The 72089-nt window shown below is 41.3% G+C and overlaps 3 protein-coding genes across 4 annotated transcripts in view; 1 reads left to right on the plus strand and 2 right to left on the minus strand.

Annotated features, from left to right (window-relative positions):
- Window positions 1-13273: 13273 nt before the first annotated feature.
- On the minus strand, window positions 13274-36485 carry crfb16 (cytokine receptor family member B16). The gene is made up of 7 exons (XM_067363917.1): window positions 36220-36485; window positions 34764-34887; window positions 32794-32981; window positions 32573-32697; window positions 30555-30702; window positions 30230-30378; window positions 13274-13378 (listed from the first exon to the last, which is right to left on the minus strand). Exons 1-7 carry the CDS (start codon window positions 36275-36277, stop codon window positions 13274-13276), a joined length of 897 nt encoding a protein of 298 aa, XP_067220018.1. The 5' UTR covers window positions 36278-36485.
- Window positions 36486-46996: 10511 nt separating this feature from the next.
- On the minus strand, window positions 46997-50387 carry LOC137003352 (uncharacterized). Its single transcript, XM_067363475.1, has 3 exons — window positions 49750-50387; window positions 49076-49695; window positions 46997-47610 (listed from the first exon to the last, which is right to left on the minus strand). The coding sequence occupies exons 1-3, from the start codon at window positions 50385-50387 to the stop codon at window positions 46997-46999; spliced, it is 1872 nt and encodes a 623-aa protein (XP_067219576.1).
- Window positions 50388-66883: 16496 nt separating this feature from the next.
- The window catches only part of cldn15la (claudin 15-like a), a 14325-nt gene continuing 9119 nt past the window's right edge, over window positions 66884-72089 (plus strand). Inside the window, exons 1-3 of one of the 2 annotated variants that reach the window (XM_067362998.1) lie at window positions 66884-67269; window positions 68203-68367; window positions 68514-68595. In XM_067362998.1, coding sequence (XP_067219099.1) covers window positions 67053-67269; window positions 68203-68367; window positions 68514-68595 — 464 coding nt within the window. In that variant the 5' untranslated portion in view covers window positions 66884-67052. The remainder of the gene's footprint in view (window positions 67270-68202; window positions 68368-68513; window positions 68596-72089) is intronic. The other variant, XM_067362997.1, reaches the window with a different exon arrangement.

The following is a 72089-nucleotide window of genomic DNA, read 5'->3' on the forward strand; positions in this document are numbered from 1 at the left end:
GGGTGTTCTGTGTGGTTAGTAGGCGGTTGCTAAGGTACTTGGGTAGTTGCTAAGGTGTTGCTAGGGTGTTCTGGGTGGTTGCTAGGCGGTTGCTATGGTAACCCGGGTGGTTGCTAGGGTTTTGCTAGGCAGTTGCTAAGGTACCCTGGGTGGTCACTATGGTGTTGCTAGGCAGTTGCTAAGGTACCCTGGGTGGTCACTATGGTGTTGCTAGGCGGTTGCTAGGGTGTTCTGGGTGGTTGCTAAGGTACCTGGGGTTGTCACTATGGTGTTGCTAGGCGGTTGCTAGGGTGTTCTGGGTGGTTGCTAGGCAGTTGCTATGGTAACACAGGTGGTTGCTAGGGTGTTTTGCTAGGCAGTTGCTAAGGTACCTGGGGTGGTCACTATGGTGTTGCTAGGCGGTTGCTAGGGTGTTCTGGGGGGTTGCTAGGTGGTTGCTATGGTAACCTGGGTGGTTGCTAGGGTGTTACTATGTGGTTGGTAGTTGTCACAGATAGTTACTATGAAGTTTCTATAGAGTTATTAGCATGTTCTTAACCCACTTTAGCACTTAGCTAATCACTATTAGCATGTAGCTATTCACCGCTAGCATGTGTAGCATGTTGGAAGTCCAGTTGGCTAGCATGAGTCAAAAGAGCCAACCGCCATGTCTCTATGATGCTCTGATGCAGAGATATAGATCTTGCTAAGCGGTTGCTAGGGTACTCTGTTTGGTTGCTAGGGAGTGGCTTGGCAGCTACCAATGATGATACTCCAAAGGCTGCTTGACAATATAAACCAACCCCCATGTCTTTATGATGTTCTGATGCAGAGATATAGATCTTGCAAAACGGTTGCTAGGGTACTCTGTTTGGTTGCTAGGGAGTGGCTTGGCAGCTGCCAGTAATGATAAACCAAAGGCTGCTTGCCAGTATGAATGATATAAACCAAGCCCCATGCCTCTATGATATTTAGATTTGAAGATATCTGCCTATGCTTTGGGTTGCTAGGGTGCTCTAAATGGTTGCTAAGGCGTGGCTATGATGTCTTTAAGGTGATTTGTGATTGGCGGTTTGCTGCCTCGAGTCAAATGAGCCCAACCTCTTGTTTGTACGACACTTCTATCCAAAGGTATTCATTTGATCTTTTTCAATGGAAGTCTATGAAGCTTGTTACTAAGGTGCTCTATATGGTTGCTAGGGCGTGGCTTGATATCTTCAAAGTTTTCCTGAGAGACTGATTGGTTGCCTGAGTAAAATGAGACCACCCCCTTCTCTCCATGACATTGTGATCCAGAGTTATGACTTATCAAAGTTCGTTCCAATGTTAAGTCTATGGGATTTTTTTCGCTACTTTTTCGCCCGCCGGACGAACATCGTACACCCGAGCGCTTATAAAAGTCATAGCACACCTCTCCTCAATGAGCCGGTCGATTTGACACCTCATTCATGGGTCTAGGACAAAAACTGCGGGAGGAGTAGCGCGCAGAAAAAAAGTGGAAGAAGAAGAATAATAAGTATGCAGGAGAATAAGAATGGAGCTTTGCCTTTGGCAAGCACCATTAACTAGAATGTACATTTCCTGAAGAAAATGTGAATGGTGCTTGCAGTGGCAAAACTCGGCACTCTTGATTAGCATGATGCTAACATAATTACCGTTGTGCTAAGATGTTTTTAACAAGATGCTAACATGATTAGCATGTTGTTAACATGATGCTAACACCCTTAGCATGCTGCTACCATGTTTTCAGTAAGATGCTAACATGATTAGCATAATGGTAGCATGATGCTAGCATGATTACCATGTTGCTAGCATGTTTTTAACAAGATGTTAACATGATTAGCATGTTTGCTAGCATGATGCTAACATGATTAGCATGCTACTAACATTATGCTAACACAATTAGCATGCTACCAGCATGATGCTAACACATTTTTAATAGTTTGTGTCATGTTTAAACCCTAAGCTAATCACTATTAGCATGTAGCTATTCACTGCTAGCATGTGTAGCATGTTGGAAGTCCAATTTGCTAGCATGAGTCAAAAAAGCCAACCACCATGTCTGTACGATGTTCTGATGCAGAGATATAGGTCCTGCAAAACTGTTGCTAGGGTACTCTGTTTGGTTGCTAGGGAGTGGCTTGGCAGCTACCAATGATGATACTCCAAAGGCTGCTTGACAATATAAACCAACACCCATGTCTTTACGATGTTCTGATGCAGAGATATAGATCTTGCAAAACGGTTGCTAGGGTACTCTGTTTGGTTGCTAGGGAGTGGCTTGGAAGCTACCAATGATGATACTCCAAAGGCTGCTTGCCAGTAAGAATGATATAAACCAACCCCCATGCCTCTATGATATTCAGATTTGAAGATATCTGCCTATGCTTTGGGTTGCTAGGGTGCTCTAAATGGTTGCTAAGGCGTGGCTATGATGTCTTTAAGGTGATTTGTGATTGGCGGTTTGCTGCCTCGAGTCAAATGAGCCCAACCTCTTGTTTGTACGACACTTCTATCCAAAGGTATTCATTTGATCTTTTTCAATGGAAGTCTATGAAGCTTGTTACTAAGGTGCTCTATATGGTTGCTAGGGCGTGGCTTGATATCTTCAAAGTTTTCCTGAGAGACTGATTGGTTGCCTGAGTAAAATGAGACCACCCCCTTCTCTCCATGACATTGTGATCCAGAGTTATGACTTATCAAAGTTCGTTCCAATGTTAAGTCTATGGGATTTTTTTCGCTACTTTTTCGCCCGCCGGACGAACATCGTACACCCGAGCGCTTATAAAAGTCATAGCACACCTCTCCTCAATGAGCCGGTCGATTTGACACCTCATTCATGGGTCTAGGACAAAAACTGCGGGAGGAGTAGCGCGCAGAAAAAAAGTGGAAGAAGAAGAATAATAAGTATGCAGGAGAATAAGAATGGAGCTTTGCCTTTGGCAAGCACCATTAATAAGTATGCAGAAGATTAAGAATGGAGCTTTGCCTTTGGCAAGCACCATTAATAATAATAAGTATGCAGGAGAATAAGAATGGAGCTTTGCCTTTGGCAAGCACCATTAATAATAATAAGTATGCGGGAGAATAAGAATGGAGCTTTGCCTTTGGCAAGCACCATTAATAATAATAATAATAATAAGTATGCAGAAGAATAAGAATGGAGCTTTGCCTTTGGCAAGCACCATTAATAATAATAAGTATGCAGAAGATTAAGAATGGAGCTTTGCCTTTGGCAAGCACCATTAATAAGCTTAAGACGTAGATCAATAAGTTGGCTTTTTCAAGCCAACTTAATAAGTTTAAATAGGATTACAGTAAGTTGGCTTTTTCAAGCCAACTTAATAAGCTTAAATAGTAGATCAGTAAGTTGGCTTTTTCAAGCCAACTTAATAATAATAATAATAATAAGTATGCAGAAGATTAAGAATGGAGCTTTGCCTTTGGCAAGCACCATTAATAATAATAATAATAAGCTTAAATAGAAGATCAGTAAGTTGGCTCTTTCAAGCCAACTTAAAAAGTTTAAATAGGATTACAGTAAGTTGGCTTTTTCAAGCCAACTTAATAATAAGCTTAAATAGTAGATCAGTAAGTTGGCTCTTTCAAGCCAACTTAATAATACATCTTAATCAATAATCAATCTTAATACTGAAGAAGGTCAAGCAGTTAGTAACTGCAGTCCATCTACACATGACATCAGTGCTTCAGTTACTTTGTGTAATTCATTTTGATTTTCAGCTCATGTTCTGCGCAAAGGCGGCCTTTGCCACTTGGAGGCCTCTTTCAGTGAAACAGTAGGAGAGCCCCCCTTTGAGTAAAACATTGTATGCAATGCGACTGCAATTACTTTATTATCTCTGTTATAATGTTATCTCATATTTCACACTTAATAGTCTATTTAGAAACACATTCTATCTCTTTAACCAGAATTGTGACCAAAAACAAAAACAGCATTCAATCTTTGTCACTCTCTTAACCCCACAGCAACCTTGGACACCAAAATGACCAAGCATTGAGATCAATAAAAATTAGAGAACAGAGATAAGATAATGAATGTAATAGGAATTAGTACTAATACAATATGAATACAAAAAGAATTTGGCTTTATGAAAACGGAGTGCTCCACAAACTCCACAAGTTTATCCTTGTCCTTTACCCTTATCCAGCAATCTCATAACATTGTGTTCGAATGACAGCAAGTGCATACAGTCTTTCTTGCAGGATGCTGGACTGCAGGTATGATTTTATCAGCCGCAGATGTTAAATAGGCCTAGAGCTTAAATAACCTACAGTCTGCATTACCAAGAATAATATTGGCCAAACAGTTAATCCTACCTCCAAAACTCACTCAAACCAACAAATTCAACATCACAACAACAATTCTCAATCAGAAAACATACATGCTATTCATAACACACAGTAAAAAAAAAAAAAAAATGTCTAAAATGTAATGTAGCTAATATTAACTTCTTGTTTATTGAACTGTTGAATCATTATTAGGGGCCAAGCCCCGAAGGGGCTGTAGCCCCTATTGTAATTGTACGTTTTCCCTTTTATTATTATTATTCTTCCTCCCGAATGGGAGTCTATGGCAGCCCTATCAACGGAACATGAGAAAATGATGAAATTTGGCACAGTTGTAGAGATGCTCATGAATAGTGATTGGACCAAATTTGGAGTCTCTAGAACCAACTCTATAGCGCCACCACCAGTTCAAAATTTCAACATTCTAACGGTTTTAACATTTGAACTGTTTGTCATAGAAAAATTAAATTTAGTTCATCTGATTCGTCTCTTCATGCTGATGCTATTCAACTTCTTACATTAAGTCTCCACCCATTACAGTAGCGGCCATTTTGAAAAGTACAGTATTTGTTTTTTTCGCTTCTCCTCCTTCAAAATTTGTCCAATTTTGTCCAATCTTTGATCAGATTATCTTTGGACTGAGCCGCACAGAAATGACTGAACAGATTTTTTTTATTCATCTTTGTTCAAAGGTTATGATGTCACGAAGTTAACGAGGTCGACCCAAAATTAGTATAGAGGCTGTATCTCGGCCAAACTTTGAGCAATCGAAACAAAAATTGGTACCCTTCATCAGAACCATGGTCTGAGGGTCTATGCCAAACTTGGGAACAGCGCCACCTACAGGTCATGAGATATGAAAAATGGCTATTTTGGCCAATAACTTTTGAACAGTTTGTCAGAAAATCAAGATCTTGGTGTCTATGGATTCCTTGGATCATGCCGATATAATATCTGTCAATATTGGATGAATCACGTGTCCGCCATTTTGAATTTTGTCATAAATTGCGATATCTTTTAAACAATTTGACATATCTTCACAAAAATTGGTATGTATGACCTTTAGAAGGTCGTGAAGGTACCTGAGAAGTTTCAGCACAGCGCCACCTACTGTTCCACAGATGTAATGATTATTTCAAAAACGCTTATAACTTTTGAAAACACTTTCCAAAATGTGTATGCTTCATGTCATTTTATTCCCTGGCTTATGCCGATTCCGACAATGTATCATTTGTCATTTTCCTTAAATGTACCTGTCTGCCATATTGAAGTAAATGAAAAACAGTTTTTTCGCTACTCCTCCTACAAATTTTGGTCAATTTTGTCCAAAATCAGCTCAGATGATCTTTGGACCGAGCCGCACAGAAATGACTGAACAGATTTTTGATATTCACTACCATTTCCGAGATATTCATCTCTGAATGTGACCTTGCTTGTGTTTGTTGTCTTATGCTAGTTAGCTTAGCACAGTAATTGCTTAGCATGCTAAACTATTGCTATTCTTTCTAATGTGGTCTTCAGTCAACAGGTTAACCAAAACTTAGTTGGCATTAAATAACTTTGCATACTAATATGGTTAACATGCTATGAAGCTTTTTTTTTTTTGTGAACTCTTTCTCACACTGAAACCTCTGCTTAGCATACTGATGAACTTGCATGGCTGATTAGCTCAATGTGTTACGCCACGGATCCCGAATGCTCTGCATCGTGGGTTCGAAACTCAGTGTGACACATGCCCAGACCGCATGAGGTACTGTGGCAGGAAAAGATGCAGAACTTGTGTCTGTTCTAGGCATTCTGCCTAAAACTGGTCTAATCTGAAGCTATCACATGCAATTCCTTTATGTCCAAATTCGTAGTTATTCTTCTTCCCCCTGTATGGTAATCAATGAACCATAAGAAGGAAAATTATCAAATTTGGCATGCTTGTAGTGATAGTAATTAAAAGTAATTTGACCAACTTTGGAGTATCTAGGACTAAGTCTATAGCGCCACCACCAGTTCAAATATTCACTTTTGTAAAGGTTATAACTTTTGAACCCTTTGTTCCAGAAAAATGAATGTCAATACAACTGATTCCTCTCTTCATACTGATCACATTCAATATCTTACATTAAGTCTCCACCCAGTACAGTAGTGGCCATTTTGAAAAGTACAGTATTCCGTTTTTTCGCTACTCCTCCTTCAAAATTTGTCCAATTTTGTCCAAACTTTGATCAGGTGATCTTTGGTCTGAGCCGCACAGAAATGACTGAACAGATTTTTTTATTCATCTTTGTTCAAAAGTTATGATGTCACGAAGTTAACGAGGTTGACCCAAAATTGCTATAGAGGCTGTATCTCGGCCAAACTTTGAGCAATCAAAACTAAAATTGGTACACTTGATCAAGACCATGATCTGAGGTTCCATGCCAAATTTGGGAACAGCGCCACCTACAGGTCATGAGATCTGAAAAATGGCTATTTTGGCCAATAACTTTTGAACACTTTATTAGAAAATCAAGATCTTGGTGTCTATGGATTCCCTGTGCCATGCCGAATCCGAGGATATCAAATTCGTCAACATCGGATGAACCACGTGTCCGCCATTTTGAATTTTGTCATAAATTGCAATAACTTTTAAACAATTTGACATATCATCACAAAATTTGGTACATATGACCATCAGAGTGTCCTGAAGGTACATGAGAAGTTTCAGCACAGCGCCACCTAGTGTTCCACAGATATAATGATTTTTGCAAAATTGCTTATAACTTTTGAAAACATTATCCAAAATTTGTCTGCTTTATGTCATTTTATTCCCTGGTTTATGCCGATTCCGACAATGTATCATTTGTCATTTTCCTTAAATTTACCTGTCTGCCATATTGAAGTAAATGAAAAACAGTTTTTTCGCTACTCCTCCTACAAATTTTGTCCAAAATCAGCTCTGATGATCTTTGGACCGAGCCGCACAGAAATGACTGAACGGATTTTTGATATTCGCTACCATTCCCGAGATATTCATCTCTGAATGTGACCTTGCTTGTGTTTTTTGTCTTATACTAGTTAGCTTAGCACAGTAATTGCTTAGCATGCTAAACTATTGCTATTCTTTCTAATGTGGTCTTCAGTCAACAGGTTAACCAAAACTTAGTTGGCATTAAATAACTTTGCATACTAATATGGTTAACATGCTATGAAGCTTTTTTTTTTGTGAACTCTTTCTCACACTGAAAGCTCTGCTTAGCATACTGATGAACTTGCATGGCTGATTAGCTCAATGTGTTACGCCACGGATCCCGAATGCTCTGCATCGTGGGTTCGAAACTCAGTGTGACACATGCCCAGACCGCATGAGGTACTGTGGCAGGAAAAGATGCAGAACTTGTGTCTGTTCTAGGTATTCTGCCTAAAACTGGTCTAATCTGAAGCTATCACATGCAATTCCTTTATGTCCAAATTCGTAGTTATTCTTCTTCCCCCTGTATGGTAATCAATGAACCATAAGAAGGAAAATTATCAAATTTGGCATGCTTGTAGTGATAGTAATTAAAAGTAATTTGACCAACTTTGGAGTATCTAGGACTAAGTCTATAGCGCCACCACCAGTTCAAATATTCACTTTTGTAAAGGTCCCAGGTGAAAAAGAATTATATTAAAAATATACTTTAATAAAGTGTACTAAGTATATTTTCTACATTTTGTACTATTTTCGTCAAATCCAAGTATATTTAAGTGTATTCAATTATGTATTAACTTCAACTTAACATCTATTTAACTACACTTCTAGTGTAAATTGTATACTAAAATGGAACAACTTTTTTTAAACTTCAAGTGCACTAAAATACACTAATGAAAATCAAGATTCATGAGCAATTAAGCACACTTACAGTACAATTGCATTGTATTGCTATTCTAATGTAAATACACTTAAAAAGGCATTGCAGTGCAAATTATAGTTGTGTTTAAGTACATTTTGTGCATACTGCTATCATACTTATAATTACTATAAACAGTTAATTTAGTATGCCTCTGTAACATTTCAAGTGATCTACAAATGCACTTCCTAACTATATTTAGTGCTTTTAAAGTGTCCCACTATGACAATAATAATGTTTTTGAAGTGAAGTTCAATTACAACCTAAACATCATAGACACGTACTTTCAGTGCAATGTTATTATAGTGTAAGGTAGAAACAAATTGAAAGTACATTTCATTTGTAATTTTATCCCCATTTTGTTATACTTAAGCATGAATGTTGGTATTACACTACAAGTGTATTACATTACAATTCAGTTCAAATACATTAAATCAACGGATTACAAATTGCATTTCAGAAAAGGATCTTTATTATTAACACTAAAGTAACACACAAAAGCAGATATTGGCAAAAGGAGGAACCTTGAACAGTCGACTTTCTCTGAAATGCCGGGAACAGAACAATGGCAAACAACTTACTACACATGCATATCTACAGGTGCTGGTCATATAATTAGAATATCGTGAAAAAGTTCATTTTTTCATTGTAAATTATTTAAAAAAATGAAACTTTCATTTATACTAGATTCCCTACATGTAAAGTAAAACATTTCAAAAGTTTTTTTTTTTTTTAATTTGTTGATTAGAGCATACAGCTCATGAAAGTCCAAAATCCAGTATCTCAAAATATTAGAATATTTACATTTGAGTTTCATTAAATGACCATCCCTACAGTATAAATTCCGGGTATCTCTTGTTCTTTGAAACCACACTAATGGGGAAGACTGCTGACTTGGCAATGGTCCAGGAGACAATCATTGACACCCTCCACAAAGAGAGTAAGTCACAGATGGTCATTACTGAATGGGGTGGCTGTTTACAGAGTGATGTATCAAAGCATATTAAATGCAAAGTTGACTAGAAGGAAGAAATTGGGTAGGCAAAGGAGCACAAGCAACAGGGATGACCACAAGCTTGAGAATACGGTCAAGTAAAGCCGATTCAAACACTTGGGAGAGCTTCAAAATGAGTCAAATGAAGCCGGAGTCAGAGCATCAAGAGTCACCACACTTAGACATCTTCAGGAAAAGGACTACCAAGCCACTTCTGAAACAGAAACAACGTCAGAAGCATCTTACCTGGGCTAAGGAGAAAAAGAACTGGACAGTGAACAGTGGTCGAAAGTCCTCTTTTCAGATAAAAGTAAATTTTGCATTTCATGTTGACATCATGGTCCCAGAGTCTGAAGGAAGACTGGAGAGGCACAGAATCCAAGCTGCTTGAAGTCTAGAGGGAAGTTTCTGAAGTCAGTAATGATTTGGGGGGCCGTGACATCTGCTGGTGTTGGTCCATTGTGTTTTATCAAGTGCAACGTCAATGCAGCCATCTTCCAGGAGATTTTGGAGCACTTTATGCCTCCATCTGCTGACAAGCTTTATGGAGATGCTGATTTCCTTTTCCAGCAGGACTTTAGCACCTGCCCACAGTGCAAAAAACACTTCCAAGTGGTTTGCTGACCATGATATTACTGTGTTTTATTGGCCAGCCAACATGCCTGACCTGAATCTATGGGATATTTTCAAGAGAAAGATGAGAAACAGTCGATCCAACAATATACAGATGATCTGAAGGCCCAATAGTGCCAGGCTGATCACTTCCATGCCACACTTCACTGATGCTGTAATTTGTGCTAGGAGCAAGTCATTTGCTGTAATATGTGCTGCCGACCAAGTATTGAGTGCACAAATGAACATGCTAAAACAAGAACTTGAACTTTTCTGTTTTGAAAATCAAAAATGGCAGAGTTAAGTGGATTTTCAAATTTGTAATCTGGGAAGTCAGGTCTGTATTCCAAGACATAACGTGAACATGCATGTTCTTCAAATTAAAGGGTTAGTTCACCCAAATAGCAAAATTATGTCATTAATAACTTACCCTCATGTTGTTCCAAACCCGTAAGACCTCCGTTTATCTTTGGAACAAAGTTTAAGATATTTTAGATTTAGTCCGAGAGCTCTAAAGGTAAGAAAAACATCATCAAAGTAGTCCATGTGACATCAGAGGGTCAGTTAGAATTTTTTGAAGCATCGAAAATACATTTTGGTCCAAAAATAGCAAAAACTACGACTTTATTCAGCATTGTCTTCTTTTCCGTATCTGTTGTGAGAGAGAGTTCAAAACAAAGCAGTTTGTGATGATATCCGGTTCGCGAACGAATCATTCGATGTAACCGGATCTTTTTGAACCAGTTCACCAAATCGAACTGAATCGTTTTAAACGGTTCGCGTCTCCAATACACATTAATCCACAAATGACTTAAGCTGTTAACTTTTTTAATGTGGCTGACACTCCCTCTGAGTTCAAACAAACCAATATCCCCGAGTAATTCATGTACTCAAACAGTACACTGACTGAACTGCTGTGAAGAGAGAACTGAAGATGAACACCGAGTCCGGCCAGATAACGAACAACAGACTGACTCTAAGATTACACTACAGATGAAGTGAAATCAGTGTACACTTTAATAAATTATACTTTGTATTACAAATAAGCGTACTTACTAAAAGTACACTAAATTACCACTATACATTTTTGTATTTTAACATATTTTATGAGAGTACTCTGATATGCCAATAAAAATACACTTATTTTAGAGTGTACTGTATAAAGTGTACAGAAGTCACACTTCTAATGAAGTGAGAACATAGTACACTTTAAAAAAAGTATACTAACAATTAATTTCCAAAAAATATATACTTCCCATAAGTACACTGAATTGCCACTCTAAGTATGTCAAATTTAATACACTTAAAAAAAATAAACTTCAATACTATTTAAAATACATTAACAACAAAGTACACTTTCAAAAAGTACATTTCAAAAATAATTTGATTACTGATAAATTAGTATACTTACTGTTTGGACTATTAAGTTGAACTTAATTACATCTTTTTTGAAGTATACTTTTAAAAAGTACAAATCAAATACTCTTTAAATAAAGTAGAAGTATACTTGTTTTATAATTCATGTACTTCATTCATATTTCAAATACACTAAAGTATACTACTTTTTTACCTGGGGTTATAACTTTTGAACCCTTTGTTCCAGAAAAATGAATGTCAATACAACTGATTCCTCTCTTCATACTGATCACATTCAATATCTTACATTAAGACTCCACCCAGTACAGTAGTGGCCATTTTGAAAAGTACAGTATTCCATTTTTTCACTACTCCTCCTACAATTTTTGTCCAATTTTGTCCAAAATCAGCTCAGGTGATCTTTGGACCGAGCCGCACAGAAATGACTGAACAGATTTTTGATATTCGCTACCATTCCCAAGATATTCATCTCTGAATGTGACCTTGCTTGTGTTTGTTGTCTTATGCTAGTTAGCTTAGCATGCTAATTGCTTAGCATGCTAACCAGTTGTCATTCTCTTTAATGTGGCTCTTCAGCTATCAAGTTAACCATGAGCTTCATTAGCATTAAGTTAGCTTAGCATGCTAATATGGTTAGCATGCTAAGTAATGCTTTTTTGTAAATTCTTTCTTACACTAAAAGTTCTCTTCCACAGATTGTTGAATGTGCATCTTCAAGTAGCTCAATGTGTAAAGCCAGTTACCTGATGAGCTCTGCACCCCAAGATAGTGGGTTCAAATCCCAGGTGGAGCGGTTTTATGAAATAGTGTGTTTTGATTCCTTTACTGCCTCTTGGATTAGAAATAAATGCTTTTTGTTTCATGCTGTGTTCATTTTCATCTAAGCTTATGTACATTCTGAGTTCATTTTCGCCCGTAATTCTGAACCAGCTGTTTCATGTTTGTTCATTTTCTGCTGTTTTTCCTCTTCCTGCTCTGTATTGCGCTTCAGCATGATGAGCTGCAGAATGATCTAAAGTAGTTATTAAATATAACATTCAGTTCAGTTTTATAAAAATTCTTCATTTTGAGTTCATTTTCACATTTTCACACAACTAATGAACTTCGGCAGGTGTGCCAACTTTCACCTGCACAGTGGTGCAATGAGATGAGAAATGGACACTGGACTCGGAGGTCGTGGGTTCGAATCCCGTGTGGGGTTCCTTTATACAATTGTGTGTAATGAGTCATTTTGATACCTTTTTTATCCAAATAAGCATTGTACTAATCTTTATTCCTCTTGAATGAGATACAAGTGTTTTTAGTTCATTCCCTGTTCATTCTCTGAACTTCTATTGATTTTCATTTCATTTCCACCTGTCCTTCTGAACCAGCTGTTTTGCATGTACATTCAATTTCTGCTGTTTTTGCTCTTCCTGCTCCGTATTGCGCTACTGCCCCTTCTGGGGCTTGGCCCCGAATTGCTGCTTGCAGCTATATTCACATTTGAAATTGTCCTGATATTTGGGAAAACAGCACTCTCATGTGGTATTGCTTATGCTTTGGCAAAAAAATCACCACACTCTTACTGCATAAGAGATAAACATGTCCAATTGTCTTTCGAAAGTTTTATTTCTTGTAAGAAAGGTCGAACAGTCAACAGAAAAACAAGTAGCTGCAGAGTGTAAGACAAAGAATGAAAGCTTCCCCTCACTTTTCTATTTCTAACCTCCAAGGCTCCTCCAAGGCTGAAGCCTCTGTCCTTTTACCATATTACGAACATCTCTTAGCAGCTGTAACTTTCCACACATTGTCAGCACAAACATGTTTTTAACATACATCTTGCATGTTCCCATACCATATCTTGCTCTTTCTATTTCTAACATCTACATTAAACACTATGTTAAACATTACCACTTAAGCAAACATCATACCATGTTCCATAAGCATTATATAAAAATCATGTGAAAAATAAAAATTTCCACTACACTTAACTATATTCATTAAAGGTCTATTTAAAGAAATAAAATACAATAAAAATGTGTCATTTTTGCCAAAAGCCCAATAATTTCCATGGCCCCTTTCAAGCACAAGCAGAGGCCCATTTTAAGTTAAACGGGTGAAACATAGCAAAGGCCTCTACTGGTTCTGCACTGCACCTGACTCAAACTGTTCCCTCCACCTGCATTGCTGGCAGCAAAAGTGGGTCTGTGGGCTCCAGTGAAACATCACTACAAAGGATGGGTGTGCTGGTGGGCCAGTCATCAAGCTGAAAAAACAAACAAACAAACAAAAAAAACAAGATCAAGTGGTATTTTTTTCTAATACTGTAGTGCAAGTCATTACTTCTAGAAATAGTTAAGGTTTAGTGTGTTTTCTATGTTCTACTTTAACACTCTGGAGTCTGAGGTATCGCCGGCGATACCACCTCGGTTTTTTTCTTACCAGTGTGAAAGAGACTCAAAATACTCTGTCAGTGTTGCACATACAATTAAGAGCTATACACCATTTTAATCTCTGGAATATTTTATTTTATTTGTGTACACTCAGAGTAAAAACAAAATGTTGTGCTTTTTGTAAAATAAAGAAAACTAACATGATGCGTGATCCGTCATCTCCCTCTGAACGAAGTCCAATCTGATAGTTCTCAGAAAATGAACTGTAACTTTGTGAATACTAATGACACAAAAATGAGACTTGTCTAAAAAAAACGTTGAAATGTCAGGTTTCAAATCGAAAACAAATATTTATATATAATCTGTATGAAAAGAGAGCCATGTCAGAAGTCCGTGATTCAGCTCATTAGCTGCTAATGCGGCCACGCCCACGGAGCCAGTGCTATTCAGACGCGAATTCAGTCAATGCATGCATATATCGTCTCAATCGTGTATTTATTGTCTTAAAAAGTTTTATGAATAGCCATAGTTAGCGATCTCTGGCCTCTGTTAGTTCAGTTCCTGGAGAGAGTCACATGACCTGTTCTTCTTTAGATAAATTTGTAGACAAAATGTGCACCGAGCGCCCTCCGGCTAAAACACAGTAGGCCTATCCAGCGTTCATAGTGATGACAATAAATACTGAATAAATATTACTCCTCTGTATAGAACATTGACAAACATATGAGAATCCATCAATATTTCTCCAAATGTGCATGCTTTTAAGCTAAAAGCCTATATGAAATGCCACAGAAGTAACATAATTGTTCAGACACTTTGCAACACAGAAATACATTATATTTTAAAGAATAAAATAGAATACCATTATTTTAAATTGTAATATTATTTCACAGTATTGCTGTTTTTTCTGTATGTTTGATTTACACCATGATGAGCTTGAGACATGATCACAAAGGGTTTTTTCACAGCCTACCTGTCTGAAAGAGCTCATTATTTATGCAGGTCATTGCAGGTGTAAATGACCCATTATTCATGATGATTCACGCCTCCACGCATACTGTGTTTCTTGACAAAAAGTGTCTTACAAAATTTAAATCTCTCTAATGTTTTATATGAACAAGCATGCAGCATAATTTTTACATCATTCTGAAGCAAAAACTCCAGTCTACAACCTCCAATACCCAGAAGTCTTGTGAACACATATATAATATTCCTTATTTCAGTGACTTAAGTTTTTTGTTTTTTTCAATAACCATGCATAAACATTATTCCTTCAAAAACACAAACATGTACATATATGTTTCTCACATATTATTGTAGCCTAGTTTGTGCTGAATACAGTGTAATGACACTTTTTCCATGAATATGTTTATGAACAACTGAAAAAAGCACAAATGTCAGGGCATGTCAAAATTTCTCCAGGGCCCAGAAAATCCTCAGACCCCAGAGGGTTAACTCCCCTTGTTCAGGGTCCACTAAGAGTGCTTTGCACCCCTTGTGTTCAACATCAATGATGCTCAGGTCAAGCCGACTAAGTACTCCCTCCTATTCAGCATGGTGTTTAGTAAGCTCCCTTAGAGCTCAAGCATTAGCACCGAGCCCATGCCCATGGTATTCTGGAGTAGTAGGCCCTATATGGAGGCCTCCTTGTCAGTCTGGTTGCATGAGTTCTTTAGTCCCCTTGTTTTAAAGGTGCCATAGAACATCTTTTTAAAAGATGTAATATAAGTCTAAGGTGTCCCCTGAATGTGTCTGTGAAGTTTCAGCTCAAAATACCCCATAGATTTTTTTTTTAATTATTATTTTTAACTGCCTATTTTGGGGCATCATTAAATATGAGCCGATTTAGGCTGTGGCCCCTTTAAATGCTCACGCTCCCCGCCCACGGAGCTTACGCTTGCCTTTAACAGCATAAACAAAGTTCACACAGCCAATATAACCCTCAAAATTGTTCTTTACAAAGTGTTCGTCATGCAGCATGTCTAATCGCGTAAGTATGGTATTTATTTGTATGTTTACATTTGATTACATTTGATTACACACTGTTGGAGAGATTAATAAAGAATGAAGTTGTGTTTATGAATTATACAGACTGCAAGTGTTTAAAAAATGAAAATAATGACAGTCTTGTCTCTGTGAATACAGTAAGAAACGATGGTAACTTTAACCACATTTAACAGTACAGTACAGTACAGTAACTTTAACAGAAATTAACAGTACAGTACAGTAACTTTAACAGAAATACCCCTGGTGGGTATTTCTGTTAGACATGTTTCTAAGTAATTCGCCCTCCTCGGGCCGCCTTGATGGCTCGAGCTACATTCCTAGCACTTCTAGCTATTTTGAGTGTCCTGGCTCCCCAGAGTACACAGATTGAGTTCACGTTACAGGCTCTACAGGGAGCATGGGGTACTCCTCTCATTAGGACCCTATGTATTGTACCCAGCCTCCATAGTGCTTTGAAAAGAAGCACTCTGTAGGTCCAGGGTTGAGCAGAATAACTCCCCTTGTTTTTAAGGGGTTGGAAAGCGCTTTGCTGAGTCCTGCTCCCCTGTATCCCCAACTCTTTGTCCGGTTTGAGCTGGTTACTGCCTCTTCTACAGTCCCTCTCATCTGGTTGCCTCTCATGAGGCAAGTATGGTAAGAGACTCTGTTTAAAAAACAGACAGGTTGTTGGCTAGACTAGGTCACAAGTCAGACCAGGTTAGCCTCGCTGGTGGCTCTGGGGGTTGACACAATATCCCCCTAAAATGTCCGGATTCCCTCTCGAGGAAAATTTCAGCATGCACTCCCCTCAGCATGGCAGCGTGCGTATTTCATTCCCCAAATTGTCTCAGGATGCATTGCAAGTTCCCTTTCGAAAGGGAACGTCTTGGGTTACACTGCATTTCGTAGCCATGCCTCCAGGCTGCCTAGTCAGTCCCTTCAGACTTCTAGGCACCCCTTATATATTTTCTGCTCACACTGGTATGACATCATAGGCTGTCGCCAGCCAATAGGATTGCCATGGTTTTACAGTTTCTTCAGATACCAGTCACGCAAAGGTGGTCCCCCCAAGGTGTCTCAGGACACAGTGTCTCAGGGAACATCTCGGGTTACGGGTTGTAACCCTTGTTCCCTGAGAAGGGAACGAGACACTGCGTCGGTAACGACACTTTGGGGAACGCCGTTAGCATAGCACTATTCTAATCTGCCGACGCAGTGTCTCGTTTCCTTCTCATGGAACAAGGGTTACAGTCGTAACCCGAGACGTTCCCTTTCGAGGGAATTTGCACCGTGTTTGCAATGACACTTTGGGGAATGAATACCCACTATGCCACACCAAAACACATCTGTCCCAGCGTGAAACTGAGACCGAACACAATTTAGGACGAGAGCACCCGTGTGCCTGACGTTGAAGGGAGGTGCAGACTAGGGTTGCACAGTGTACCGGTACTACAGTAGTATCGCGATACTAATATATATACTGGCGATGCCATTGTATTTTTTAAACAGTAGTATCGTCAGTACCGTAAGGAATGTTGTATGTGCGGTAGGTACACTTCAATTGAACATGCGTGCCTGCAAAAATTCATCAAAAGATGAATTTTGTTTACTATGATTCATTTGATTGGTAATAAAAGCCTGTTATTCAATCTCATTAATGAAGTATTCAGAGAAAAATCTGGTCTGTTTTCATGTTTTTATGAAAGTTTGGTTCATTTTGTATACTGCACTGTAAATTCTAACAAGTTCAGTTTACTTAAAAAAAGTTTGGAAACCGATTGCCTTATTTTTGCAACGCAAACTTAAAGGGAAAACTGAAATTAATCTATTAACCCTTTGATGCACAAGCTATGAAAACCCCTTCTAATGCGCAACATGTAGTTAACAAGTAGTAAGAAAGAAAAAATGAACATAATGATTTTTGACAATCAACAACAAGATATTTAGGGAATACCTGGAATAAATGAATGATAAAATACATTTCTTTTAAAGATTCAGCAAAGAAACACTCAACCATGATTGAAATTACATAGGAAATGAATACGGGTCATTTTTGACCCATGTTGCGCATTAGAAGGGTAGTGATACAAAAATTATTTTTATTAAAAAAGTAAGAAAGAAAAAATTAAAATGAGGATTTGTGATGATCAAAAACAAGTTAATTGAGGAATACCTGGAATACTGAATGATTAAAATAATTTCTTGCAAAGATATAGAAAATAAAAACTCAGCCGGGTCATTTTTGACCCATGTTGTGCATCAAAGGGTTAATCTATTAAAAGTAAAGAAATCTAACTCTTCCCAAGTAAATTAAGTAATAAATATCAAGTTAGTTTAATGTCAATTCTAGTTAACATACTCTAGAATATTTACTAATCTTACTTAAGGTTTAATAGTAAGATTACACGAGAAAATTTAAGTTTTATATTGTGTTCTGCAAACTTCTTAAATACTATTATTCTCAACATGGCTTTAATCTGCCATTTTATGCTACGTAGACTTAAAAAAATATGTGCAATCGGTTTCCACATTTTCTTCAAGTAAAGTGAAAGAAGAATAGTATGTTGTACTGACAAAAGCTTTGTTAGTATAGTTCACTTACACGAGAGTACTACTTAACTAAAAGAAGAACTGTAGAGAGTACTTAATTTACTTTAAATAAAATTTTATTGTCACCATTGTTGTGGTTTGCATGCCGAATGTTGAGATCTGTGTGTGGCTCAAGTGGTCAGCTGTAAGCTACTGTTACTCAATTAAAAGTTTAACAAGATGTTGATAACATAGTGTTAGCACAAACATTTTAAAACATTACTACTGAATACGAAAATTAAACATCTAACTAAACAACATTCAGTTAGAAATCAGATCATCTCTTAAAAAAAATCTTTTTATTACTTCTCTTCCTTTGAAACCATAAACAATGATTTCTTGATGCATGGCTGCACCAAAATGGAGAGAATTATAAAATCTTTAACAAAGTTCCAAGTGCCCAACCAAAGGGAACATGAATCACCATCATGGTAAGTAAAAAAAAAAAAGTAACCGAGTAAACAAGCCATTAATAGACAGCAAGAATAGCTTTTACTTTTATTTCACCGAAGTAGATCCACTCTGTAAACATAACGTTGAATCCTTGTGAAGTCCGTGTGATTGTGCACTGTGTGGAGGGATGTCTTGGCATGTCTTGAATTTTTTTTGTAATTTTACTCAAATTACATTAGTTATGGGAACTATCTGTTCTAAAATTTCAGCAACAATTACAAATGTGTAGTAAAGTCAACATTTTGGTTAAAATCAAGTAAACATACTAGTGTTTTTATAGTAAGGAATACTATTTGAATTTACAGTGTGCATGGTATCGCGATACTACTTGGTATCGTGATACTTCAGCTGGTATAGTATCGTAAGACATTTTTATGGTATCGTGACAACCCTAGTGCAGACTATAAAATCTAATAAAGGTGTGCGGAGTGGCCCAGCCAGCCGCATCACAGATCTCATGAAGGGGGACCCCTGAGAGGAGGGCCCTAGAGAATGCCATGCCCATTGTAGAATGAGGGGTTCAACGTTGCTCAACGCTGCTGCCTGTCTGCTGTCTGACCTACGCTCGGAGCTTCGTGGAGTTTATCCTAAATCCTTCTCTTTATTCCTATTCACATAATATAACTTTCTTATTTTCACTAGATTACTTAACCTATTGCATAGTATTACTAAACGGAACGATTTATTACTAGCAATCCACCAGCGTAGTCACCTAGTGTTAGCCATAGCCCGCTAGCCTGCTAGCTACCGTCTACTTTCTTTTTTCCTTTAAACCAACCTTCCTTGTCGATTGAATGGCGGATTTATCCGATGTATGTTATTCTGATCTGTCCTCGCCAGATCGGGAAGCTGTGGAGACGTTGCTGCCCGGCATTCATCGATCCACCGCGAGGTACAGCGTCCCGCACATCACCCTCGCCCCAGGCACCGGCAAGCGACCGAGACATCCAGCCAGCGAGTCCCGTGTGCGTTGCAATTTTTCGGACGGCGTTCATCAAACACACGGTCAGTCATGTCCGACGATTATCATGTGTAGTAAATGAAACATGTACAGCTTAGCTCTTTCTGTCAGCAGTGAGACTTACACATGTGATAAATGCAGGGATATTGTCAGGCTGACAGAGAGAATCTCAGAATTAGAGACACGCATCCAAACTTTAATTGAGGATAGTGAGAATGAAAGGGCCTTAGATACTGCTTTGGATGCGACTAGCCTAGTAAACACTGCACATTCGGTTCCGGTTGTTGAAGCCACGCAGCAGGCTAACTGGGTGACTGTGAGGCGGCATAATGGCAAGAACAAACACCACTCTTCTGTTCCGATTAGAACATCAAACAGGTTCTCCCCACTCAGTGACGCACCCACTGAGAATCCTGTTGAAAGTGCCCTAGTAATTGGCGATTCTATTACACGGAACGTGAAAATAGAGACACCAGCCACCATAGTCACGTTTGCCGGGGGCCAGAGCACCTGACATCAAAGCAAATTTAAAAGTGCTGGCTAATGCTAAACGTAAATATTCTAAAATCATTATCCACGTCGGCACAAATGATGTTCGACTTCGCCAGTCGGAGATCACTAAAATTAACATTAAAGAGGTGTGTGAACTCGCAAATTCAATGTCAGCAAAAGTAATTTGTTCTGGCCCTCTTCCTGTTCGTCGGAGTGATGAGATCGTTAGCAGGTTATCATCACTCAATGGCTGGCTGTCTAAGTGGTGTGTGCAGAATAATATAGGTTTCATAGACAATTGGAAAAGCTTTTGGGGCAGACCTGATCTGTTGAAAAGAGATGGTATTCATCCCTCCCGGGATGGTGCTGCTCTTCTATCTAGAAATTTGGCAAATAGTCTTAGAGCTGAAACAGGACAAACCAGGGCCCAGATCAGGACGCAGACAAACTGGCTAAACCGACCGTCTGCTAGCCGCCTCACGTCACAGAACTCAAATAATTCACAGCACATAGAAACTCTTTCACCTAGATATTATCACATAGAGACTGTGTCTGTACCTCGAACTAGTAAATACAAAAAACTTCCGAAACCTTTTAAGGGTAAAAATTTAATTGATGTTCAAAAAATGAAAATGACAGATAAATCAGATAAACAAATGATAAAGCTTGGGTTACTGAATATTAGATCTATTTCTTCAAAAGCACTTATTGTAAATGAAATTATCACAGACAATAAACTAGACTTGCTGTGTTTGACAGAAACCTGGCTAAAACCAGACGATTACATTACTTTAAATGAATCTAGTCCTCAAGGTTATGATTATCGACACAATCCTCGACAGAAAGGCAAAGGGGGAGGTGTTGCTGTAATTTATAGTAATAAATTCAGAATCACTCAAAAGAATTTCAAATATAATTCCTTTGAAGTGATGGTGCTTTATGTAACATTATGTAAGTTGACATTTGTGCTGGCTACTGTATACAGGCCACCAGGGCACCATACTGACTTTATCAAAGAATTTGCTGATTTCCTATCAGAGTTAGTACTGGCTGCAGATAAAGTCCTTGTTGTTGGTGATTTTAATATCCATGTAGATAATAATAAAGACGCATTTGGATTGGCATTTGCAGACATTTTAAACTCTATTGGAGTTAGACAACACGTGTCAGGACCCACTCATTGTCGTAATCATACCCTAGATCTAATACTGTCGCATGGAATTGATATTGATGCTGTTGAAATTCTACAGCAGAGCGATGATATATCAGATCATTATCTAGTCTCGTGTATAATACAATTAGCCAAGGCTACAAAACCACCACCCAGCCATAAATATTGTAGAACCATCACGTCTACCACTAAAGATTGCTTTATAAATAATCTCCCCGAGCAGTTTCATCGCCTTAGTATACCTGACAACTTAGAAGAACTCGATGCTACAACAGAAACTATTGGCTCTCTCTTCTCCAGCACATTAGATGCAGTCGCTCCTTTACGTCTAAAGAAGATTAAGGAAACTAATCCAACGCCGTGGTATGATGAGCACACTCGGGCTCTAAAACAAGCTGTTAGAAAAGCTGAACGTAGTTGGAAGAAAACAAAACTAGAAGTTTTTCGCCTTTCATGGAAAGAAAAAATGATTGAGTACAGAACGGCTATAAGAAATGCTAGATCTACTTATTTTTCAAATCTCTAAATAGAAAACAAACATAATCCTAGGTATTTATTTGACACAGTGGCTAAATTAACTAGAAACAGAGATTCAACTGCTGATGTTTCCATAGAGCACAGCAGTAATGACTTTATGAACTTCTTTACTTGCAAGATTGATAATATTAGAGAGAAAATTAAAAACATGCAACCGTCTACAGTTTCGCTTCAGACAGTGCACTGTAGTGTCCCTGAGGTAAAACTAGAATCATTCGCCGCTATAGGAGAGGAAGAATTATCTAAACTTATCAAATCATCAAAATCAACAACATGTATGTTAGACCCAATGCCGACTAAACTACTGAAAGAAATGCTTCCAGAGGTCGTAGGTCCACTTCTTGATATAATTAATTCATCCTTAAAACTAGGATACGTGCCAAAAACCTTTAAGCAGGCTATTATTAAACCTCTTATTAAAAAACCTCAACTAGATCCGAGAGATTTAGTAAATTACAGGCAAATCTCGAATCTACCTTTTCTGTCAAAGATACTAGAAAAGGCAGTTTCAACACAACTGTGTTCCTTTTTAGAAAGAAATGGAATCTGTGAGGATTTCCAGTCAGGATTTAGACCAAACCATAGTACTGAGACTGCTCTCGATAGAGTTACAAACGATCTACTCTTATCATCCAATCGTGGCTGTATTTCTCTATTAGTGTTATTAGATCTCAGTGCTGCTTTTGACACTATCGATCACAACATTCTTCTAAAAAGACTTGAAAACTATATTGGCATTAGTGGAATTGCTTTGGCATGGTTCAAATCGTACTTATCTGACCGTTATCAGTCTGTAGTAGTTAATGAAGAGATGTCGTGTCGATCACAGGTTCAATATGGAGTACCACAAGGCTCAGTACTAGGACCGTTGCTTTTCACTCTGTACATGCTGCCCTTAGGAGAGATAATTAGGAAGCATGGTGTTAGTTTTCACTGCTACGCTGACGATACTCAGCTCTATATTTCCTCGCGCCCTGACGAAACCTACAAATTCACAAAACTAACAGAATGCATAGCTGACATTAAAAACTGGATGACTGTTACGGTATGCCGGTGTAGAGATGAGGCAGATCACGGATTTCCACAAATAGACGATACTTTAATGAACATAGGCAAGGAGACATCAAACATACGCTTAACACAACAGAGAACGGAAAAGGAGTGAAGGGAGTGAGTGCAATATATAGGAGTGCTAACAATAGAGTCCAGGTGCAGGTGATCCGTGATGAGGAACTGACGAGGGAAGTGTGTGCAGGTGTGGAGAACAGGAGGATACTGGGAAATGGAGTCCAGGGAAACAAGGGATCTGTAACAGTACCTCCCCCTCCCGGTAGGCGCGTCCTCGCGCCGTAGATGTAACAACCGGGAGGGGGGCCGGCGCCCTGGAGACCTCATGCCGGTGCAGGGGGAGGAGTAGACTGGAGTGGAGGTCTCCAGGGCAGGTCCAAAACCCATGGTGGGTCAGGAGCCGTGGGCAGCCATGGCGGGTCAGGAGCCGTGGGCAGCCATGGCGGGTCAGGGGCTGAAGGCAGCCATGGCGGGTCAGGGGCTGAAGGCAGCCATGGCGGGTCAGGTGCAGCGGGCAGACATGCAGCGGGCAGACATGGCGGGTCAGGTGCAGCGGGCAGACATGGCGGGTCAGGTGCAGCGGGCCGCCATGGCGGGTCAGGGACCGAAGGCTTCATGCCGTAGTGCCCAGGCGGCGCTGAAGGACCGGCGGGAGATGGCGGAACCAGCGGCTCCGCCGACCGAAGCGCAGCCGGTGCTCCAGAAGGCCACAGTGTAAGACAGACGACATACAACAAAGTGAACACTGGGGAGAGTGAGGAGGCCAACTGGAGCTGAGGGACGGAGTGACGGAGCGAAGACGGAGGAGTGCAGTCCAGAAGTGAGGGCAGGCCGACGAAGGAACAAGGTGTGAACGGGGGCAGGATGGAGACTGGTGACACTGGTGGACTGCTGGACAACGGTGGAGCAGAGGGAGGTTGGAGCCGGGGTGTAGGTAATCACCCAGAGGTCCGAGGTGGAGATCTGGGCGAAGGGGCTTGAGGTGGAGGTTCAGTGTAAAGACAAATGGACGGAGGCGGGAGAGGGAGGCAGGGAAGGGAAACAGTCTTTGGGCTGGAGGGTTCAAGAACACAGTTCACCGGAGTAGTTGGCTCGGCGGCGGCTGGAGCTGAGGGCTCGGCGGCGGCTGAGACTGGAGCTGAGGGCTCGGCGGCGGCTGAGACTGGAGCTGAGGGCTCGGCGGCGGCTGAGACTGGCGCTGCTTGCTCGGCGGAGACTGGCGAACTTGGCTCGGCGGAGACTGGCGAACTTGGCTCGGCGGAGACTGGCGAACTTGGCTCGGCGGAGACTGGCGAACTTGGCTCGGCGGAGACTGGCGAACTTGGCTCGGCGGAGACTGGAGAACTTGGCTCGGCGGAGACTGGAGAACTTGGCTCGGCGGAGACTGGAGAACTTGGCTCGGCGGAGACTGGAGAACTTGGCTCGGCGGAGACTGGAGAACTTGGCTCGGCGGAGACTGGAGAACTTGGCTCGGCGGAGACTGGAGAACTTGGCTCGGCGGAGACTGGAGAACTTGGCTCGGCGGAGACTGGAGAACTTGGCTCGGCGGAGACTGGAGAACTTGGCTCGGCGGAGACTGGAGAACTTGGCTCGGCGGAGACTGGAGAACTTGGCTCGGCGGAGACTGGGGTTGAGGGCCATTTCATTCCCTCAAATACAATTAAAATCCCCACAGGCACTGGAGCTGGCTCTGTGGGGACTGGAGCTGGCTCTGGAGATACTGGAGCGGGCTCTGGAGATACTGGAGCGGGCTCTGGAGATACTGGAGCCGGCTCTGGAGATACTGGAGCCGGCTCTGGAGATACTGGAGCCGGCTCTGGAGATACTGGAGCCGGCTCTGGAGATACTGGAGCCGGCTCTGGAGATACTGGAGCCGGCTCTGGAGATACTGGAGCCGGCTCTGGAGATATTGGGGCCGCTTTCTTCCTCCTCCTCCGCTTACTGGGCCCAGTAGAGGAATATGGGTCCAGCCTGGGGCAGGCAGGGAGTTCGCTGGAAAGGTGTGCGGAGGAAGCCGGAGGTTGACTGACTGGCGCGGCCAACCGTGTTTCTGGATGGACCGGACGACAACACTGATCCTGAACCTCTTCCACTAAGAATTTGGAGCCATTCAACCACAAAATTAAATTGATAGTATCGCTTAAGGAGAAACAAAAAACAGGTTCATCAAAACGGATAGTGTCGTCATCCAATCCATCCAAAAACAGGGAGATCAACTGAGCGTCGGGCCAGTTAGTCAAGTAAGCAAGCTCAACGAACTCCTCCACATACCTCTCCAGCGAACGTCCTACCTGCAGGAGCCCGATAAGGCGTTCGCTGGCTGTTAGGGTGAGAGGCGATGGAGGAGCTGGATCCAGGGAGCTGGGGAAAGTCTCCATTTTTTTTTTCCTGTGGAAATCCAGTTGGTATTGGTCCGTTCTTCTGTTACGGTATGCCAGTGTAGAGATGAGGCAGATCACGGATTTCCACAAATAGAAGATACTTTAATGAACATAGGCAAGGAGACATCAAACATACGCTTAACACAACAGAGAACGGACAAGGAGTGAAGGGAGTGAGTGCAATATATAGGAGTGCTAACAATAGAGTCCAGGTGCAGGTGATCCGTGATGATGAGGAACTGACGAGGGAAGTGTGTGCAGGTGTGGAGAACAGGAGGATACTGGGAAATGGAGTCCAGGGAAACAAGGGATCTGTAACAATGACAAGAAATTTCTTATTATTAAATTGAGAAAAAACTGATATCCTAATCTTTGGACCAAAAACTTCCTCACGAAAAAACCTTGAATACTCTCTAACACTTGACGGGTGCTCCATTAAATCTTCGTCCTCAGTTAGGAACCTGGGTGTGCTCTTTGATACCAATCTTTCATTTGAAAGTCATGTTTCTAGTATCTGTAAAACCGCCTTCTTCCATCTAAAAAATATATCTAAATTACGGCATATGCTCTCAATGACAAATGCGGAACAGTTGGTTCATGCATTCATGACCTCAAGACTAGATTATTGTAACGCTCTACTGGGTGGTTGTTCTGCTCGGCTTTTAAACAAGCTACAGTTGGTCCAAAATGCGGCAGCTAGAGTTCTTACTAGAACCAGAAAGTATGACCATATTAGCCCAGTTCTGTCAACATTACATTGGCTCCCTATTAAACATCGTATAGATTTTAAAATCTTGCTACTTACTTATAAAGCTCTAAATGGTTTAGCTCCCCAGTACCTAAGTGAGCTCTTAATGCATTATAGTCCTTCATGTTTATTGCGATCTCAGAATTCAGGCCAGTTGATAATACCCAGAATATCAAATTCAACTGAAGGCGGCAGATCCTTTTCCTATTTAGCACCTAAACTCTGGAACAATCTTCCTAGCATTGTTCGGGAAGCAGACACACTCTGTCAGTTTAAATCTAGACTAAAAACACATCTCTTTGCTCTTGCATACACATAACACATTATCAATACATGAACATTTTTCAAATCCGTTAAAGGATTGTTACGCTGCAATATTTAGGTCGGCCGGAACCGAGAACATTTCCTATAACACTAGATATACCTGTACATCAGAATAAGAATGGCATCTCTGCTAATATCTGTCTCTCTGCTTATCCTGAGGTTTGCCGGGTGCTGGATTCAGGCCGTATACAGATCAGATGGAGAACCTGTGTCTGGACCTGACTACAACGTAGCCCAGGAGACAATGGGCCTACAGACCCAGCTCTGGCTGCATCTATAATTCAGATTTTTAATCCCCATATCCGATTAAATATATTTATATATAATCTATTTTTAATCTCTACAATAAAAATGTATAATTCAGATTTTGATCTCCATATCCATTTACATATATTATATATATCTTCCAAGGGTTTTTTTTTCCCTCCTAGGACTTTTTTCCCAGTGCTAGCACGCTGGGTGTTTCTCCTAGGGGTTTTTTTCCACCCCTGGGAGTCAGCCGACATTGGCTTAATGTAGCACCATCTTGTATATGTTACATATTACCACGCTTGGTTGTACAGCTTATTTTTAACCACTTCCCTTTTTCTGTGCTTCTAATATGTAAAGCTGCTTTGAACAATTACCAATTGTAAAAGCGCTATATAAATAAATTTGACTTGACTTGACTCTAGGCCAAAGGTGAAGGCAGGTTGCGCTCCTGATAGGCCGAGGCAGTAGCCTGAATGATCCAACTGCTAATCGTTTGCATAGAGACAGGGAGCCCCTTCTTAGGAGACCTGAAGCACACCATCAACTGATCTGATTTCTTCCATTGAGAAGACCTCTGTAAATACACCTTCAAAGCTCTGACAGGGCAGAGCAGATGAAGTCTCTCTGCTTCTGCCGACACATGAGGTGGAGGAAGGAAGGCCTGCAAAACCGTAGGCCTTGCTAAACTGGACAGTACCTTAGGCACATAGGTAGGATGCAGGATGGCTCTAACTCCCCCAGGGGCAAACTCCAGGCATGAAGGAGATATAGACAGGGCCTGGAGATCTCCCACTCTCTTCAGAGACATAATAGTGAGGAGAAAAGCCATCTTAAGTGTCAGGTTCTTCGCTGATGCTGACTCAAGAGGATCGAAGGGGGGCAGAGAAAACCCTTTGAGCACTACTGCCAGATCCCAGGTTGGGACTCTGGTTCGAGTCACAGGTCTCATCCTCCATGCACCTCCAAGGAAACATACGATCAGCTGGTGCCTCCCCAGAGGCCCATCACTCATAGGAGCATGGAAAGCTGCAATGGCAGCCACATACACCTTAAGTGATCTTAGAGCGATCTTAGAGGAACTCCAGCGCTGAAGCCACCAGACAGTTAACTAGGTCCAAACCACGCTCTCTACGCCAAGTGAAAAACACATTCCACTTTAGGCTGTACAATCTCCTCGTGGAAGGAGCCCTGGAGCTGATTATGGTCTCAACCACTCCAACCGACAGGCCAGCCTCTAGGGGCCAAACCCACAGTTTCCACAGCTCTGGCTGGGGTGAAATATCCTGCCCCCTGCCTGAGATAGCAGTTCCCTCCTCTGAGGGATCTTCCACGGCTGGTCTGCCAGGAGTGGCATGATGTCTGAGAACCATACTCGGGCCGGCCAGAACAGGGCTACCAGCAATATACTGACACTCTCTTTTTGCGCCTGTCTATAGGCGGAGAAGCTTGTTGATGGCTGCAGCTGTCCACTAGGGACAGTCTTCTTTGATCTCGGGCGATGGGGCAGATACTGCTTGAAGGCTGCAGACAGTTTTTTCACCTCATGAAACCTGTCGACAATGGCGAAATCGGGGCATCAAAGAGAAAAGCCCTGTCTTTTTCCCTGATGCCCAACAGATTTAACCATAATTGTCTCTCCGTGGTTACCATTGTTACCATGGAGTGGCTGATGGCACGAGCTGTCTCCTTAGTAACATGGAGAGACAAGTCTGCTCAGCTCTACGCAGCTCAGCGATATCATCTGGCGTTGGCCCATCGCCTTCATCGAGATCTTTAAGAAGATCGGCCTGGTATGCTTGCAAAATAGACAGTATTCAAGCAAGCACCAGCCTGACCCACAGCCATATGAGCTCTGCCCACCAATTCAGATGTAATTCTACAGGGTTTGGTGGGCAGCGCCGGGGCTTTAAGAGATGACGCAGCGTAGGGTAATTCTACAATCTACAAATTGGTAAAAAACAGATTATCAAAAGTGCATGTTTTCAAAAATTTCAGCATACTTTCATTTGTTTTAGTTGTTATAGTTTCCTTTTACTGCAGTAAAAGTAGAATGCTTACATTTAAGCCATTCTACATTTTTGGTTGAGTTTTGAATGTGTGCATCCTTGGCAATATAGCAACATATGAGTCATTACTTTATAGAATGTACAGTGGGAAAAAAAAGAAGAAAGTAACAATTGTTCAGGGCAGCCACTGGTCAAATGAGTCCCTTATGCAGAACTTCAGTTGCCCCCTTAGTTGAAATTGCTTTCTGAGGGTGGATGGGGTGTTGATGGTGCTCCCATAGAGGGTGGGATGGTGTCCCCTTAGTTATTGCCCCACACAGACCACATATTCTGCGTATTTGGAACAGTGGTAGTGGAATCGTTGTAGTAAAAGCTTTATATGAAGCTTTTACTGAAATGAAAATATGAAATTGCTGCCATTTATCAACAAAAAATCCAACATACATAGTCTTTGGTTAGAATGGAATTTTTTTTTTTTTTTTTTTTTTGCAATTTTTTTTGCAATTTTTTCTTAACCCCATGTCCCCATTTTTCTAAAGGTGTTATAAATCAAACAGAATTAGTTTTTTTGAGAATGTAAAAATGTGCAGTTTTCTGTGATGGGTAGGTTTAGGGGTAGGGGTAGGGGTAGGGATAGGGGTAGTGTAGGGCGATAGAAAATACAGTTTGTACAGTATAAACACTATAAAGCCTATGGAATGTCCCCACAATTCACAAAAACAAACGTGTGTGTGTGTGTGTGTGTGTGTGTGTGTGTGTGTGTGTGTGTGTGTGTGTGACAGAGAGATTTGCAATTTATGAACATAGAGTAGGGTAGAGTACAAGGGAAAACAGGGAAACAGTCAATAACTGTATAACATCAGATTGATCGGTGATGCATCAGAAGAAGACAGACAGATGGCAACAAATACAGCATTTTACATTACAGTATGTATGCCATGTGTAAAAAGATTACCATAGTAGAGACTGCCACATTACTACTCACCCTTATAAAGGTCAATTACAGTATAGATTCAGTCATATGGTACAGTGAGAACATTTAAAAATTATAAATTAAAAATTAAAAATTATTTTCATGATTTGTTATTACAACATTTTTTCTTTTGTCAAATCAATTTAGATAATTAATGTGGTTAAGATAACATAATATTTTGAGTTTCTGTTGATTAAATCAATTGCCTTCATTGTATTAACTGAAATTTTTTATTTCAATGACCTCAAAATTTTAAGGCAACCAGGTAACTTTTTTTTTTTTTTAAGTTAAACCAGCAATTCTTTTTTACAGTGTATATTGGCAGGAAACTGAAAATGAGATACCATTACAAACATTATGGATTGTATGCCAATTGTGTAATTAAGGTAATGTAAGTCTATTTTCATCTGTAGCCTGTGTAACTGTAATTATTTTAGCAACACGGGTGATTTGAAACATGTATTTTGCATTGTTTGCTTTTGAATCAACTGAATGTTAGAAATACTAAACTGAAAGAAGAACATACTGTTGTGTTTTAAAGCAAATGTTCTCATTACATATTACAACAATCTTGTGTTTTGAAACAGTGAGTATGTAGAATGAAAATATGTACAACTGTAATGAAAGCAAGAGATCAGGTTTTGAAAGAATGACTAGCCGTGTTACAAGTGTGATCAGTTTGGATTTTTGTACCAAGAGTTTTGAAAATATACACCTTACATGTGAAAATAGTACCAAAGCAAATAATAATAATAAAAAAAAAAACAGTAAATGCACACTTACCAGTACTCTGGGAATAGGCTCCATGTGGCAAATTTGTTTGATCTGTGGACCAAAATATGTTGCCGACCATCCCAGAATAAAGACCACGGCAACCGCTACTACTACAGCAATGCTCACTATCATCGGCTTCACAAAGTCAGATGTCTGCTCTAGAAAACAAATCAATGGTTAAAGTTAACTGGCATAGAATGACATAGTATTATATTTATCACCTTGTCAATTCTATTAGTTTCTTCCTTATGTATTAATCTGCAGACATGGAATAACATCAATCTACTAAATCTGCACATTTCCGTTATCAAAGCTTTGCACCCTGATCACTCACCAGGAATGATTACGCACTGCGTGTCAATGCTGCAGATCTTGTTAATGGCTTCTACTATTGCTTCTGCTCTGAAGCACATCTTCTCTTCCCCTCGATGGGCAGCAATAGAAAAATTATAGGGATACGCTCTTATCACATGAATTAAGGCCTGCAATAACATCCATCATGGTCACAATAGACCTTAGTCAGGACAGATATCTTTGATATTCACTTCGAATATCATCGACAGATGTCGATGATATTTACTTTATACTTTCATTTTATTTTACACAAATGAACACAAGGCTGTGAGTGATAGATGTGCAGTCTGTTCAGTAGGTTCTACTTTACACAGGCCATATTCTTCAGCTTTTTTGACTACTGGAAAGATGGATCAATGCCGGCAGCACATTATACTTAAGAAATGTCACAGTCACAATCATGCTGTTGTTAAGAAAATCGGCACGGCTGTCATTCCACAGGCAATTGCAACTGTGGCAATATTTAAGCTGACATCATGATTGTGACTGTGGAATTGCTTTTATACAACAATTCATTGCAACCAGAAGTGAATATTGAGTAACCTTACATTTTATACACAATATTGCTAGTTATTTTGTCTATTTTTGCTTAAAAAAAAAAAAAAAAAAAAAGTTCAAACGAAGCCAAAGCAGAAACTGTTGCATCTCTTAGCAACATATACAGGTGCTGGTCATATAATTAGAATATCGTGAAAAAGTTCTTTTTTTTTTAAGTATTTTTAAAAATTAAACTTTCATATATATTCTTTATAAATATAAAATAAAACTTATAAAATTAAACTTTCATATGTAGATTCCCTACATGTAAAGTAAAACATTTCAAAAGTTTTTTTTTTTTTTTTTTTTTTTTTTGATGATTAGAGCGTACAGCTAATGAAAGTCCGAAATCCAGTATCTCATAATATTAGAATATTTCCTAAGATCAATCAAAAAATGGATTTTCAAAACAGAAAAGTTCAAGTTGACTGCTAAAGTATGTTCAAATACTTGGTCGGCAGCACATTTTACAGCAAATGACTTGCTACTAGCACAAATTACAGCATCAGTGAAGTATGGCATGGAAGTGATCAGTCTGTGGCACTGCTGAGGCAATATTGAGCCTTCAGGTCATCTGTATATTGTTGGATCGACTGTTTCTCGTCTTTCTCTTGAAAATATACATGAAATGAAAATTTACTTTTATCTGCTTAAATGAAAATTTACTTTTAAGTGGCTTGGTAGTCCTCTTCCTGAAGATGTCTGAGTGTGGTGACTCTTGATGCGCTGACTCCGGCTTCATTTGACTCATTGTGAAGCTCTCCTAAGTGTTTGAATCGGCTTTACTTGACAGTATTCTCAAGCTTGTGGTCATCCCTGTTGCTTGTGCACCTTTACCTACCCAATTTCTTCCTTCTAGTCAACTTTGCATTTAATATGCTTTGATACATCACTCTGTAAACAGCCACCACATTCAGTAATGACCATCTGTAACTTACTCTCTTTGTGGAGGCTGTCAATGATTCTCTCCTGGACCATTGCCAAGTCAGCAGTCTTCCCCATTAGTGTGGTTTCAAAGAACAAGAGATACCCAGAATTTATACTGTAGGGATGGTCATTTAATGAAACTCAGATGTAAATATTGTAATATTTTGAGATACTGGATTTTGGACTTTCATTAGCTGTACGCTCTAATCAACAAATTTTAAAAAAATAAACTTTTTAAATGTTTTACTTTACATGTAGGGAACCTAGTATAAATGAAAGTTTCATTTTTTTAAAATAATTTACAATAAAAAAATGAACTTTTTCACGATATTCTAATTATATGACCAGCACCTGTAGTAGTGACACTCACTGCCTCATTTTCAATTGTGTAAAATAGAAATATGCTGTCTACCCTTAGTAAGGTCCACATCCATTCATTAGCAAAGCCAGACATCTACAGTATACAGATAGCCAATAGCCAGGTATCTTGTTACATATAGTTGATACAAAATGAAATTATTAAAATATTCTCACATTCTGTTCGTCCCCCTCATTCCAGACTTTAAGGTTTATGATCATATCAGAAAGTGTTGTACTGAAGCCCACCTGGATGGGATCCCCCTCCACATTTACAGTCATTTTCGGAGCCAGCAACACTGCTATAAAAGACCAAAAAATGACATGACCCAACTGAGCAATTTCAGACATGTATCTCTATTTTGGTTTTAGCAAAAATAATGCCAATAATGCTCAACTGTCTCTCCTGTTGAAGGTTGCTGGTAGTTGTGTCCATGATTTTTTGCCATCACAGTTTGTCTTTATGCGGATGCTGTAGTCAGAGTTGGAGGCCAGGTCATGAGTGAGATCACACCTGTTTTCACTGATCTCTTGGCAGTCATATGCATTCACCCAAGTTCCATTAAGTTTGTATAACTCATATTCTCTACATTAAGAATCAGAGATGAGTAATTATTCATTTTAGAATGATTATTCAAGACAATTGTCATGATTAACACATTATTAAATAAAGATTATGTTTGATTACATTCCTGGGCAAAAAAGGTGGGAGGGGAGGGGGGCAAGCCCAAAATGGCTAAACACTAGGCTTTTAATTGTCTTAGCCACAAATTATTAGCAAAATGTAAGCAAATGCACTAATTAAAAAGCCATTGCTGTCTCAGAAAACATCAAACCGAATGAAGTTTTTTGTCAGAATATGGGAAGTTTTGTGTGGAGTGATGAATCACAATAAAATATGAATTGCATGGTAATGCTCTAGAGTGGTGTCTTCGAAAATCTGGTCAGAATTATAATAATAAATGTATCTGCATCACAGTGAAGCATGGAGAAAGAGGTGTCATTGTGGGGAGCCTTTTTAGCTGCTGGTATTGGTGAGCTACTTCACTGTGAAAAGTCATTTAATGCTTTGGGGTACAGGAAGATATTGCAGAATGGCTTGCTTCCCACAAATGAAAAGTTGTTATTTAAAGAGGAATGATCATATGTTGTTTTTCAACAAGACAATGCTTCTGCCAAAATTGCAAAGGCAGTCAAGAATGGGCTTGAGAACAAGTCCATCAGGCTCATGTTTTGGCCTGGTCAGAGTCCAGAATTGAACCCTATAGTCGATATTTAGTAACACTTTATTTCGATGGTCCACTTTAGACATTCTACTAACTATAAGTTTGCGACTACATGTCAACTATCAGTCATTAGAGTATTAGTAGACTATTAGTAGACTATATAGTAGAATATTAGTAGATTAGTAGTCTAATATCTGCTGACACTTTATTTTGATGCTCCCCCAACAGGCATTCTACTGACTAACACCTAACCCTAACCTACTCTCTAATAAGAGTTAGTAGACATGAAGTTACTTATAGTAAGTAGAATGTCTAAAGTGGACCATCAAAATAAAGCGTAACTGAATATTTGGTCTCGTATTAAACTCAAAAGAACTGTGGGACATTTTTCAACAATTCATGTTTGAAGCCATTAATATTAAGTGGAATAACACTCTTCTTCCTGTAAAAAGCTGTCTGCATGTTGGGGAAGGCTATTCCATGCTGGGTTACTTTATCTACAGTGATTTATGGTTAAGACCATTAAAAAACCACTGAATATTTTGCCATTTTTGGCTTAGCTTGGTCCCACCGCCCTCCCCCAGGAGTCTGCCCAGGAGTGTGTATTATATATTTTAATTAAATATATCAGTATTTAATGTATAAGAGTCATTGCAGCTTTTATAAAAAAAACATGTACTTTATTTTATTTTTACTCTTTTTTTTTTTTTTTTTTTTTTGGCAGACAAAATAAAGTGTTTTTGTAATGACTATTTGATGCCTAACATGTTTTTGCTTGAAGTGTTTGATGGAATCTAAACACTTTTAAGAATACTTGTTCTGCCAGACTGCCAAACATCAACAAACGTCATCTTGTTCAAAATCATGCAGTCTAGAATGTAAATTGACAGAACTTTGCAATATTGACAGTGTTATCAAACTGAAAGGAATTAACATTGAACTGACTTGAGATTAATAATGACAATTGCCTTCTGTAGAGATTTCATTGTTTCCGTCTGATAATTATTGTCTGTTATAACATAACATGCTGACACACTGTACACAATGCATTTTTAAAAGGCTGGATTGGAACATCAGCCTTATTCCTAAAATAAATAAATAAACAACAACAACAAAAAAAAAACATTCAGAAATATGCGTACCCTTGAAATTGCACAGAGTAGTTGACAGTGGAACATGACACCTGCAAGGGGCTCCATTTCAGGATGTGCTTCATGTTTACAGAATACATTGAGGTGTTAAGAGGTGTGGGTGGTGTACTTGAATCTGAAATGCATGACCAATATTACCATTTGACTTTTTAAATACTGTATTAACGAATTACATAACATAATCCCTTCTTATACAGTAAATGTAATATCTATATATGACTGTTTAATGATTATGTGAAATGATTTCCTAAATAAGCATCATAAATGTATGATATGGTACTACACACATTTTATGTTTTAGGCAGAGGTGTAAAGAGTACCTGAAAACCACACTTGACTAAAAGTACAGATACCCTACAGTGAAAATTATTACTATTACAAGTTCCAAGTCACCAATTCCAATGTGAATATAGAGTAAAAGTCTTAAAGTATCTGATTTTTACTGATTTTTACTCATACTGAATGTAGGCTCAAAGATGCACTAGTCCTCATCACCTAAGAGACATGCCAGTGAAAAACAAGAAACAGTTGATTTGTAAGGAGAGCAATCTCATTTATTTTCTAAAATCAAAATGAAACTGAACACCTCAAAATTGCAATAAATCAAGGTCAACACAATAGCCTCTTAAAAGTCTACAAACACTCAAATCTCAGTTAAATTCAAGTGCTCAAAAAGGCATAAGTAAACCAATATTCTTCAAAAAGATCTTTTCAATATAATAGATAAATAAAATAATGTTAAGTAAAAGCCTACTTGCACTAGACATGCTGGTTTCGACCTTAGCACTGGTTGCAGCCATGTCCTCATCTCATATATAAAAATTGCCTGCAATTTGCAACCACCTGCTAATGCACTCACATTCGCGTAAAATATAGCCTTGTTGACAAGTTTGGGTGAGTAAGGCAAAACGCACAAGATAATGTACCTTCAATGCCCTGTAGATGACAATATCACTTCTTTTGTATCAGAAATAAAGTGCTGAAGAAATAGTAAGGTATGTAACAAGTATCACAAATGAATTGGAGTACATATAGTTATTCAAAAATGTAGTCGAGTATAGAATAAAAGTTGCTAATATCTGTGATAATAAAACTTAGTAGCCAAAAAGATACTTACAGTACCTAATTACACTTACTCCATTACTTTACACCACTACTATTAGGCCAGGTTTAAAATGCCAAACTCAATTTTATACAATATGGAACAGCAGGTTTCTGTTCCATTAAAAAAACTACAAGACCCCTGACCAATAAATACAACTGGTTTCTTGATGGAAGAATCTCTTTAAAACTTTTTGTCCAGGCCTATGCCACAGATTTCTTTTTACATATCTTGTGTACTGTATATAATTGACTGAAATTCTGTGATAACATAATTATGCAGTCAATAATCAATTATCACATTTCCCACTATCATGATGCACAGTTGCTGAGAGGTTATACATACAGTTAATGGTAAAGTGCAGAAGCAGAGGAAACAGGCTTTTAATCAAACTGCCGTTCATAACCTCCTGTTCTCCCGTCTCTGTGAATGCCAGCCCTGGATCCCTCTTCTTTTGCAACAACTGGAAAGAGTCCAGGATTTTCCCACTGTCCCTTTTCAAGTAAAACTATCCCTGAGAGTAATGGTGTTAGAGTTGTCTTCATGTTATCTGCACCTGTGAACATGCCTTAATGAGACATGGGAAACGAAAGGTGCAACAAGAACAGCATGACCCGTTGGACAAGATACCTCATGCACTGGAATAAACCTGTAGGACCTGTTTGAAAATTACGGTTGCATGAGATTTATGAAACTATGTAAAAAGAGAAGGAGGTGAGTCCCTTTGTAAGAGGAGGTGTGTTAAATTAGCCCTATATGTGTAAATTACGATTGAGAAAGTTAAATTGTTTGAAATTGTATTTTGCACTGCCCTCAAGTCTGCCCTCATTTAGGAATGTGACATCTGAGATTAAATATATTTTAAACAGTTTGTCAAACTATCATTTAACATATATTCTTGATAAAATATCAGTGGCATCACTGGTTGTCAAGATAATGATCACAAGTCATCAAATACTAGTGAAGAACTTTGATTTTTTTTTTTTTTTAGTTGTATATATTATTTCTGATGTGTGTTAAAAACTGGCTAAATTTTGTTAAAGAATGTATAAATGTATAAATGCATCATTAATATCAAATATGAAATCAACTATTAATTTTTGTTTGTTTGTTTGTTTGTTTTTTCACTTTGGTGCTATTTTCACTAGGTGTACATTTTCAAAACTCTTAGTACAAAACTCCTGATCACACTTCTAACACAGTTAGTCATTCTTTCAAAACATGATCTCATGCTTATATTCTAGTTGTACATATTTTCCTTTTTGCATACAGGTAATCATTGTTTCAAAACTCAAGATCATTGTGATATGTAATGAACCTTAATTTTAGTACTTTTAACAATCAGTTCATTCAATAGCAAACAATGCAAGATACATGTTTCAAATCACACTTGTTGTTGAATTAATTACAGTAATACAGGCTACAGATTCCACATTAAAAAATACACTCATTACCTAACTTATGTAATTGAATGCATATTGTTTGTAATATATTCATACAGAGTGTTGTCAAAGGGTGTTAAGTTACAGTATGAAATGGCCATGAGGCTTTGTGCTAGAACAAAGTTCGCTGCCAATAGTAAATGTTCTCACTGTGCCATATGATTGAATCTATTGTAGTTGACCTTAACGTGGCAGTCTCTACCATGGTAATCTGTTTACAGTATCAGATGGCATATACTGTAATTTATAATGCTGTATTTGATGCCATCTGTCTTCTTCTCATGCATCTCTGAACAATCGGATGTTATACAGTCATTGACTGTTGACTCTTCCTTGTATAGTCTGCTCTAGCTCTACAAGTTTTATAGAAACTGTCTATAGAATCAATATACTGTATATAGAAATCTATAGGTGTACTAAATCATTCATTGATTAACTATTAAGTTTAGTTGGATTATTATTTGCTTTGGTACTATTTTCACATGTAAGGTGTACATTTTCAAAACTCTTAGAAGTGTGATCAGTTTGGAGTTTTGTACTAACACAGCTAGTCATTCTTCAAAACCTGAAATAATGACTAGCTGTGCCGCGCACACACTTAACGATTGTAAGGCAGATTATGAATGTAAATTGATACTTATGACTGATCGCGCTCAAAAGCGTCCAGTCAAAGCCAGTTGTGTTCCGTCGCGATTACAGTCAGTGTTCAAATGCCATGAGTAAGTATTTAAAGCTGCTTCAGTCGCAGAAAACAATCGCTGTATGTTGAGTACAGTCTTAGAATGTTTTAGCTTGTCGTTAAATGTGTGCCCGGCTTAACACAGCTAGTCATTCTTTCAAAACTTGATCACATGTTTTCGTTCTAGTTGTACATATTTTCATTCTACTTACTCACGGTTTCAAAACACAAGATCATTGTGATATGTAATGAGAACATTTGGTTTAATCACTGAAACACAACAGTACTGTTACGGTACACAGGAGTCAGACACAGATGTAAACAGGTAATGGAGGTTTATTGACACCAGTAGAGCAATATGCAGAAAGCAGGTAAGCAGTGATGGATAGTAGATGGGGATGTGAATTGAATGGAGATAGTTACTGTCCTTTTCCTTTACAGATATGGAAGTCCGCTGGAGACAGGTTGAGCACTCACACACAGGAGACGAGGAACACAGAGGGAAGGAGACATGCTGGAGACTGGTAATGAAGCAGGGAGTCCTTGAGGTAAGCATTTACGTGAGTATTTGCAAACGAGACCGGACATGGAGTGCTGTGTGTGTGTGCTCTTTGTAGTGATGTTGATTGGTGCAATGATGAGGTGCAGGTGGCGGTGATCAGTACTCTGGGGATGGAGTGCGCTGTGATTGGTGGATGTTGGAATCTGACATGTCTGTGACAGTACCCCCCCCTCCACGGCCCGCTCCTGAGGGCCAAGGACCCCGACGCCGTGGTGGTCGCCCTCTTCCCAGCGGTGCCGGTCTATCAGGAAAGTTTGAAGTATGTTGGGATCAAGGATGTCGTTTCCTGGAACCCAGGAGTGTTCCTCAGGGCCGTTACCTTCCCAATCGACCAAGTACTCCAGCTGACCACCACACACCAGGAGTCCAAGTTCTCGCAGACCTCGTATGCTGCACCGTCTTCCAGGATGAGTGGAAGGGGTGGTTCGGCGGGAGTCACGTCAGGCCCCGTGTAGAGACCAGGTTTATCTGCTTGATGATTGAAAATGGGCCAATGAACCTGGGACTCAGCTTCTTGCAGGGCAGACGCAGTCTGATGTCCCGTGTCGACAGCCATACCTTCTGTCTGGGCTGGAAGACAGGGGTGTTGGAGCACCGCAGGTCCGCTGTCATTCTGTGTCTGCGCAGGGCTTGTTGCAACTGGTGGTGTGCTGAGTCCCAGACACTCTCGCTCTCTCGGAACCAGTAATCCACCGCCGGAACATTAGATGGTTCCCCGGTCCAGGGGAACAGTGGGGGTTGGTAGCCAAGTACACACTGGAATGGAGTGAGTCCTGTAGTCGACTGCCGGAGAGAGTTCTGGGCGTACTCGGCCCAACCCAAAAACTGGTTCCAAGAGTCCTGGTGGTCATGACAGAAGGTACGGAGGAAGCAGCCGATCTCCTGGACCTTCCTCTCCGTCTGCCCGTTCAACTGCGGATGGTACCCCGATGTTAGACTGACGGCCACACCTAGGAGTGAGTGGAAGGCTTTCCATACTCTAGAGATGAGTTGGGGTGCTCTGTCTGATACAATGTCCTCTGGTGTTCCGAAATACCTGAATACGTGGTTGAAGAGCATCTCTGCCGTTTCCATGGCAGTGGGTAATCCTCTTAGTGGAATGAGACGACAAGATTTGGAGAAACGATCTATGATGACTAGGATGCAGGAAGCAGGAAGATCCGTTATGAAATCCACCCCTAGGTGTGACCATGGTCGGTTGGGAACGGGCAGAGGAAGGAGTTTCCCAGCTGGCAGATGACGTGGACTTTTGGAGATGGCGCACTCCCGACAGCCCTGCACGTACCTTCTGACATCGGCTGCCATCCCTGGCCACCAGAAGTGTTCTTTCGCAAACGAGAGGGATTCATTGACCCCCGGGTGACCAGTGCCTAGTGACGTGTGAGCTGAGTGGATGGTTGGAGTGCGTCGTGTCCGGGTGATGTAAAGCAAGCCAGGTGGACAGCCTGGCGGAGGGTTTGTGGAGGCATTGGAGGAGGGAATGGTCTCTTCTGACCAAGTAATTGGGCTTACAATGAGTGAGCTCGGGATGATTGGCTCAGAGAAGAACATGGCCCAACAAGCTTGTCTTGGATTCAACCTTTTGGCAGCACGGCCTTCTCCTCCGGGATGGATAGTGGGTAGATCTTACCCTTTGGCACTGGTTCACCCGGAAGCAGATCAATGGCACAGTCCCATGGCCGGTGTGGAGGCAGCTTGGAAGCCCTTTGAGGGCAAAAATATCGCTTAAGGAGGCGTAATATTTGGGAATGTCAATGGAACGTTTCTCTACTGGGCTCTCGATGGATGTTGCACAGTGGGGGAGAACAGGGGGAGTTCGTGGTACAGGAAGTTCAGCCAGACATTGAGAGAAACAAGTTTCACCCCACTTCAGGATTTCGCCCGTTTTCCAGGAGATGGTGGGATTATGCTGCTCCAACCAGGGGCACCCTAGAACCACGTCAGCGGTGGAATCCTCCAGAACCAGCAGATGTAATTCCTCTTGATGTAGAAGTCCGACTTGCAGCTTGAGAGGTCCTGCCACTGTATGGACGTGCTTACGGCTGAGAGGCTTGCCAGTTATGGAGTTGATCTGGTAGATCATCGGAGACGGACAAACAATATTTTATTATGGTTATTGTTATTATAATTATTATATTATTATAAGCAAGAGGTAACTTGATCTTTAAGTTTAAGGCAGTAATTTGACACACAACACAAGAAACTCGTATATGTGAAAATCAAAACAAGATTTATTGACTACTTCTAATGATTACAGGAAACTAAGGCTAAACACACACACACACTTGCACACACATTCGCGGAGTTGATGAGTTATGAAAAGTCCCAAGTTCAGTGCTAACTTAACTTATAACCTGAGGAAAATCACAAAAGCAGAGCTTTGGCTTGATTCTTTAGGTTTAAAGGAGTTTCACCAGTTTCCAGCAAGAGAGAGAGAAGTTTGCTTGTACCTGCGTTTGCTCTGACAGCTGAGGTAGTCGGGTTGTTCCGTGACTCGTGTACAGCGGAATCCCTTTCTGGATTGGCTGTCTTTCAGGTGACGTCTACCCGGGAAAGCCCTGTGGGTTGCGCGGAAGCTTTGAAGGATGTTGCTGTTCTGATCTGAGCGTCTGGCTTGAGCGGCTCTCTTCTTGGGAGACTTTGGTCAGATATTTTACAGAGGGTTTTGGAGTCTGGATGTGACGGCTGTTGAATGATCAGCGGCGTGGCTCGTAGTTGAAATCGGCGGCTGTTTAGATGGAAAATCAGCCCCGATAAAGGATCTTCTCAACCTCTTCTTTTCAGCATGACCCAAGCAACTTTTGAGCCGTGGTCAAAGTATTTCTGACCGACTTCTGACTTCCAGCTTCTGACTCTGAGCTTATTTCATATTTTTTTGACTTTAGCTTGTTCGGACAGCATAGTTTTAAAGGAGCAATTCTGGCTCCATCCTTCAGATGCGATCCTCCAATGAGACGTTGCTATGGAGATTAGACACGCCTCGTCTATTGTCTATTGATCACATCGCGTGATATCTGCAGAACATTCTCCTGTTTTATTAACAACAATATAAAGTTTCTTAATATTTTCCTGATACTGAATTTCAATGTTTCATTCACACAGAATTACAGAGAATTATAAACTCTGTATTTAGAGCTCAAACACGACACACTTCTTACACACATATTACTAGACTGACCTAATTAAAACAATGATTATAAGAGAAAGAAGATGCATACAGGAATGCAAACATATAATGCATTGAATCCAACATGTTAGTAATCACATCATATCAAGTGTTATTCTGGATAGAGTTAATACTTTAAGTAATCGACAATTGTCCCTTTTGAGATTCAAGATTGAGTCCTTAAGCATAGTTTAAACTTTGACCGAGTCACGAGTGACCGGGTCAGGATGGATTGCTCACACAAGGGAGGTATTGATAGGACAGATTCGTCTTTAAATCCGTTGATGGGTGTTTTCCTGTTCCGTCCGATAATACAAGAGGGTTTTGTGAGAGAATCAATAGATTTAATGTGATCAGATCCACGTGATGGGTTCTGATTAGTTTATTGCTGATGAGCTAAGAAGTCCTTTAGACAGAGTCCTTTGTTAAAAGAAGTTACATCATCACTTCTGTTAAGGCTAGGTGTTTCCTGTCAGGAAATGGATCTTTTGGACCAAATGAAGCTTTGTTCAATCATGCCTCTGGCTGATAAAGCCATTTGGTAACGTCTGTCGAACGGGTCCCTACAGAGTCCCCCTTTTGCTTGGCGAGGTTCCTGGTGCGAATGTCGGCAGGCACTGGAACAAGAGGCAGAGAGAGAACAGACACATACAAGACACAAACAACATCTCCATCACTGACTGAATTCTGGTGAAGGACTTGGGTATCTTGGAATAAACGGGTTAGGAACACTTTAACTAACATAGGGGCGTACTGTTTAAGATCAGTTGTAATTGGGTGGTTTCGACTAATCTAATTGTCAGTGGTTCGACGAGGAGGTAGAGGCGTAATTTCAATCAGGTTGGTTGAGTTCTCGCGTTCAGGTTCTTGGTCAGTTCTATCACGTCGGAAGATGCGTGGGACGCCCAACGTGCATCTATCGAAAGACTCTTGCACGGCGTTCACTCGCTTGTGCAGGAGGAAGGCCAGTGTCAAGGTCACAATATATCATACAATAGTAGAGAAGCAAAGCGCTGTGTCAGCAGCAGACCAAGACCGAATGAATGACACGCCAGCGGGCGGAAGGCGAGCTATAGCTTCTAAGGCTGTGTCGACAGGAGTCAGATCAATAAGTTGCGTTCCTTCCTCCCTGATCCTCTCTTCCGATTCTGGATCGAGGACGAAGGAATGCTGTTTGAAGTACGGTGAGATTTCGAGTTCAGCCTAGTGCTCATCGTCGTGATACACTGCAAGATTGTCGATGTGGAGGATCGAGCCCTTAGGGACATTGATCCAGAGAGTTTGGTTAGGCAGGATAATGCGTGTGGCAGCTAGTGTCGGGTCTAATTGATTCTAGGCCGCAGATGCCCTCGGTATTGTCGTGGACGAATGGTTTACTTGGGCAAAGGTAATGAATGTCTTTAGTGAGCGTACACATTTTTAGGCTTGGGGCTAGATACAACTGTTTGTTGTTGTCGTGGTACGCCACGACCTCAGGAGTGTGTACTTTGACATAGGTGTTCCCTTGCCAAAATCAAACATTCACAACATCTTTGAGCCGGTAAACATTATTCAAATCGATAATGGGCGAGCTGAAGAGGAAGACTGATGATAGCAAAAGAGGAGAAGGGAAAGCATAAGGAGAGAGAGAAAATAAAACACAAAGAGGCACAAGGACACTGAATTTACTAGAGCAAAGTGAGTGTCACATGTGTGAAGCAACTCCTTTCTACTAGAGGTTGTTCCTAGCAGTGCTGTGGAGGAGCATGTGTAAGTATTGTGTAAAACAAAACCAGAAAAATAAAAGTAAAAACTTTCCCTAAAATGACAAAGTCATTAGTGTGGTGTAGAGTACGGGATTGTTGGTCTGTGTCAGTGGGTTTAAACCTCCCCCTTTTCCTGTCGGTTGGAACCTTGGTGCCTCTTTATCTGGTTTCGATGGACCCATCGGAGGAGGGGCTCATTGCGGCCTTGTCTGATTTTGATTCGGTAGGCGACAGGTGAGAGCTTGTCCACGATTTCATGTGGTCCTGTCCAGTGAGGTAGGAATTTCTTTGACAGGCGATGGGGAGCTTTCTGCCTTGGCTGGGCGAAGCTGTAATACCACACTTTGTCTCCGACATTGAGTTCTTGGTAAGAAGCCTTTTTGTCGTAGTAGGCTTTACGACCTTCCACGCTTCTTTGGAGGTTTTGTTGTGCGAAGACGAAAGTCGCTCTCAGGTGCTTGAAGTCTATTACAGTTTTTTCCAATTGCTAACACACAATTTTTCAAACTAGTCTGGTTTTATCAAAACACTTAACACAATTCACAAAACCACACACCCAAACTGCAAAATACCTCATATATCCTGCAAAATGAAGCACTGCAACCGAAACTACACAGAGCATTATCAAAATCAAACTTTTGCATGAAATGGCACACACTTCATTCATATTACCAGATTTTTGCCTAACCACCTACACACTGTTGGGCATAATGAAAAGCACCCCCATCTTTAGTATGCTTTGCCATAATACTAAAATATGTATCAGATTGTTCACATGCACAGAAATATTTGCAGATACACACACATGCTGTTGCAACATTTTTATTTTTTTTCCTTCACTACAGTAAACAAGTCAGTACAACATAAGCACAGCAGATATATTTACATGGGACTGAACAAAAATATTCTTACAAAAAAAGTAAACTGAAAAAGAAAATTTCTGAAAAAAAATATATTACAGTAAAAAAAAAAAAGGCAAGAAAAATAATTAGGCAGCATCTTGCCGCACAGCCGGGTCTGGCCACAACGCCTCGTCAACATCACAGGCAATATCTTCCCTTGCCAGACATCGAGGGAAGAAGCGCCTTGAGTGCCTTATCCATCCCTGAATTGCACCCACATCAATCTCATCACATGCCTCTTCCATGGCCTGCACAAGAGGCATGCGCACAAAGGGCTGCCGGTCGTATACCTTCCACCGCCATGCCGAAAAGAATTCTTCTATGGGGTTCAGAAATGGTGAGTATGGTGGGAGGTATTGCACGAGAAATGTTGGGTGGTCAGCAAACCAGTTTTGGACTGGGGCTGCACGATGAAAGCTCACGTTGTCCCATACTACAACGTACCGGTTTCTTTGATGGTCTGCATCATTCATACGCTCTGGTGGTATGAGAATGTTGTGAAGTCTGTCCAGAAATGTGAGAATATGGGCTGTGTTGTATGGTCCAAGTTTGGCATGACGGTGGAGGACACCATGCATATTGGAGATGGCAGCGCACATTGTGATGTTCCCACCACGTTGGCCAGGAACATCTATAATGGCTCTGTGGCCAATGAGGTTTCTCCCTCTTCTTCTGGTCTTTGCTAGGTTGAACCCAGCCTCATCTATAAAGATGAACTCATGTGGAATTGCATGAGCATCCATTTCCAGTACTCCCTGAAAACAAAGAACAAAAATCACTCAATATGGTGTTATCCAGTACACTGGGAAACAATGTTGTGTGTAGTGTACTGCAGTCAATATAGTACTTACATCCACATATGCTCGTCTGAACTCTTTGTTTCTTTGAGAGTTTCTCTCAAACGGCACCTTATAAAGTTGTTTCATTCTGATTTGGTTTCGCTTGAGAATGCGAGCCAATGTGGACAGACTAACTCGTTGAATGTTGTTGAATAAGGTGTTGTCTTGGATGATGTGGCTTTGAATTTCTCGTAATCTGATTTCATTATTTTCCAAAACCAAGTTTACAATGGCAGCTTCCTGTACCCCGGTGAACATTTGGCCCCTTCCTCCACCATGGTGTCGTCTCTCAGTCCTTTAGAAAAAATAAAATAAAAATATATATAGGGCTTGGACAATGCAGCCTAAATATTTTCCCCCACAGTAGAGTACATTGTACAGGAAACTTGTACAGTTCATGAATGGCTGATGTCATACACTAAGTAAACAGGTGTCACCCAACTGATACACTATGACATGGGGTATACTACATGTGTACTACATGAAATTTTGGTTACATACCTGTTCTCCAGTCTAAAGGTCCGGATGACAGAGGCGACAGTAAAACGGCTCAAGTTTGGCTGCACTCTCTGTCCAGCCTCACGCATTGTCAACCCATGGTTGATGACATGATCTACTAAGGTTGCTCTGATTTCATTTGAAAGTGTTTGTCTTCTTTGGCCATGAACTCCTCTACCTGCTCTACCCCTACCTCTCACTCTTCCTCCTCCTCTTATTCTCAACCTCCCTCTTCCTCTTCCTCTTCCTCTCTCTGCAATGTCTTCCATTGTTGTTGTAAAAAAAAAAGGTTCTCACCTGTGGTCTTTTCATAGTGCTTACATCCTGATTGAAGTGTTAACAATTAACCACTGAGGTGTTTGGCCAGGTGGCACATGTAATTGGCCAATTAGCTCATGTAGTGTCATTTTGAATGGCAGTGTTTTGAAATGGCAAACATGTGACTTTATGTCAGATTGTTGTGTCTTATGCAGAGAACTTTATTTAGTGAATTTAAAAAGTGCTATTTTGAAATGCAAAATGTGTGTAAAACAGAAAAGGTGTTTAGACTTTTGGAGACTTGAGAAGAAGTTTTGCTCTCTGTGTGTCAGTTTAAATAATTGTGCTGTGCATGTCATTTTAGTGTGTTAGCAATTGGAAAAAACTGTAAGGGTTCAAAGTGGTTAAGCAGGTCCTTCCCAATGAGGAGAGGATATGTGTTGAGTGGTGAGACGTATACTCGGTGAACAAGGTTCATTGGTCCCATTGTTAGGTGAATTGGGGCCACATGTTTTAGTTGTAGGCCTGTGTGGGAATATGCTTGGAGGTTCAGCTCACACCTTTGAAGTTTAAAGGTTCCATTAGACCTCTTTGTCCTGTTTTGGACTTCTTCAAGGAGTTCTGTTGACATTAGGGTGATGTCAGCTCCAGTGTCGAGGAGGGCTTCAACCTTGATGTGTTGTTCGATGATAACGGAGAGGTAAAACTTTCTTGCTATACCTTTCTCAATGAGATCACCCAGGAGTTGTGGGACTGGAGTTTGGGATGAGAGAGGTAGGATGTCAGCATTTATTTCGTTTTCTTCGGAGGAGTGGCAGACGACCAAGACAGCACTTTCAGGAACTGGAGTGGTTTCCACAGCAGGCGTTTGTTGGATGCTGCTGTGATCTGACCCATCAGGTGTTGGATCAGTTTCTGACTGTTTTGTGGGATGTTCAGGTGGGACTTCTTGTCCGTTTGGAGTTATGGTGCTTGTGGTTCTCTGGGGTGTGTTGAGTCAGGTGGTCGTTGCCATCTCATCCGGCCGCTAGTCAGGATGAATCTGGTTTCTTTTTCTCTTCCCACTTCCGGTCTTCCACCTTTCGTTGGAAGAACTCTTTCATCATCATTTTCATCAGCTCTTGAGAGTCGAAGCAAGGTGAAGTCTTTTGTTCTGGTATGGATTCATCTTGAGCTCTGTCAGCTTGGAATCTTTGTGAGTTTTTTTGTCGATTCCTTGGGCTGGTTGCTCCAGGGTGTGTTTGTCGTTTTCCCTTGGATTCCCATGAGCTTTTTCCTCTGGGGTTTCCAAATGAGCTTGGCTGATTCCAGGTTTTCTCCCAATGACTCTCATGAGGTCTTGATTGGTTCCATGAATTTTCCCAGTGACGTCCAGGTGAGCGTTGTCGTCCACGTGGTCCATCCCAGCGGTTGTCTCTCTGTTTAGGTCGAGTACCAGTGTGGGAGTCCCACTCTCTGTTGGACGAGGATGCATTCCACTCTTTGGGTGTCGGCTTGGCAAGGTCTTGACGCTGGGTGCCCTCTAGGGCCAGCCCCTGACTCTGAATGCTGAAGTCAAGAACTGTGGTGGTTTTGGTGCCCTTTTCTAAGGCCATCTTCTGTTTGCAGTAAGCTTTGTGCGCCAAGTCTCTTAACACTCTGAGGTCTGACGGTATCGCCGGCGATACCACCGTGGTTTTTTTCTTATCAGTGTGAAAGAGACTCAAAATACTCCGTCAATGTTGCACATACAATTAAGAGTTATACACCATTTTAATCTGTGGAATATCTTCTTTCATTTGTGTACACTCAGAGTAAAAACAGAATGTTGTGCTTTTTGCAAAATAAAGAAAACTAACATGATGCGTGATCTCTCATCTCCCTCTGAACGAACTCCAATCTGATAGTTCTCAGAAAATGAACTGTAACTTAGTGAATACTAATGACAAAAAAATTACACTTATGTCTAAAAAAACGTTAAGATGTCAGGTTTTAAATCATGTAAGTCAAATCGAAAACAAACCTTCTGTGTTTATGTAATCTGTCTGAAAAGAGAGCCATGTCAGAAGTCCGTGATTCAGCTCATTATCCGCTAATGCGGCCACGCCCACGGAGTCAGCGCTATTCAGACGCAAATTCAGTCAATACATGCATTCATTATCTCAATCGTGTATTTATTGTCTTGAAAAGTGTTTATCTGGATGTAAAAGTCATGGTTAGCGATCTCTAGAAGACATGCAGTTACTTCCTGTTTACTTGTCTTCTACAGATGAAGTTTAGATGAGTTTTTGTTTCTTTAGCGCCCTCCTGCTGCTGTATGAATTGGAAACTCCATTCATGGAATAGCCGCTTCTTCTTTTAGATGAATTTGTGGACTAAAAATGCACATAGCGCCCTCTGACTTCAAGGATGAATTGAAAACACCAGCGCTCATTGTAATGACAGTGAATATTAAATAAATATAACTCCTCTGTATAGAAAATTGACAAGCATATGAGAATCCAATATTTCTCCAAATGTGCATGCTTTTAAACTAAAAGCCTATATTCAGACTCTTTGCATCACAGAAATACATTATATTTTAATGTATAATATAAAACCATTACTTTACATTGTAATAATATTTTTCTGTATGTTTCATATATCATAATGAGCTTGAGACATCACAGAAGGTTTTTTTCACAGCCTACCTGACTGAAATGCCTCATTAATATGCAAGTCATTTCAGCTCATTACTATCCAATTCTTTTGTCTTCTCAGGTGAGAATGGCCCATTTTCAGTGGTGATTCACGCCTCCTCGCATACTGTGTTTCTTGGCAAAAAGTGTCTTACAAAAACTAAATCAATATATTGTTTTATATGAAGGAGTAGGCAGCATAATTTTTACATAATTTTGAAGCAAAAACTCTAGTCTACAACCTCCAATACCCTAAAGTCTTATGAACACAGATTTATTATACTTTTTTTGGCCTTATTTCAGTGACTTAAGTTTTTTGTTTTTTCAACAACCACGCATAAATGTTATTCCTTCAAAAACACAAACATGTACATACATGTTCCTCACATATTATTGTAGCCTAGTTTGTGCTGAATACAGTGTAATGACACCAGAGGGTTAACTGTTGAGCACTCATTGTGCGTGGACAGGCAAGGACGCCAAGATGGTGGCTCACCCCAGGATGGAGGTTTCTCAGGAAGAGAGTTTTGAAGTTCAATTCTTCCTCCATATTCTGTTCGTTGTGAGACCCGAAGTACGCTAGCCTGAGTCGGCTATAGAAGACTTGAGGAGATTCATGGCGACCTTGTTTTGTTTCCAGGGCAGCCACTAGTCCTTGTTCTGACTCAGGGTCGGGAAACTCTTTAATGAGAGCTTCTTGGAGCAGGTGGTAATCAGTCTTTGTGTGGGCAGGCTGCCGGTCCAGGAAGCTGCGCACTTCAGAGCTGGATGTGGCTCTAAGCAAATAAAGTCTATCTTTGTCAGTGACATTGGGTCTCATCTCCAGATGGAAGTCAATATCTTGCAGATAACTCTGAACATTCGGACTACCTGGCACATTTGGAGTGAATTTGCCAATGTTTCTAGCAAGCTTGTCAAGGTCTCTGAGGTCCAAGCCATGAGATGATCTGTGGCTGGCTGGAGCAAAGTCTTTTAATTTAGTGGGGAGATATGATGCTTCGGATGGAGCTGGTGACTGTTTTGGCACTGCCCCCTTCTGATCATGTGCCAGTCCAGGAACAGGGGAGCCGGTCCTGCTTGGCAAAGGTGAAGTTGGTGTCCGACGTGTTCTTGATGGCTCACAGCGCAATTCATATGCATGCTTGAGTTCCTCTTTAATACTGTCGGACTCTTCTTTGATGTAGTCAAGCTGACGTGTTAGGCGGCTGACCTCATTTCTTGACTCATTCAGGTGAGTTTCGAGAGCTTTAATTAGGCTGTTCTTGTCTCTGAAGTCAGCCTTTGCTTTTTCCAGTAGCTGTTCTGCGTACTGTAGCTTGTCGGAGAGATCAGCGTAGTCTGTTCTTCCTCGTTCCATTTCTTGCGTAGTAGCTGCTAGGGTCTCTTTTAGGCTGTTGATCTCCTCTTTTGCGCCTTGTTCCACTTCATCAGGCCGTTCTTGTCGTTCCTGAGCCTCCAGCTCCAGCTGTTTGATGCGTCGTTGTGCTCGTGTCAGCTCCTGCTGGCGATGGGCGGCTTGCCTGTCGCTCAGTTTGAGGGTGGCGATGAGTGTGTGGCTTAAGGAGCCGGTGATCTTGGCTAGTTCTTTGTGACTGTAGCTCTGGCTTGGGTCTTGTTTCATGAGGCTTGCTATGTTGTCATCCAGCTGGTCCTGTGTCTGATGCTTTAGTGTTTCAGTGGCTTTAGGTAGGATGCTGTCTGTTACAACACTTAGCCAGGTCTCCAGGTCCTCCCAGTGTCCAGCAGGGTCTGTTGTGCAAGACATGTTTTGGCACTGCGAGGGAGATCTAAACTGACACAGACCTTGAAGAAAAGAACAAAACAAAACACAACAAAACAAAACAAACAAGCAGGGCAAATCAAAGGTGTAAGGGTGCAATGTCAAGCGTGAGCTAATGGGAATGAGTAATGAGTGTGTAAATGTGCAGGTAAGACTGGTTCTCGACTGTGGTCCTCTCGTGGATGTGCTTCTAACTCGGAGTCTCTGCGAAAAGAATCAGTAAGCACACACAGGTAGCACAGCTAGAGAAGAGCAGAAGAAAAGAAGAGCACGAAACAACAGAATAGCATTTAGCAAAGAGCAGAGTAATAATGGGGTGCTTCCAGTTTCCCTAAAAAAATGAAGTTTTCGTCTTTAACACTATTTGCAGAATGACTAAGGGAGTGAAAGTCTGAGACTAACTCTATTTTCTCATGAAATTTGAATTTAAATTTGGAAATTATAGTTAAAATTGTAATGGGTTCAGCATTAAACATTGAGAGCAATTATAATCAAATTAATTAATCAAGTATCATCTGAATTAGGGAAGCCCAAATCCTAATTAATGACTAATGAAATTAAAATTTCAAAGAAATAATGATTAGTTAATGATTAAAATTGCCAGATGTTTGTAAGCAACTACAATTAGATTAATCCACAAATATCCATACCATATGAAAGCTAAAATTATGAACTTGATTTTCAATTAAAATTGAAATCGAATTAAAGTTCCCAGATGTCATTAAAATCAGTAAGAGCAGATACAAATAACAGGAAATGTCCTCAAATGTAATCAGGATGATTGCTAAATATAAAACAAAACCATGTTTAACTGACAAGAGTAAATTTAGGAGAGAGACAACTCTTCAACAAATGAGATTAACAAAACAGGTTTATTAATTTAACATTTGTCACGTTCTCTCAAATGGGAGGAGATGAGAAAAAATAAGATGTGTAAGTTAGAGAGAGAGAGAGGTGAAAGCACTAGAGTGAATTAAAGTTCAGTAAGAAAGAAGTTTTTCCAACATTGCAACATTGCATTCAGACCACAACATGCTATGCTAGCCACTAGCCCTTTAGCAATGCTACTAGCTTTACATAGACTGTAATGCAACCGCGCTAGTTTTAGCTAGCTCAGCTTGTGCTAAGCTTTGTTTACACACAGTTGAATATGGCGCTGGCAGACTGCGCATGCGCACTTAAAGGTTATCCCGGAAAAGGTTTCTTAGGGCTTCCGGGTTACAGCTGTCACTGTCGTGGTGACCGTGACGCACAACCATAGCCAGCGCACAACAAAGAATACACTTGTTCGATACTCTTTGCACACAGACAACAAATAATACAAGCACAATAATTATTGAACTGACAGCGTAGTTCATTCACAATGAACCATTCAGCTTCTCGTGTTTCAGAGCTGAACGACCCCCACACGTTAGAGTGAGGCACATTAATCCACAGATTTTTCTGCAATTAATAATAGTAACGCTGAGATCTCGGCGATCTGAATCATTCGTGTCAGTTTCTGGACACGCAACAACATGCAGGATTTACTGCAACAAATACTTGATCAAGAATTTTCAAAATAATCCCATTCAAATCAAACTCAGACACGTGGTGTTTAGAGTATTAATATCTCATCTCACAAATGAGCGGATATAGACGGCACATTAGGTAGCTACTCTCTAATGTAACCATGCAGGGATTTTAGCTTAGTTGAAATAACATTGGAACACGCAATATTATCCACTAGCTACAAGGCCTTAAAGAACAAAAGCAAGGAACACGCTTACTCTGTCCTGGTGCGCTCTCAGGCGACTTTCCTTTTGTCTTGGCAGACAATCTTAGATTCATTTACTGCAGTTTTAACAACAACAACAAAACGTACAGACAAACAACTCGAGTTCAGATTTCATTCATCCACCGCGCCTTATGTGCAATCATGACAATCAAAAACCTCGTTTCTGTTTCTAATCTATTTTCCGGATCATTAGAAAGATACAATCACACAAGTTACTTGTTTTGTGTACAAATTAGATTAAACTGCACAAATTATCTCCACCATTTGCTGTAATGTAACCTTACGGACATTTATTAGCTCAATTTAATTGTTAAAGGGAATAAGAATTGAATCAACTGTAAATGATTCACTGTAAATGATTCAGAATTAATATTTAACACTTGAAAATTGAGGTTAGAGTATTTTACCAATTCTGGATAAAATATTATTCTGTGGTCAACAGTAACAATATTTTATTATGGTTATTGTTATTATAATTATTATATTATTATAAGCAAGAGGTAACTTGATCTTTAAGTTTAAGGCAGTAATTTGACACACAACACAAGAAACTCGTATATGTGAAAATCAAAACAAGATTTATTGACTACTTCTAATGATTACAGGAAACTAAGGCTAAACACACACACACACACACACACACACACACACTTGCACACACATTCGCGGAGTTGATGAGTTATGAAAAGTCCCAAGTTCAGTGCTAACTTAACTTATAACCTGAGGAAAATCACAAAAGCAGAGCTTTGGCTTGATTCTTTAGGTTTAAAGGAGTTTCACCAGTTTCCAGCAAGAGAGAAGTTTGCTTGTACCTGCGTTTGCTCTGACAGCTGAGGTAGTCGGGTTGTTCCGTGACTCGTGTACAGCGGAATCCCGTTCTGGATTGGCTGTCTTTCAGGTGACGTCTACTCGGGAAAGCTCTGTGGGTTGCGCGGAAGCTTTGAAGGATGTTGCTGTTCTGATCTGAGCGTCTGATCAAGACTCTCTTCTTGGGAGACTTTGGTCAGATATTTTACAGAGGGTTTTGGAGTCTGGATGTGACGGCTGTTGAATGATCAGCGGCGTGGCTCGTAGTTGAAATCGGCGGCTGTTTAGATGGAAAATTAGCCCCGATAAAGGATCTTCTCAACCTCTTCTTTTCAGCATGACCCAAGCAACTTTTCAGCCGTGGTCAAAGTATTTCTGACCGACTTCTGACTTCCAGCTTCTGACTCTGAGCTTATTTCATATTTTTCTGACTTTAGCTTGTTCGGACAGCATAGTTTTAAAGGAGCAATTCTGGCTCCATCCTTCAGATGCGATCCTCCAATGAGACGTTGCTACGGAGATTAGACACGCCTCGTCTATTGTCTATTGATCACATCGCGTGATATCTGCAGAACATTCTCCTGTTTTATTAACAACAATATAAAGTTTCTTAATATTTTCCTGATACTGAATTTCAATGTTTCATTCACACAGAATTACAGAGAATTATAAACTCTGTATTTAGAGCTCAAACACGACACACTTCTTACACACATGTTACTAGACTGACCTAATTAAAACAATGATTATAAGAGAAAGAAGATGCATACAGGAATGCAAACATATAATGCATTGAATCCAACATGTTAGTAATCACATCATATCAAGTGTTATTCTGGATAGAGTTAATACTTTAAGTAATCGACAATTGTCCCTTTTGAGATTCAAGATTGAGTCCTTAAGCATAGTTAAAACTTTGACCGGAGTCACGAGTGACCGGGTCAGGATGGATTGCTCACACAAGGGAGGTATTAATAGGACAGATTCGTCTTTAAATCCGTTGATGGGTGTTTTCCTGTTACGTCCGATAATACAAGAGGGTTTTGTGAGAGAATCAATAGATTTAATGTGATCAGATCCACGTGATGGGTTCTGATTAGTTTATTGCTGATGAGCTAAGAAGTCCTTTAGACAGAGTCTTTTGTTAAAAGAAGTTACATCATCACTTCTGTTAAGGCTAGGTGTTTCCTGTCAGGAAATGGATCTTTTGGACCAAATGAAGCTTTGTTCAATCATGCCTCTGGCTGATAAACCCATTTGGTTACGTCTGTCGAACGGGTCCCTACACGGTGATCAGTACTCTGGGGATGTTGGGATTGCGCTGTGATTGGTGGATGTTGGAACCTGACGTGTCTGTGACAAGTATGTTCTTCTTTCAGTTTAGTACTTTTAACAGTCAGTTAATTCAGTAGCAAACAATGCAAGATACACGTTTCAAATCACCCTTGTTGCTAAAATAATTACAGTTACACAGGCTACAGACGCCACATTAGAAAATACATTTAAATTACCTAAATTACATAATTCACATAAAATCCATAATGTTTGTAATAGCATCTATTTAGTGTGTTATCAAAAGGTGTAAAGTATGACACAGTCATGAAGTTTTGTGTAGAACAGCATTTGCTGCCAATAGAGTAAATGTTCTCAATGTACCATATGATCTCACTGTTCTCACTATACCAATCTATACTGTAGTTGACCTTTATAAGGGTGAGTTATAGTAATGTGGCAGTCTCTACCATGGTAATACCTCTGTTTACAGTACCACATGGCATACTATAATGTAAAATGATGTCATCTGTCTCCCTTCTTCTGATGCATCTTTGATCAATTTGATGTTAGACTGTACAGTTGTCACAGACACGTCAGATTCCACCTCCTTCCAATACCCACGCACACAATAGTACTCACCAGAGTACTAATCGCCGCCACCTGCACGTCATCATCTCAGCAATCACCACCACCTTAAAAACCCCACACTCACACACAGTCACTGTCCGGTCTCGTTCGTACTATTTCTCCATGTGTACTTACCTCTAGGACTCCAAACTGCTACTTACCTGCCTCCAACGTCTCCAGTGTCTCCAGTCTTCCTCGTGTGCTTCTCCAACTGTGTGAGTGTTCTCAGTCTTCAGTCTCCAGCGTGATTCTCCATATTCCTCCTACTATCAACAAAAGGACAGTATCAACTCTTCTATCTACATACCAAGCTTCTAACATTGCCATATACTCCCCGTTATTTCTGCTGATATCAATAAAACATTGTACTTGCTTTTACATCTGCCTCCGAGCCGTCTTTGTTCTAACAGTGATAAGTTGGCACATAGAGAAGCTAAGTTAGATTCATCACGTTGAGAAGAACGAGGAGGATGTCTATCACTCAAATTATCCAAGCATTCATTAAAATCGCCTGAAAATATAACATATGAAGCTTGGAATGCATCAAATTTGCATTGAATAATATCAGAAACCTTTGAAAATAAGGCCTTGTTCAACGGATTGGAATTATGACCATAATTATTACAAAGTATAAATGTAGTATTGTCCAATTTCACAGTCAGAATAACCCATCTTCCGTTTTCACACGTAACAGAGTTCAGAATGTCTCCTTTAAATCTGTTAATCAAAACCATAACTCCCGCTGAATGAGAAGTGCCGTGACTGAAGAAAAAAGATTTTCCCCACTGAGATTTCCAAAATGTTTAATCCAAGTCCATAGAATGTGTCTCTTGACAAAATGTCAGCATCAGTCTGTTTTAAAAAAAGAAGCCTTTCGCTTCGTAATTTCTCGAACGCCCCTTACATTCAAAGATGCTACACTCTAAAAAATGTTGGGTTAAAAACAACCCAAGTTGGGTTGAAAATGGACAAACCCAGCAATTGTTTTTTTTTTTTTTTTTGGGTTGATCATGTGGCTGAAAGGGAGGATTGTGGGAAGTGTAGTCCGGGAACTGACAGGAGCAGACGGTGATCATGACATAACGCCCCCCTCCCGGAAGGCGCGTCCACGCGGCGTAGATGACACCAATAGGGAGGGAGGGTGGGTGCATTGGAGCTCTAGTAGCGGACAGGAACGGAGTCTCCAATGCAGGTTCCAGGGCCGCCATGGCGGGTCAGGTGCCACGGGCAGCCATGGTGAGTCCGGAGTGTCAGAAGGCCACGGGGGATCAGGTGGCTTGGGTAACTTCGGCAGGTCAGGTGACTTGAGCAACCACGGCAGGTCAAGTGGCTTGGGTAGCCACGGCAGGTCAGGTTGTTTGAGCAACCACGGCAGGTTAGGATCCATAAATTACCCCAACGGGTCAGAGTCCATCAATGGCCATAATAAGTTGCAGTCCACAGGTGGCCATAACAGTTCAAGGGCCATTAATGGCCATGGTTGAGCAAGGACCCCACCCACAAGCTCCCCACCCTCAGGTATACTGCCCCCCACAAAAAAGTTCTTGGGGAGTTCCACGGAGTCCGTAGCGGGTTTGTGGGCAAGGAGTTCGGGTGGCGTCGGCAGGGCAAGACGCCTGAGTGGCGCTGTCAGAGCAAGGAGTTTGGGTGGCGCTGGCAGGGCTGGAAGCTTGGGTGGCGCTGGCAGGGCTGGAAGCTTGGGTGACACTGGCAGGGCCAGGAGCTTGGGTGACACTGGCAGGGCCAGGAGCTCAGGTGGTGCTGGCAATGCAAGGAAGACCTCTGGAGCAGTCACCGGACTCACAGCGGGTTCGAGGAAGGCCTCCGAGCCCTGAAGAGGGGAAGAAGCCTTCTTCCTCCTCCTCCTCCTCCTCTTCCATGAGAGAGGCGGTGGCTCTGAGCAAACCTCCTCGGTGGACGCTGCAGCAGGTGCACGGGCTGGAGCAGGCTCTGGAGCAGAGTTACTGACTGGAGCGGATTCTGGAACGGACTCACTGGCTGGAACGACCCCTTTGTTCACTGACACTGCAGGGGCGGCCATCTTGTCCATTGCGTCCAGGGCGCTTGAGTGCGTTGCGACCAGCGAGTTCAAGTGTGAAGCGTCCAACGGGCTTGAGAGCCGTGCGTCCGGCTGGCTTGAGTGTGAAGCAGCCAGCGGGCTTGAGAGCGTAGAGGCCGGCAGGCTTGAGAGCGAAGCGGCCACCGGGCTTGAGAGCGAAGCGGCCACCGGGCTTGAGAGCGAAGCGGCCACCGGGCTTGAGAGCGAAGCGGCCACCGGGCTTGAGAGCGTAGCGGCCGGCGGGCTTGAGAGCGAAGCGGCCACCGGGCTTGAGGGCGAAGCGGCCGGCTGATGCTTGGGAATGAAATCAGCGGTGGGTCAACCACACTGGAACGTAATCCTTGCCGTTCTCTGATTGATCCAGAGACGTGACATTGCTCTGGGCGATCAGCAGAGACTTGCCGTTGCTCTGGGTGATCAGCGGAGACGTGGCGTTGCACTGGGTGATCAGCGGAGACATGATGGGGCGTTGTAGCATCCGCCATTTTATGTGCGCAGTCTGTAGCGGCCGCCATTATGTGATTCAGTGTGGCGTCGCGTTCCTCCGCGACCCCCAACTGTGAGCAGGGCAAAGTCCAGGAATTCTACGAACGACCCTCAGGGACCATTGGTGAGTACATAGTCCTTAAGTGGTTTGTTTAATCCATAAACAAAAAAGTCAATGAGGGCATAGTCTGGCAGATCAGACAGGTGAGCAATCTCCAGGAACTTTTGAATATGGGCCTCGAGGGTACAGCTACCTTGATGTAGGTTGATGAGACACCATGCTGGGTCCATGCTGAGACTGGAAACGCTCATGGAAGCTGCTGGATCGTAGATGGTGAAGTCTTCTGTAATGAAGCGGGACTGAGGCAGAGATCCATTTGCAGCTTTATTGAAGTTAGAGTGGTCGTACAGGCAGGGTCAGACAGGAGCAAACAGGAATCATAAGGAACAGGCAGAATCGTGGTCAAAATACAGGCAATGGTCAAAGGCAGGCAGATATCAATCACGGAACAGGATAACAAGGCAAGGGTCAAAGACAGGAACAGACAGGAAAACAGGATAACGCTTGGAATTGACACACAGGGTAATCAAGACTTAGTGGTGAGGTGGTGTGTGTGACAGTCCTTTATAGTCCTGGTAATGAGCTGCAGCTGGTGATTAGTGTGGAGTGATCATGTGACTGACAGCGAGGATTGTGGGAAGTGTAGTCTGGGAACTGACAGGAGCAGACGGTGATTGTGACAGTTTTAACCCAGCGGTAGGGTTAAATGTTTGCCCAACCTGCTGGGTAGTTTTATTTAACTCAAATATTGTTTAAAAATTACTGTATTGCTTAATTAAAGTTAACCCAAAGTATGTTGGAAATTAACATTTCTTAATGTTCAATGAATATTTATTAAACAATAATGTGACGAGCAGGGTGGGCAAGAGCCGTGAGGGAACGGCGCGAGGCCGGTGACGCGAGTGATAATGAGCATCACCTGTGAGGCGTGCCGGCCTCGAGTCTCTCACGGAGGAGCTCCGGAGGCATAAAAGGAGGAGCTACTACAGTGAAGGACGAGAGAGGACCAGGCCTGGACTTTATGTTATGTTTTATTATGTTTGTGTGGCCGGCAGACGTCCGCGAGGGTCTGCCGGCATTACTTTCGTTTTGTTGTTTGTTTATTTTGAGATTAAAGTTTTGTTGAATGTTCGCCGGTTCCCGCCTCCTTCTTCCCACATCTACTGACCTCGTTACAAATAAACATTTATTAAATTGCTTATTAATACATTTATATTAATAAACTATTAAACTATTAAATTTATATTAATAAAATATTAAAGCTTATTAATAAACATTCACCTTTTGTCTATTATTGTTGCCTCTAATTGCATCTTGTTTTTAATTTCCCAACTATTTTGGGTTCATTTTAAGCTAGCCATTTAGCAATTTTTAAACAATAGTTGGTTTAAATAAAACTACCCAGCAGGTTGGGCAAACATTTAACCCAACCGCTGGGTTTGTCCATTTTCAACCCAACTTCGTTTTTTTTTAACCCAGCGTTTTTTAGAGTGTATGCTCAAAGAATTAAACCTAAAGTCCATTCCGAAAAAAAAAAAAGAGTCTGAACAACAATAAAAAAGATTAAACAACAAAATTTTAAATTCACAAATTACCAAGCTTCAAGACCTAATGTCTAAAAAAAATAGCCTGTTTGAAAAATTCCAGTCTGGTTTTTGACAAATGCATAGTACAGAGACTGCCATGGTAAAAGTCGTTAATGATCTGCTGATGGCAGCTGATTCTGGACTATTAACTATACTTGTCTTACTTGATTTAAGTGCAGCCTTCAACACAAGTTCTCTTAAATAGATTACTCTCTATAGGTATCACTGGTGTTCCTCTCTCCTGGTTCAGATCCTATCTTTCTGGACGCACTCAATTTGTTCAGCTCAAAAATTTCAGGTCATACTCTTCATCTGTTACCACTGGTGTCCCTCAAGGCTCTATTCTGGGCCCTCTTTTATTTATTATTTATTTATTACCCCTTGGTTACATCTTCAGGAAATATGGCATTAGTTTTCATTGCTATGCGGATGACACCCAGCTCTACTTATCATCCAAGCCAAATTCTACTCTTCTGTCTTCTTCTCTCTCAGATTGTTTAGAAGAGATTAAATCCTGGTTTTCACACAATTTTCTCAAGTTGAATACTGATAAAACAGAGGTTCTTCTTGTTGGCACTAAATCCAATTTGTCCAAATCCAATACCATTTCAATTGATAATTCTATAATCTCTCCATCTTCTCAGGTTAAGAGTCTGGGTGTCGTCCTCGATAGTACTTTGTCTTTCGAAACACACGTAAACAATATTACTCGGACTGCATATTTTCACCTACGGAACATCAGCCGTCTCCGTCCATTTCTCACATCCAATTCCACAGCCATTCTTGTACACGCTCTAGTCACCTCACGCATTGATTACTGTAATTCTCTTCTATTTGGGTTACCTCACAAACTCCTTCATCAACTTCAGTTGGTCCAGAACTCAGCTGCCCATATAATTACCAGAACCTCTTCCACTGAGCATATCTCTCCTGTTCTCTATCATTTACATTGGCTTCCTGTTAAATACCGGGTAGAGTACAAGATTCTACTTCTCACTTTCAAAGCTCTTCACAATCTTGCACCCTCATATCTCTCCGAACTGCTCCACATCTACACTCCGATGCATACACTTCGATCTTCCTCCTCTGGTTCTCTTGCTGTACCTTCTGTTCGTTTAGTCACTATGGGGTCCAGGGCATTCAGCTGTGCTGCTCCTCGTCTCTGGAATTCTCTACCACTATCCCTACAACAAAGTGATTGTCTGGTTACTTTTAAATCACGTCTTAAAACCTACTTATTTAAATTAGCTTTATCTGACCAGTTTTAAATATTGTATGTTAGCTATTGCTTTGTTTGTATTGTGTCTCGATTTGTTTTATAACTACCTTTTTATTGTACGGTGTCCTTGAGTGTTTTGAAAGGCGCCTTTAAATAAAATGTATTATTATTATTATTTATTATAATGTCTTGAAGTTGAAACTTACTGGGTTAAACGTGAAAACCTGGAGGTGCAGCAGGCAGTAAACATTCAGTGAAAAAAAAAAAAAAAATGCCTCTTATGGTTTTTCCATCAGAATTCAATCAGTCATTAGTGACAATCTTTTTCCCTTTGATGTATGCATATGGACCACAAAATACAGTCTGTTTACCTTCCTCGCTAGCCTTCTACACCCTCTGCCACAGTTTTCTCTTGCCACTTTGTCTTCAGGCAATAGCAGCTCAGAAATGTGTAGTGCGTTGTCCAGTAAAAATCTTTTTTTTAGCTGCCCTCCAAAGCTCATCATGGTAATGCCGCATCAAGAACAGAATGATAATGGGCCGCTTATGAATAGCATTTGGTGGTGTTGATTTACGACCAAGACGATGAACTACGTCCACCCCCGATCAAGCTGGTCTTGAACGTCTGGAGCAACTTTCGCAAGGGCATCGATAGTTATCCGTCTGACATTTTCACCATCATCCTCCATCAAGCCATGCAATTTGAGGGACCATTGTCAAGTGTAACGTTGAGCCTCTGCTATACTAGACTTCAAGGTCGCATTTTCATCCTTTAGAGCTTGCATTTCTCTCTCCATCAGGGATAACCGTTTGTCGTGAGAGTTAACTTCGACGATGAGCTGTTGCACAGAAGTTGCTAAACTGTCCGCCTTAGCCGAAGTGAGCTCCATAGTTTTTTCAATCGCCAAAATCTTTAAATGCGTTTGATCAAGTTTCAAGCCAAGTGCATGAATAGCTTCAAGCACTTCCAAAGTGTTCTCAGAATCAGGTTTCACACCGACTCGATTCCTCTTTTTTAGCCGGAGAATCAGTTTTTTGGGGTGTTTCATGCAGACTAGGGAAATTGGCCAGGCAACGGGGCTCCATAATGGTCTCACGAGCAAGTTCCATCTCGTTAGCATCAGTGTTGTGATGAGAGGAGTGTTTCCTACTTCTCTGTAACATAGTTCGTAAATGTGGGAAGAAGGAGGTGGGAACCGGTGAACATTCAACGTAACTTTTAATTCAAAATAAACATAGAACAAAACGAAAGTAATGCCAGCAGACCCTCGCCGACGTCTGCCGGCCACACAAACATAATAAAACATAAAATAAAGTCCAGGCCTGGTCCTCTCTCGTCCTCCACGGTCGTCGCTCCTCCTTTTATGCTCCCGGAGCTCCTCCGTGAGAGACTCAAGGCCTTTGCGCCTCCCAGGTGATGCTTGTTATCACTTGCGTCACCGGCCTCGCGCCGTTCCCTCATGGCTCTCGCCCGCCCTGGTCGCCACATACCCCCATCGCCCCTCGCAGGCCGGGGGGTACCTCCGAGACTGCGCTCTACTCCCCCCCGGTGCCTGTCTCAGCGGCTGCAGCACCTGGGGGTAAGGACAGAAGAGACGAGAGAAAGGAGACGGAAGCAAGGGGAGCGACAGGAGGAGAGAGGGGAGAGAGAAAAAAGAGAAAAAAAAAAATTCTTGGTCCGGTTCCCTGACACACTGTCGCTCGGTCCTCAGCCTGCCAGGAGGCTCTTTCTCGCGGTGCCATGCGGTGGCACTGGACGCTCGGTGGACGGCCCGATCCTCGACCGCCTCCTGGCGGCCGGCGATGGCTCCTCCGACTGAGGGCAGCCGGCAGCGAGTCCCCCGTCCCCTGCTCCTCCCCTTCATGGCAGACGGCAGCAGGCTCTGGCCCACGGCGGACGGCGGCGACTCCTCCGCTCCCTCCTGGACGGCAGCCACCCCACCTTGTCCCAGGAGCACGGCATCCGGGTCTCCGTCCCACCTTTCACTAGGCTCCAGTACCACCGCCTCGGGCAGCCTCTCGCGGTCTTCACTCCCGCGCTGCCCGAACTCCGCAGCACCGCGATCCCCCTCAGCAGCGAGGGCTCTCCGACAGCATGTCCCTCCTTCCTCCCGGGTTTCGGCACCAATGTAACACAGTTCGTAAATGTGGGAAGAAGGAGGCGGGAACCGGCGAACATTCAACGTAACTTTTAATTCAAAATAAACATAGAACAAAATGAAAGTAATGCCGGCAGACCCTCGCGGACGTCTGCCGGCCACACAAACATAATAAAACATAAAATAAAGTCCAGGCCTGGTCCTCTCTCGTCCTCCACAGTCGTCGCTCCTCCTTTTATGCTCCCGGAGCTCCTCCGTGAGAGACTCAAGGCCGGTGCGCCTCCCAGGTGATGCTTGTTATCACTTGCGTCACCGGCCTCGCGCCGTTCCCTCACGGCTCTCGCCCGCCCTGGTCGCCACATTCTCCTTTTGCCCATCCAAAATATCTATAACTTCAATATTAATATGAAAGAGATATCTTCATATTAAATTAAATAAAAGAAAGCTAGGATGTAGTTTCCGGCTACAAACTCCACGCCTACCAAGTACAGAGAAAAAGCATTGCTGTGTCCTAATTCGCCAACATATACTATGCCCTAAAAGTATGTACTGTTTTTGTGAAGAAAAAGTACATACTTTTGAGTGTGCAGCACAAGAGTATGCAAGCTTTGGGACATACTACCTCCTCTGACAGCAACATAGTGACGGCACAGATCCGGCCCATCTGGTCCTCGTATGAACCACATGTACCAGATGTGGGCCAGATCTGGGCCAGACTATGTTGCTGTCTGGGTCGTCATCATAATTGCGTCTTTAACGGACACACTGTCGCTTAGATACGCAACCTGAAACCATTTAAACCGCCCTGTCAATCATCTTGTCACAGTTAAAATCCTCCACATTCAATTGAATTTAATTTCCTACCGTTTCGGAGACAAATGTAGTCGCATGTTGATCTGCCAGTCGTGGGTCTTTCATGTGAAGAACTCTCTTCATGTTTGCATAATGATGCATTTAAAATTTAATGTCTGAACGCATCGTTATAAAAGTTCACAATGCTGTTGCAGATTAAATATAATGTGGATAACATTTAATAAATATCTTTTCATCAGGTTAGATACTGATTATTAATCACTCAAACTCGCACATCTGTCATGTTTGTAGTTTTTTAACACTTTTTATTGGTATTTGTAGTTCTAATCGAATCCTTGTCAACAGCACAATGCATTATTGGCAATATTAGCCATTAGAGTGTGCAGGGATCTGCACTTCGGATTCTAACCAGGAAAAGTAGACCATCCGGGTATCTTTGGAATACTCGTTTCAACATACTACAATTTGGGACTGTCATGAATGGGAAGCTCAGGCTGGAGCTCCAAGTGCAGCGTTTTATTTACAGTGAGAATGGTCATACAGGCACAGTCAATCAGGAACAAACAGGAGCAGCAAAGGACAGGCAGGGTCGTAGTCAGGGTACAGCGGTAGGTCAAAAGGCAGGCAGATATCACTCACAGAACAGTATACAAGGCAAGGATCAGGACAGGCAGCAACGGATCAATAAACAGGAACAGACAAGGTCGAGAACGGACAGGGAATAAACGCTCGGAAATTGCAACAGGATGTTAACAATACTTCGCGGTGAGGTGGTGTGAGTGGAAGTCCTTTATAGTCCTGATAATGAGCAGCAGCTGGGTGTGGTGATCAGTGTGGTGTGCTAGGGTGGATGTGGCAACAGGTGATTGGTGTGATGTGAACATGTGACTGACAGGGAGGATTGTGGGAAGTGTAGTCCGGGAACTGACAGGAGCAGACAGTGATCGTGACAGGGACACACTAATTCCAATTTTGAATACTATTTAGGACGGATACGAATTTGGATGCAGCACATGTCTAACTAGAAGGATTTGCTCAGATACTTCAATCCGCCGTCGTCAACTTGTTGCACCAGCATCATAAGTTCCTCCACAATTTCACCGATTACCTAGCTACATTGTTCAAAGCATTCGGCATGACATTTCTTTATTATTTTTATGACTGCAAAGAGTACAGAGATGATATGATATGACATTTATAATATACAACTTTGTATAGAGTACACATCGGCATGACATTTACCCTCTTGACAGTTGACTGCGTGTGACGTCACCATACAAACTTGCCACATAATATAGTCCCACCTCTGACGCTGATTTACAGGTTTCCATGTAAGGCATCGGAAATTCAAATACTAAATGAATTATGATTGCATTTGAGTTTTGGCAGGCTACATACACAATGCAAAGAAAATGAAAAAGCAGATATGGTAATTGAGATTGCTATTTAAATATGACAGGGTCATAACTCGAAATTCATGGGAAAAACAGTTGCAAATGGATTTTGCTTTTCCAATTGAAATTTGGCAGTCACTGTGCGTTCGCAATTGTGTTTGGATTATGTCACAGTTTATGCGTCCACATATGTAAAATGCAATTGCTAATACAATTTGCAATTTCTTTTGAAAATTGTCTGGAATATCCTTCCATATGCTGCAGTTCAAGTAATTAATTAGTTGTGTAAATACTACTTCTACTTAAAAAATAAAATAAATAAATCATGATTTCTACTAAAAAACCCTAACTTTTTTTTTTCCTGGTAATGGAGGTAATGGAGGCTTTTATTTTTAAAATAATTATATTTATCAACGGTCGTAACCTCCTCAGGGCTAGTAGCACGGCCACCAACTCAAGGCAGGTAATGTGCTAGTGCAGTCAGGCTCCTATCCAGGGTCCCGAGGCTGTGTGCTCGTTGCATGCAGTGCCTCAGTCAGTCTCGGAGGCGTCTATTGTGACAACAACAAGCCTGGACACTGATTATAGGGGAACTCCTGCCAATAGAAATGCAAGATCTGACCAAGGGCTGAATAAACAGCGACAGATCGGTGTGATGGCCATGTGATTTGTGCCGCAGCACTGTGCCCATCTTGGGACATCAACCCCAGCTGCTTGACCATGGCAGAGGTAGCTATATGCACCAGGAGCCTCTAAAAATACTTCTTTCTTTTGAAAGAGAAGCTCATTTACATAGGACACAGATGCACTACCTGCTAATACTAAAAGCCTTTTATGAGGACATGAGTATACGTATCTGTATGACAAAATAAAAACTAAAAATATTATCTTTCAATAGACAGAAAGGCAGAGACCGAAAATATGATTGGTAGGGAATGAGGGAAAAAAGGGAGAGAAAAACAAAGAAACTCTGAAGTCATCTGTTTATTGAAAGAGCTTGGACTTTGAGCTCTGATGATAATCAACCATTAACTGGCAAGCCATAAAACCATAAAGCCATATCACTCACAAAATACGGTCCTAACTGTTGAAACCAGGTTACAGTAAAACCAAAGAGAGACACATAATTTTTATTTATATTTATGAATCTGTTCTTTTTCACAGCATCAACTACCATTAATAAAAAGGGAAACTGACAATGAATGCATGAATAAAAGAGTTACCACTTACTTGTAAACTTTTATAAAAATTGTTTAAAATTCTTTAAGTGTAGTCCTGAAGCTGATTCCTGTTTTAAACTAAGTTATCTCACTTATTGCGTACTGACACACACTAATGTACACTGGGAAGTATTTGTTATATACTTATACTTTGTATAAGTATATGACACCATTTGTATTGCTCATCAATATGACTCTAAAGCAGAGAGAAGACCATTACTACTGTGTCCTAGCAAAACCATCCAGAAAGTAGTCCATGAAATGTGGATCAATGAGACAATATTTTCCAATATTTTCTATTATCCGAATCAATGTATCTATTTGGAATTTTTTTCTGTATGAAACAAACTCTGCGTCCCACATAAGCATATCCTGTGGAATGTGGAAGGGGATTATCCAGTGAGCTATCTCATCCATAAAGTTTTTTTCTCTCTCTCCAGTTCCCTGTGTCACTGGCAAGGACACTTTAGTTTCTCTTTTATTCTGTAATCACTATGCTCACAATAATTAAGCAATACAATACAATAACACTAGCACCAGTATGACACCCATATAATATTTCATAGAAAAACATTTAAATTATATTACACACATATTGGTACATTTCTGCTGTTAGCACACCTCTAATTGTCTACTGAATTGGTGACTGAGTGTGTAAAGCTGAGTGTGTTATCCCTGCAATGGACTGGTCATACATCCAGGGTGTTTCTCAAGCCGCAGGGATTGTCTCCAGCATCCCTGTAATCCTACATAGGACAAGCATTTAGGAAAATGGATAGATAATTGTCGCACCAAGAACAAGACAATCAGACAATCTAAGACAATCAGTCGCACTCTCAGGTTGTCGTAGACTGTATTTTTATGCAATATTTATTACATTACTTTCAATATAATCACAGAAAGAGACTCCAATCACATGATAACTATATATGGTAATGGTGTTACCAGAGTAAGTGTGTCTCACTATATGAAACGGTCACACCCATCATCATCAACAGCATCGTCATTAAGCTGAGTGGGTTCTTGGGTGCGGCAAAAGCTTTATGACCCTCCACAAAGGTTGAAGTCCTGCTCCTCAACGGTAAAGTAATTCAAACTCAGCTATCAGGAGCAGAGACAAGACTGCTCTACAGACTCTTCCTTTAGTTTGATTCTAGCACATTATTCTATCCTATATTTTTTTGTATTTCTTGCATTTTCTATTTCGCTCACCTGTTGGGGTTAAAAATGTCAACAGCATTAGAGGTGACTGGATTCTTCATGTGTTTGGTCGGCTGGATGGTTACTGGTCTTGCTGTGGCTAATGACTATTGGAAGATATCTAGTGTGCAAGGCACCGTAATCATTTCAAACCGTCTCTATGAGAACCTGTGGCATGCCTGCGGCGAGGACAGCTCTGGAAAGGCCAACTGCCAAGACTTTCAATCTATGTTGGCCTTGCCAGGTAGGAAATTTATTAAAATGAAACCAGGTTATTAGGCTTGCTCTGTAATATTAGCACACCTTAAAAGTATCATAAATATAAATATTCCTATCATAAATATAAACATATAATTGTTTTAGAATCTTGCATTGGATTTATGAGGAACAATACTTGGACTTGGAACTTGGTAAAACTCTCCAAGTCTAATCGCTGTCAGCCATTTTGCATTGTAACAATATAGAGAACCGTCTATGCCCACTTTTTACTCTTGATTTTATTTACCAAGTATTACTGGCTTTTATTAAATGATAAACATATACACTAGTGATCAAAGATAGCTTTTTAAAACTCTGAATAAATTGATCCACTTGCTTTGCAAAATGACAATCTTCACTCTTAAATATAATGGATCCATGAAGAACCATTCTACCATTCTTTAGATTTTTAAAATGTTTTTCATACTATTAAAAATAAAAGGTTCCTTTAAGAAGTTCTTTGTGGAACCAAAAATAGTTCTATGGCATCGCTGCAAAAACCTTCTTTTAGAAACTTTATTTTCAAACTGTTTCGAAGCACTTCAAAACAGTTTTTGTCATTAAAACGTAATCTAAATTATAAAACACAAAAACATTTAAAACCATATTAGACACTAATTCATGGGTTTACCAGTACAAAGCAGTGATTCAAAACAAAAGATTCATAAATGCTTTGAAGTTTTATGAAAGCACCAATCATAAATATGAACCATAGATCATTAATGCCAATCATAACAAATTAGACTATAATGATTTATGATTATATTTTATATGCATACGATTAAAAGTCTGTACTGTATAGTGACAGTAAACCTGCCACACCAAAGTTACAGTATGTGCGTCCTCATTTTAATCTACTAAAAAAAATAAAAAAAAATAAAAAAAAATTCTAAGACTAAACTTTTTTTCTTATTTTCAGTTCATATTCAAGCATGTCGAGCATTAACGATCATCGCCCTGATCCTGGGGCTGGTCGGTATAATTTTATCTACCATGGGGCTGAAGTGCATTAAGATTGGGTCAAAAACAGATGAGTCAAAGGGCAAGACTATGGTCATTGGTGGCATTATCTTCATCTTTGCAGGTAAGCAGAAATACAGTATGTGTCCATATGAACATTACTTGTTTCTATTATTATTTAATTGTCTACATGTTTCCCCCTTCTATTTAGCATCTATATAATAATATAATTATTGATAGAAATATTTATATCTCTATATATTTATCTAGGTATTTGCACTATGGTGGCTGTATCTTGGTATGCTGCACGGGTTGTTGCAGAATTCAATGACCCTTTCTATGGTGGCGTCAAGTGAGTAGACATTCACACACATTCTCAAATGCACATACATTTACTTATCTAAATTGAGTGAGGATTAGATACATTCCATAGACTTCTGTTTTTATATACAGCTAATTACTATATTATTATATACTATATACTATATATCCCTTTCAATACTTCACTCGTACTGCGTCACTAGACGTGGTGGGGAAAACTTCTTTTTCTCCGATTAATGAAGCCATTTTTATAACGCAGTGGAACTGCACGGCCATTGGTTCGTGCAGTTAAAATAAAATGAACCAATGACGAGGCAGTGGGGTTCACAAGCCTATGGCAATGAAGCCCGCCAGAGCCCACCAATTTGAGCAGGGTCATCTGGCTATATAAGCGGGCATTCTGGCAAAGGATCCTCTTCTCTCCACGGCACTACGAGACTTGAAGCCTTCTCGCCATTGACATGCCTCGCAGCGAATCAAGCTGACTCAGTGCCTGCTCTTTTTCAGTTGATCGCCACTCTGCAAGCAACCCTGATCAGTGCACTGCTCTGCAAGCAGCCCGATCAGCGCGCCACTCACAAGCCACCTTCAGCATCCAAGAGCAATTGTTTCAGTGCTTCCTTTGCCGCCATCCGGCGAGTTTAAAGAGTGGTTTCCTAAGAGCTAATTTTCTAAGAGCAAATTTCTGTGCCGTTGTTGCAAATGTCATGCCACAGCTGTGGCTCATGCAAGGCACCCCTGCACACTGATGACCTTGGCTGGCCAGGTGGCTTCTGCACTTCACACCATGGCCGTCCTTCAAGTTTTTCAAGCCAAACTCCTTTGTTCCATGAATGACCCGACCAAGCAGTATTCAGGGAGCTGTGCAGCATGACTGATCTGGCCCTGCGCGCTACGTCAATGGCCAGCTTAGTGGTGCTGAAGCGCCACTTATGGTTAAATCTGATGGAGAACAAGGAAGCAGACAAGACACTTTTCTTTCCTCGACTCCCCCATCTCCCCCACTGGTCTTTTTGGACCTCCCGTCAATGGCTTTGCAGAATGCTTCACTGCTGAACAGAAGTCATCTCAGGCGATGCGACACTTCCTACCCAAGTGTTCCATCTCTGCAGCTGCTTCCAGTTTCCCCAGGCCTGCGCCAACTCAGCATCCTGCGAAGCCTCCATCTTCGACTGCTCAGCCTACTCCACAGCCTGAGCCTTAACAGCGTTCCCGCTCTGCAAAGTGCCGTCCCTTCCTGAAACATCAGGGACCCCGACCCAAGATAGCGCTGGACCCTGCACCTCAGAAGTCATCCTGATCTCTCAGACAGGAAGAGGAAGGGGCTAAGCCTCGCTGCGGCCAGACCACTCCCCAAACAGCCTCGTTTATGCCTCCAAACACCCTGTGTAGTTAGCACCCGTGTAACTAACCGCTGTGATTGCGGACAAAATAAAACACATATTCAAAAAGAGAGATTTTTCCTCTTCCACTTATCACGAGCACCAGGTCCCCTCACAGCGACCTTTCACTCGAGCCAATTCAACCCCTTGCCACACGGGCCAATGCCTGGCAGGCCATCCCCGGAGTGTCAAAAAGGGTTTTGGGGATAATAAAGCGAGGTTATTCAGATCAGTTAGCTCGAAAACCCCCGTGCTTCAGCTGCATGGTTCCCAAGGATGTTCATGTTCTGCACTCCGAGGTAAGCAACTTACTGACAAAAGGAGCCGTAGAGACGGTTCCGCCAGTTCAGAGTGAGTCATGCTTTTACAGCCATTATTTCCCGTCCCCAAGAAGGATGGCGGTCTCAGACCCATCTCAACCTCAGACATCTGAATCGCGCCCTTATGAAATGGTTGTTCAGAATGACTACTCTGAAGCAGATCCTGTCACAAATATGCCCAGGGGACTGATTCTTCTCTCTGGACCTGAAACACGCTTACGTTCACATCCAGATAGCTTATATCAATATACGGTCCTCACATTCGGACTGTCTCTAGCACCTCGTACTTTCATAAAGTGTATGAGAGTACACTCTCCCCTCTGAGACAGACGGGAATTCACATTCTAAACTATCTCGACGACTGGCTCATCTTAACCCAGTCAGAGGCCGAGCTAGTATCGCACAGATCCCTTCTCCTCAGCGTCTGGGGCTCAGGGTCAATTTTGCCAAGAGCTCACTGTCTCCCAGCCAACAGATCTCATTCTGTGGCTGTGGTCATACCAGACCATGCTCTGGCCATACAGCAACTTTCAGCCATCTTCAAAGTTGGAGCCTCTCTACCTCTCAAGAGTGTTTCAGAGAATGCTAGGCCTAATGGTCTCTGCATTTCTGGTGCTACAGACGGGCCTGCTTTGAATGCGGCTCCTACATGCGGCTCCTCCGTCCCATGCTTGGGGTCATGGACGCTTACGTATCAAGGTGAACCAGGCTTGTGTAGCAGCCCTGGCCCCTTGGAAGAACCCTTGCTGGTTCAAGCAGGGCTTGGCTCTGGGAATAATCTGCTGGAGGAAGGTCATCTCGACAGATGTGTCCAACACAGGTTCGGGAGCTCTGTGCGAGGGCAGACCAGCTTTCAGCTCCTGGTCGAATGAGGAAAGCCAGCTACATATCAACTGCCTGAAAATGCTGGCAGTTTGCAAAGCCTTTCAGGCTTTCCTGCCAGACCTAGAAGGACACTATGTTCTGGTCTGCTCGGACAGCTTGACAGTGGTGTCCTACATAAATCACCAAGGCGGGCTCACCTCGAAGAGTCTCTTCAATCTGGTGAATAGCTTCTTGGAATGGGCACACTGCAACCTGTATTCGCTGAGGGCAATGCATGTGCCGGGCAAATTGAACCAGGGAGAAGACATGCTGTCCCAGAGCAATGTCCCCTCAAAAGAGTGGATGCTCCATCCTCAAATGGTTCAGAGAATTTTGAAGATCTTCGTAAGGGCAGAGGTTGACCTCTTCACCTCAGAAGACAACTTGCATTGCCCAACTTATTTTTCAAAGAACAGGGATGTGCTGGCTTATGATTGGCCCAGCCTTCTTTTTTATGTTTTTCCCCCAATCGCCCTGATCCCTCAGGTTATCAGGTGAATCAGGGTTCTCTCAGTGGCCCCTCTCTGGAGAAACCAACTTTGGTTCTCGGAGCTGTCTCAGCTGCTCATAGCAGCTCCATGGCCCATTCACCTGAGACAGGACCTCTTCACTCAGGCGAACAGGATGATCTGGCACCCCAGCCTGAGCTGTGGGCTCTGCACTTATGGCCTCTAGAGCCCCATCTACAAGATGTCTTTATGCCCTTAAGTGGTCGGTTTTCTATGCTTAGTGCACAGTCCACAACAAGGACCCATCCTCCTGAAACATATCTTTGATATTGTCCTTCCTCCAAGTGTTGTTTAAGGGCCATACCCCTTCCACTCTCAAAGTCTATGTGGCGGCTATGGCAGCTTCTCATGCTCCTGTACCCGGGCAGTGAGTAGGCAGGAACAACTTGGTTGTTCGCTTCTTAAAGGGGTCTAAGAGGCTGAACCCGCCTCGCCCCCTTACTGCCCTTT

Source organism: Chanodichthys erythropterus, chromosome 16, assembly GCF_024489055.1.
Source record: "Chanodichthys erythropterus isolate Z2021 chromosome 16, ASM2448905v1, whole genome shotgun sequence".
NCBI classification, from domain to species: Eukaryota; Metazoa; Chordata; class Actinopteri; order Cypriniformes; family Xenocyprididae; genus Chanodichthys; species Chanodichthys erythropterus.

Bases quoted from the DNA above. Each gene is read 5' to 3' on its own strand.
- crfb16 (XM_067363917.1), bottom strand. From the start codon at position 36,277: ATGAACGGCAGTTTGATTAAAAGCCTGTTTCCTCTGCTTCTGCACTTT. The intron at 32,698-32,793 runs GTTGAGCATTAT...GGTCTTTTATAG, and splicing joins AACCTTCAACAGGAGAGACA to CAGTGTTGCTGGCTCCGAAA. The intron at 13,379-30,229 runs GTAAGTGTGCAT...TTGTTTTTTCAG, and splicing joins AGCCTATTCCCAGAGTACTG to CTTGATGACTGGCCCACCAG.
- LOC137003352 (XM_067363475.1), bottom strand. From the start codon at position 50,387: ATGTCTTGCACAACAGACCCTGCTGGACACTGGGAGGACCTGGAGACC. The intron at 49,696-49,749 runs GCGCTGTGAGCC...TTTGCCAAGCAG, and splicing joins CTCAAGCATGCATATGAATT to GACCGGCTCCCCTGTTCCTG. The intron at 47,611-49,075 runs GTGCTCAACAGT...CGATACCGTCAG, and splicing joins TGCCTGTCCACGCACAATGA to ACCTCAGAGTGTTAAGAGAC.